This window comes from Nicotiana tabacum, chromosome 7 (assembly GCF_000715075.1).
Source record: "Nicotiana tabacum cultivar K326 chromosome 7, ASM71507v2, whole genome shotgun sequence".
Classification (NCBI taxonomy): Eukaryota; Viridiplantae; Streptophyta; class Magnoliopsida; order Solanales; family Solanaceae; genus Nicotiana; species Nicotiana tabacum.
The window spans coordinates 74,010,861-74,082,949 of NC_134086.1; the positions used below are offsets into that span (position 1 = coordinate 74,010,861).

Here is a 72,089-nt window from a genome sequence, read left to right on the forward strand (position 1 = left end):
CCTCATGCCATGTATCCACGGCCTGCCAAGCCATGCGTTGTACCTCATGTCACCAACGATGATGTGGAACTTGGTATTCTGAACTGTACCAGACATGTCAACCGGGAGGACGATCTCTCCTTTCGTTATTTTTCCGGCCATGTTGAAGCCGTGGAGGACCCAGGAGGCGGGTACGATCTGATCGAGCAACCCAAGCTGTTCTACTACCTTTGATCTCATTACGCTGGCCGAGCTACCTGGATCCACGAGCACATGTTTAATTTGAACGTTATTCAAAAGAAAAGAAATTACCAGCGCGTCGTTGTGTGCCAAGGTCTCGAGATACTCATAGCTGAATGTGAGGTTGTCTTTGGTCATGCGGTCTCGAATCGACCCTTCGATTGCAGCGGATATTTTTATCCATTTGATCATGGGTCCTTGGGGGATGTCATTCCCCCCGATAATCATATGAACGACATGTCGAGGAATCTCTCTTTTTGCCCAGGTTGGATGTTTTCGAGTTTCCCGCTGAATTTCTCGGTGCGCTCCCTGGTTAATGTGAGGACCGGCGTTAACGCCTTGGGTGTCACACGAGGTCGTACCCTTGGGAATCGGCTCTGGTGTGTTCTCAGTTTTTTGCAGTAGCACACCCATACCTGGAATAATCGTACCGCCCTTCCCATAGTTTTTAAGGCTGTTGTTTTCGAGCACACTTACTAGTTTAGGCATTTTGACCTGAAATCAAAGATCTTGGACAAGAAAAAGTGTGAAAGATAACTTGTATTGTGTAGTAAAACTAGCAAGAAAATAATCACTATTATTTTTAACCCCACGGTGGGTGCCAAATTGTTTACCGTAAAAATGGTAATAACAATTAAATTTGATTTAGTGGTTCTAAAAATACGTGATCTATTTTTATGCTAGTTGTTAGGTTGTTGATGTTATATGAAAGACTTAGAATCAAGAAAAGAACTTAGAAACGAGATGTTAACCAAACCGAATCGCTGTCAATCGGGGCCTCGAGCTTGCCCACTCGAGGGCCTTGTGGTCGAGTCTGAAGCTCGGGTGGGAGCTATCGAGGGTGGTTGATGGAGACTAACAGTTATAAGCAAATAAATGATGAAACTTTATGGCCAATAATAAGAAATAAATGATGAACTTTAAGTAGAACACAATAAATACGAGTAATAAATGAAGTAATGGATCAAAAGAATATGTTAGAGAGCAGAGAGAATGTTCTTGTGTATTTAGTATTGAGCAACAAATGTTTACAAAATGATAAGGGTCCCCTTTATATATGAGGGGGAATCCCAACATAGTACAAGTGCATTTATTACAAAGACATGGGGATGGGACAGCTAGTTGATGCCATGATTTGGGTTTGAACTTAGCTCACTAGACTTTGTTAGCGCTAGTTGTGCGCCTTGGGAACTCCCCACTTTTCCATCATAGTCGCTGGTCTGCATCGCCTCGAGGTCGAGCGTCAATAGCCCTCGAGGGTGAACCTCGACCCTAGTCTCGAACAAAGTGAAATATGCTTACGAGGCATCATAATAACAGAAAATTGGACCCTCTAATTTTACCGTATACAGATGGTATGCCCCACAATATTACGTTGATATTACGTCCCGCAATATTATATTACGCTGATATTACGTCCTGTAGTATTATATTACGATAATGTTACGCCTTGCAGTATTACATTACGATGATGTTATGCTTCGCAGTACTAAATTACAGAGATGTTGCACCCTGTAGTATTGTATGTTGAATTTGTCTTAAGGTAATTAACATCAGCTTAAGTAAAAGATTAGTTGGAGACCATGAAGATTATGCTATTTCACAAGTGATGAGTAATTCATGAAGGTGAAAGGGGAAGCAAGTAAAAGAAAATGAATTTTTGTCCAAGTTTGGCATGTGGGGGTAAAATACGGGTCGAGCGTTAATACCCGATATTTATGGACTAGTACCATACAAAGTACCATGTGACCATGATAGTGGAATATATATAAAGTGTATTAAAAATAAGTAGAATTTTAAGTAATTTGAGATAATTTTTAATTATGCGGGTAATTGATTAATTATCGGGTAGCGGGATATTACCTAATTAAATTAATTGAGAAACATTGGATAAGGATGAAAGAAATAACGTGGCAGCACCCCTCAAAGTCCATGATGACTCTTTAAGGCATTGTAGTATGTGGAAATTAAAGACTATTAGATTTGGCATTCATTTAATAAATAATATAAGTCTTGGGATGTAAGAATCCAAGTGAAAAGCTTGCATCTGATGAGAATTAAGAGAATTCAAACATAACCCAATGTTCACCAACTTAGCAGCCAACGATCACCAATGTTCACCAACTTCAAATCGTTCTTTAGCAAATTAAGTTCACTACGGCAGTGAAGATTTTCATTCTTCAACCAAAATCAAACGGGTTTTCGTAGCACACTAGCAACGTGAGATTTTGCGATTCTAAGGGAGTACGGTACAACCTTTTCCAAGAATATCATACGGATTTTCCCTACTCTAGATATGTTAAGGCTACCCCTTCTTTCTTTTGGCATGATCTATACAACATGAACGAAACGAGAAAATGCACAACTTCCATAAATGACTCTATTCATAGAAATACTAGGGGTGTCTATACTCCTGATTCACCATGTGAATTATTATTAAATCTTCTGTTCATGGGTCTTAGAAAAATACGTATTTGATAAAGTTTATGTATACGGTGAATTCAGAGGGTCCAATTTCTCATTATCAAAGCACCTCAGAAGACCGTCTCGAAGTCCCGGGGCTACAAGGCTACGATCGAGATTCCTCCCTTGAGATTCACTGACACTCGATCTTGTGATAATGTCAACCACAACCACAGCAGAAACGGGGAGTTCCCAAAGCACATGGCTAGGACTGACAGAGCTTAGGGAGCTACTCTAAGACCCGAGTCCGGGTGTCATCTAGTGGTCACATCTCCATATCTTTGTAATTAATGCTTGTTGTACTTTGATGGGATTTCATTCCTATATAAAGGGGACCCTTATCACTTTGTAAGGGTAGGTCACTTCAGTTACTACACACTAAAATATAGAAGAACACACTCTTTGCTTTCTAACATACTCTCTTGATATTATTGCTCCCGTTTATTATCTCCACATTTGTTCATCATTTATTGCTTATCATTGGCTATAAAGAGCCTCAGTCAATCTTATTATAACTGTTAGTCACATAGCAATTACCCTCTATAGCTCGTAGCCAAGCCCGAGATCAACTTCGAGGCTCCAAATCGGCAAGCTCGAGGCCCCGAATAGCTATCCTACCGGCTTGGTTATATCGTTCTCCTTAACTCTATTTCGTTTCTAAATCTCGCATGCTTAGCACCAACTGCCTAACAAACTAGCATAAAAATAGATCACGTATTTTTAGAGCCCCATTAACAAATTTAATTGTTATTACCATTTTTACGGTAAACAGTTTCGCGCCCACCGTAGGGCTAAAAATAATAGTGATTATTTTCTTGTTGGTTTCGTGTCACGACCCAAACTGAAGGGCCATGACTAGCACCCGACCACACTTGCCGAGCACCAACATACATTTCATCTAACCTTCATTATTATCTTTTAAGGCTAAAGAGATCAATATAAATGGTAGACCTAGATCATGGACAACCAGCAATAAAATATGATGGCATGAATATACATAGCAGGGGATGACCAGACAATCAAGAAACTACATATAAGGTATGAGCTACCACGCTACTATGAAAGACTATACAACAAAAACTAGCCTACAAGGCATACCAAACTATACATGAGCCGACACCTGTCTATGAGCCTCTAAAAGAACATAAGTGTTGCAACATAGCCGGAACAGGGCCCCGACATACCCATAATGTCTATAACAAAAATTGCATACCAAGACCAAGGCAAGTCCGGAGAAGGGATCTCGCCAATCACCGCTGAACTGGACAGTCTACTATGGTGGGGGAGCTGCACCTGCCTGTCTATCAGGACCTGCAGCATGACATGCAGCGTCCACAAATAAAAGGACGTCAGTACGAATAAAGTACTGAGTATGTAAGGCAAGGAACCATAAATACGATCAGTAATGTAAGCAAGGATAGAGAATATACAACCTGTAACATCTTAGTACCTATGAGGGCTACTTACATGAAATGCATGATACATATGTATAAATACATAAACCTTTAAAGCATTCGCCTCTGTGGGCATCATCATCATCATATCGTACCCGGCCATAATAGGCTCGGTAGAATTGTACCCGGCCACGTGGAGCTCGGTAAAACCCAACTGATCAGTGGTTGCACAATAGGTGCCGTACCCGGCCAACTATAGCGTGGCTCGGTAGAGTAAAATAGATACATATATATAATGCATGCTCGACTCATGGAATCACATTCTAAACCTTTCGGAGTGACGTAAGGTCGGTATCCTCTATACACGTTATTAGGACTAACTCTTCACTATGAACCTTATAAGATTTAGGAAGTACGAACAACATTGATAACATAAGAATAAGAGAAGTAACATTAACATCAATCGTTCCATAAGAGGGAAAACAATGTAAGTACTGCTAGCTTCTAAGAGTAGAGTATCTTGGAAGCTCGTTCATTACATTATGTACAATCGGAGTCGTGCAAAAGAAGGAAAGGGATAGCCTCGCATACCTTGTATATACTGCCCCAATCTCAAGCTATGCAATTGTCAAAACTCCTTAGTCTACAATAAGAGAAACGATACTATCGTTATCATTTAAGCGTCATAACTATTATGTATCGACCACAACCTATTTTACGATGAAATGGACAGCACCTCCCCTATATATATGACCTCACACCATTCAAAACAATCACCAAACAGCCCAAACATCATCAATAATAAACATATTGAGCCTCTCAAAATAGTCCACACACAGCCTAATCACTCCATACATACGACGACCACCGTAGTCGTGTCAAACAACCTGGAAATGTTACGAATAACTATCAGCCCATAAACCTACATATATATGGTGTTTCTCCAAACCCTTCCTCCTCCAAAAATCCACAAGATAGTAGTAAAATACGCAGCCCAACAACAACGCAAAACAGTCCACAAAACAATAACACTACTACCAAACCTTTCGATATATATCTCACAAGTTCTAGCTTCAATGGCTTAGCCGCAACTTGGATAATCTTAAATACATATAGAGTAAGAGGTTCCTTACCTTTATACAGAAAGAAAAACTCCAATTTGACCTTAAATTTCCAAGAAATATCCCTCCAATGCTGCCACAACAACAAAAAAATGAAACTAGCGATCAATTTGTGTTTTTCGGCACTAGAATCACTTTAGAAGGCTTGAAATCACCTAGGATTAATATTAAGAACATTATGGAGTATTTACAGAACATATACCCTTTAAAACAACCTCCCACATTAGTTGGAACGACACAAAAATGAGCAACAACAAGAAGAACAAGAGACTTACTAGCGCCACGGAATTCCCGACACTTGATTTGTGTTGTTTGCCCTTTTTTTGGGTCTTGAATCTTGAGAGAACCTTGAGAGGATGTTCCTAGGGTTCTAAGGTCTGAAAATAGTGAAAAGAAATGACTAAAAACGGGTTGTAGTCATCCTATATAGGTCCAAATATCTTAAACCGACTTAGTGGGCCCCATAGAGAGATGCTTGGCGCAGTCTCGCGAAAACGTGAATATCTCTCTACTCCGAGATTGTATCGATGAACGGTTTAATGCGTTGGAAACTAGACTCATAGATATTTAATTTGGTGGGTAGATCAGCCCGTAATTCCTTGTAAATTATGAGAAAATATTAGAAACATTTGACCTAATGTTTAAGTAAAATTATGAACCTAAGTTGCGACAACTTTTGTCGACTTTTGTTTCATAACTCGTTTGACTTCAAGACTTATGATACGGATATTATATGATTAAAATACCTTAATAAATGACCTCTTGAGTGTATTAATCACCGCTAGATTACCTGAAAATACGAGTTACAACATCCTTGATTCGTTTAACTTCTAATATTGGTTAATCACCCTTATACACTCTTGTATCAATTAAGACCAATAGGATTGACTTCTTATCATCTCAAAGATAATTCCTTATTGGATTTATGTTAACTAATATATGGCATGAACTAACACATGTGGATATGGGTTGTAATACCCTCCCCCCCTTAGGAACATTCGTCCTCGAATGTAAGGGTTTATGGGGAGTTTAAATCACCGTGGATTCCAATGGAAATTTCCGATCAATTTTCCCCTATAAAATGGTCACTAGCAAAACTTGCATGTAATTAAGCCCAACATATGGCTTCACAAGGCTACACAAATCATTATGCGTATTTACATTATCTACATATCACCATTTTGTATTAAGGAGGAGTATTCTCAAATTATTGCTTACCTCATAAAGCCGTTTCTTCTTCCAATGTATCCTGTCTTCCACCAGCATCCTTGTTATCTTCATTCTGGAATAAGTAAGGGTATTTAGACTTCATCTCCTCTTCTACTTCCCATGTCATTTCTTCCATATTTTTGTTCCTCCACAATACTTTGACGGAAGCTACATCTTTTGTTCTCAGCTTGCGGACTTGCCGATCTAATATCGCCACTGGCACTTCTTCATATGATAGGTCCTCTGTAACTTGTACATCTTTGATAGGGACGACTCGAGAAGGGTCTCCAATACATTTTCTCAACATAGATACATGGAATACCGGGTGGACAAATTCCAATTCGAATGGCAATTCTAACTCATAAGCAACCTGTCCAATCCGTCGAAGAATTTTATACGGCCCGATATACCTTGGACTCAGCTTACCTTTCTTCCCAAAACGCATAATACCCTTCATTGGTGAGATCCTCAGGAAAACCCAATCACCAACCTCAAACTCTAGATCACGACGTCGGACATCAGAATAAGATTTTTGCCTGCTTTGTGTCGTCCTCAATCGCTCCTGTATCACTTTCACCTTCTCAATAGCTTGGTGAATCAAATCTGGCCCATATAATTCTGTTTCACCGACTTCGAACCATCCAACTGGTGATCTACATCTCCTCCCGTATAGTGCCTCGTATGGGGCCATTTTAATACTGGAATGGTAGCTATTGTTATAGGCGAATTCTATGAGTGGAAGATGATCATCCCAATTCCCCTTAAAATCTAGAACACATGCTCGTAGCATATCTTCCAGTGTCTGAATGGTACGTTCAGCCTGTCCGTCAGTCTGCGGATGAAATGCAGTGCTGAGATTTACCTGTGTGCCTAAACCCTTCTGGAAAGACCTCCAAAAGTTAGCCGTAAATTGAGCTCCTCGATCTGATATAATAGATATGGGCACACCATGAAGCCTAACAATCTCCTTGATATACAACTTTGCATAATCTTCAGCCGTGTAAGTTGTCTTCACTGGCAGAAAATGGGCACATTTTGTAAGTCGATCAATTATCACCCAGATGGAGTCAAACTTATGATAAGAGCGAGGTAATCCAATAATGAAGTCCATATTAATCACCTCCCACTTCCAGGTCGGAATCTCTATATTTTGAAGCAATCCACCGGGTTTCTGATGTTCTATCTTTACTTGTTGACAATTGGGACACTGGGCTACAAATTCAGCAATAGACTTCTTCATATTATCCCACCAATACTGCTCCTTGACATCATGATACATCTTTGTCGATCCGGGATGGATGGAATATCGGGATTGATGAATCTCATTCATAATCTTCTCTCGCAACCCTGCCACATTAGGCACACACAATCGGCTCTGGTATCTCAGTGCCCCATCTTTTCCGATCCTAAAAGCCATACTTTTACACTGTTGAATGCTTTCTCTTAATCGTACTAAGATAGGATCTTCATATTGTCGTGCTTTTACCTCGGCTACCAAAGATGATTCTGATGTATTCTGTACAGTAACACCTCCGTCATCAGAGTCTAACAATCTGATTCTCATATTGGCTAGCTGATGAAGCTCTTTAATCAACCCCCATCTACCTGCCTCAATATGTACTAAGCTTCCCATTGATTTACGGCTGAGAGCATCTGCCACAACATTGGCTTTACCGGGATGATACAATATCTCAACGTCGTAGTCTTTCAATAATTCAAGCCACCTACGCTGCCTCAAATTCAACTCTTTCTGCTTGAAGATGTATTGTAAACTCTTGTGATCTGTGTAGATGTCAACATGGACGTCGTATAAGTAGTGCCGCCATATCTTCAAAACATATATTACTGCAGCCAATTCCAAATCATGGGTTGGATAATTCTTTTCATGCTTCTTCAATTGTCTTGATGCATAAGCAATCACATTCCCACGCTGCATCAATACGCACCCTAAACCTATACCTGAGGCATCACAATATACCACATAACCTTCTGTTCCTTCAGGAAGAGTCAACACTGGTGCAGATGTCAATCGATTCTTCAGCTCCTGAAAACTACGTTCACAAGTGTCAGACCACTGGAATTTGGTAGCTTTTTGTGTTAACTTAGTCAATGGTTATGATATAGAGGAAAATCCTTCTACAAACCACCTATAATATCCTGCTAGCCCTAGGAAGCTGCAGACTTCTGATGGTGTTGTAGGTCTCGGCCAATTCTTTACTGCATCGATCTTCTGAATGTCGACACTAATACCCTCATCAGATATCACATGGCCAAGGAATGCTACTGAGTTCAGCCAGAATTCACATTTGGAGAGCTTAGCATATAACTTACGATCCTGAAGCATCTGTAATACTATCCGCAAGTGGCCCGCATGTTCCACCTCCGAACGAGAATACACTAGAATGTCATCAATGAATACAATCACGAACACATCAAGATAGAGCCTGAATATAGTATTCATGAGATCCATAAAAGCTGCTGGGGCATTTGTTAGCCCGAACGACATCACCAAGAACTCAAAGTGCCCATATCTTGTCCGGAAGGCCGTCTTTGGAATATCCTTCTCCCTAACCCTCACTTGATGATACCTTGAACGTAAATCAATCTTAGAGAAATACTTGGCACCCTGGAGTTGGTCAAACAGGTCATCAATTCTTGGAAGTGGATACTTGTTCTTTATAGTAGACTTATTCAACTGTCGATAGTCGATACACATTCGTAACGACCCGTCTTTCTTCCGCACGAATAGGACTGGTGCACCCCAAGGTGAAGTGCTAGGCCTAATAAAGCCCTTATCCAGCAAGTCCTTCAACTGCACCTTCAACTCTCGCAACTCTGTCGGGGCCATTCTGTATGGAGGAATAGAGATCGGTTGAGTGTCAGGCAACACATCAATGCTAAACTCAATCTCCCTTTCAGGAGGAAGGCCTGGGAGTTCATCTGGGAAAACATCTGGGAATTCGTTAACCACATGGATTGATTGTAAAGTAGGCGGTTTCGCCTCCGCATCCCTAACGCGAACGAGATGATAAATGTAACCTTTTGAGATCATTTTCCTTGCCTTAAGATAGGAAATAAACCTACCTTTCGGTGTAGCAATGTTCCCTTTCCATTCAATGACGGGTTCACCCGGAAATTGGAACCTAACCATCTTCGTACGACAGTCAACATTTGCATAGCATGAGGCCAACCAGTCCATTCCCATTATCACATCAAAATCAACTATTTCTAACTCAAATAAATTTGCCGAGGTTTGACGACTACAAATCATCACAGTGCAACCTCTATATACCCTTCTAGCAATCACAGAATCTCCTATCAGAGTAGATACCGCGAGGGGTTTACTTATCAATTCAGGTTCAATGCCAAACTTATTAGCCACAAAGGGTGTAACATATGATAATGTAGATCCCGGATCAATCAACGCATATACACCATAAGAAAACACAGATATAATACCTGTAACAACATCTGGAGACGACTCGAGATCCTGTCGACCTACTAGAGCATAGGTTTGATTTTGAGCACCACTCGAACTCGGCACTGCACCTCTACCCCTACCACGACCTGTCGACTGCTGAAAACCCCGTGATGGAGGTCGAACTGATGAGGAAGAACCAGACACAGATCCAGTCGGCTGAGCCATACCATCACCTCCTCTATTAGGACAATCCCGCATCATATGGCCAGGCTGCCCGCACGAATAGCATGCATCAGAACCTCGACGACACAGTCCAAAGTGGGCCTTGCCGCACTGATCACAATGTGGTGTTGGGGGTCTCATCTGACTAGTATCCCTGGGATGTTGCGAGCCAGATGCCCGCGAACTCTGACCTGGACCAGAATAGGATCAATCATATCGAGGCCTCTAAAATTGTGGAGGAGCACTAGCTACAGGTGGCGCCGAACTCCTCGAAAACTGTGGCCTGATGCGGCCTCTGAAGTCATCAGAATACCCTGCAAATCTTGCCCTATTATGCTGGCCTCTATCCTGCTCTCTAACTGCCCTCTGCTGGCGCTTACGATCCTCTAGGGTCTGGGCATAAGCTTGAATACGGGAAATATCCATGCCCTCCACCAAGGAGGCTGTCGTACACTCATTTATCAGATGTGGTCCCAACCCATTCACGAACATATGCACCCTATCACTCATCTCGGCCACCATATGGGGAGCATACCTTGCCAAAGAATCAAACTGCATACTGTACTCTCGCACACTCATATTACCTTGTCTAAGGTTCAAGAACTTATCAACTCTAGCTCGTCGTATCTCAACTGGCAAGTAGTGACGAAGAAAGGCCTCAGAAAATTCCTTCCACACAGCTGGAGGAGGGTTCGGACCCCTGGATCTCTCCCAACTATCATACCAGAGAACCGCTAAATCCTGTAGCCGATAAGAAGCCAAATCTACTGCCTCTGTATCACTAACATGCATAACCCGAAGTGTACGATGAACCTGGTCAATAAAAGTCTGTGGATCCTCCTTGGGGTCTGATCCGGTAAACACTGGAGGGTCTAAATTAATAAAATCACGAACTCTTGTACTAACTGGTTTCTCAGCAGCACCTGTATTCTGCCTCTGAGCCTGAGCAGCTACCAAGCTAGTCAATAACTGCAAAGCACTCCGCATATCCTGGTCTGGAGTGCCAGACGGAGGAACTGGAGGCGCTGGGTGCCTTCTAATATCCTCTGGAGGAGATGGAGTAGATGAGGTATGAGAGGGCATCTCACTTTGAGCCTCACTTTGTCCTGCTCTGACTTGGGGCACCTGACTGGTACCCTCTTCCGCTGCTGTATCAAGCCGTCTACTAATCGTTTGCTTCCTAGTCGAAGGCATCACTGAAAAAAACAAGGTGAATATTAGAGACAAACACTTACGACTCAACTCTACGCACGATCTAGATTCAAGAAGAAGGTAACAACCCTAGATGTCATGTAGCCTCCTGATTATAAATGTGGCGCGCTACACATCCATAATCAAGACTCTACTAGACACGGCTCATAGACAACCCCTAGGACAGACTTGCTCTGATACCAAGTTTGTCACGACCCAAACTGAAGGGCCATGACTAGCACCCGACCACACTTGCCGAGTACCAACGTACATTTCATCTAACCTTCATTATTATCTTTTAAGGCTAAAGAGATCAATATAAATGGTAGACCTAGATCATGGACGACCAGCAATAAAATATGATGGCATGAATATACATAGCAGGGGATGACCAGACAATCAAGAAACTACATATAAGGTATGAGCTACCACGCTACTATGAAAGACTATACAACAAAAACTAGCCTACAAGGCATACCAAACTATACATGAGCCGACACCTGTCTATGAGCCTCTAAAAGAACATAAGTGTTGCAACATAGCCGGAACAGGGCCCCGACATACCTATAATGTCTATAACAAAAATTGCATACCAAGACCAAGGCAAGTCCGGAGAAGGGATCTCGCCAATCACTGCTGAACTAGACAGTCTACTGTGGTGGGGGAGCTGCACCTGCCTGTCTATCAGGACCTACAGCACGACATGCAGCGTCCACAAATAAAAGGACGTCAGTACGAATAAAGTACTGAGTATGTAAGGCAAGGAACCATAAATACGATCAGTAATGTAAGCAAGAATATACAACCTGTAATATCTTAGTACCTCTGAGGGCTACTTACATGAAATGCATGATACATATGTATAAATACATAAACCTTTAAAGCATTCGCCTCTGTGGGCATCATCATCATCATATCGTACCCGGCCATAATAGGCTCGGTAGAATCGTACCCGTCCACGTGGTAAAACCCAACTGATCAGTGGTTGCACAATAGGTGCCATACCCGGCCAACTATAGCGTGGCTCGGTAGAGTAAAATAGATACATATATATAATGCATGCTCGACTCATGGAATCACATTCTAAACCTTTCGGAGTGACGTAAGGTCGGTATCCTCTATACACGTTATTAGGACTAACTCTTCACTATGAACCTTATAATATTTAGGAAGTACGAACAACATTGATAACATAAGAATAAGAGAAGTAACATTAACATCAATCGTTCCATAAGAGGGAAAACAATGTAAGTACTGCTAGCTTCTAAGAGTAGAGTATCTTGGAAGCTCGTTCATTACATTATGTACAATCGGAGTCGTGCAAAAGAAGGAAAGGGATAGCCTCACATACCTTGTACATACTGCCCCAATCTCAAGCTATGCAATTGTCAAAACTCCTTAGTCTACAATAAGAGAAACGATACTATCGTTATCATTTAAGCGTCATAACTATTATGTATCGACCACAACCTATTTTACGATGAAACGGACAGCACCTCCCCTATATATATGACCTCACACCATTCAAAACAATCACCAAACAGCCCAAACATCATCAATAATAAACATATTGAGCCTCCCAAAATAGTCCACACACAGCCTAATCACTCCATACATACGACGACCACCGTAGTCGTGTCAAACAACCTGGAAATGTTACGAATAACTATCAGCCCATAAACCTACATATATATGGTGTTTCTCCACACCATTCCTCCTCCAAAACTCCACAAGATAGTAGTAAAATACGCAGCCCAACAACAACGCAAAACAGTCCACAAAACAATAACACTACTACCAAACCTTTCGATATATATCTCACAAGTTCTAGCTTCAATGGCTTAGCCGCAACTTGGATAATCTTAAATACATATAGAGTAAGAGGTTCCTTACCTTTATACAGAAAGAACAACTCCAATTTGACCTTAAATTTCCAAGAAATATCCCTCCAATGCTGCCACAACAACAAAAAAATGAAACTAGCGATCAATTAGTGTTTTTCGGCACTAGTATCACTTTTGAAGGCTTGAAATCACCTAGGATTGATATTAAGAACATTAGGGAGTATTTACAGAACATATACCCTTTAAAACAACCTCCCACACGAGTTGGAACGACACAAAAATGAGCAACAACAAGAAGAACAAGAGACTTACTAGCGCCACGGAATTCCCGACACTTGATTTGTGTTGTTTGCCCTTTTTTGGGTCTTGAATCTTGAGAGAACCTTGAGAGGATGTTTCTAGGGTTCTAAGGTCTGAAAATAGTGAAAAGAAATGACTAAAAACGGGTTGTAGTCATCCTATATAGGTCCAAATATCTTAAACCGACTTAGTGGGCCCCATAGAGAGGTGCTTGGCGCAGTCTCGCGAAAACGCAAATATCTCTCTACTCCAAGATCGTATCGATGAACGGTTTAATGCGTTGGAAACTAGACTCATAGATATTTAATTTGGTAGGTAGATCACCCCGTAATTCCTTGTAAATTATGAGAAAAGATTAGAAACATTTGACCTAATGTTTAAGTAAAATTATGAACCTAAGTTGCGACAACTTTTGTCGACTTTTGTTTCATAACTCGTTTGACTTCATGACTTATGATACGGATATTATATGATTAAAATACCTTAATAAATGACCTCTTGAGTGTATTAAGCACCGCTAGATTACCTGAAAATACGAGTTACAATATCCTTGATTCGTTTAACTTCTAATATTGGTTAATCACCCTTATACACTCTTGTATCACTTAAGACCAATAGGATTGACTTCTTATCATCTCAAAGATAATTCCTTCTTGGATTTATGTTAACTAATATATGGCATGAACTAACACATGTGGATATGGGTTGTAACATTTCGTCCTATAACACAAGTTATCTTTCATGATTTTTCTTGTCCAAGATCTTCGATTTCAGGTCAAAAATGTCTAACTTAGTGAACAAAGGTGAAAACAACAATCTTGAGGACCACGGAGAGAACGGTGTGGCTGTTCTAGCTGTTGGTATGCCATCACGAAACCCTGGGGATGCACCGGACCCAATTCCTGTAGGAGTGTGCCCCAAGGAGATCGACAAGAATCTCAGGAAACCCCCGCGAGGGAAGAACGAGAGGTTAGACTTCATGTTGTTTTTAAAATGTTGCAGGAACAACAACTAGCTATTGCTCAGCTGCAAAGTCACCAGAAAACTCCTAGCACGGTAGCACCGGGAACAGCTCCCCCAGTCGAACAGGTACTTGAGAGATCGAGCAATAACGGATTGTATCCGACCCTGTCATCGTAAAAATGCTCGAGGACCTCACCAAAAGGATCAAATCGGGCTAGAAAATGATAGAATCCAACGATAAGAAGGTCGAGACCTACAACTCCAGGGTCGACCAGATTCCGGGCGCACCCCCGGTCCTAAAAGATATGGATTCGAAGAAGTTCATACAAAGGCCATTTCCCGAGGAAGAGGCCCCGAAACCCATTCCAAAGAAGTTCAGAATGTCGGAGCTCCCAAAGTACAACGGGACCTCACACCCCAATGAACATGTTACTGCCTATACTTGTGCAGTAAAGGTAAACGATATAAAGAACAACGAGATCGAGTCCGTATTACTAATAACGTTCAGGAAAACACTCTCGAAGGGGGCCATGATGTGGTATCACAACTTAGCTCCTAACTCCATAGATTCATTCGCCATGCTAGCAGGCTCCTTTGTAAAGGCACATGCCAGTGCCATCGAAGTAGCAATGAGGAAATCCGATATTTTCTAAATTAAGCATAGGGAGAACGAGATGCTGCGAGAATTCGTATCTCGCTTTCAAATGGAACGGATGGAGCTACCGCCAGTCTTCGACGACTGGGTAGTGTAGGCTTTCACTCAAGGTCTGAATGAATGAAGCTCGGTAGCTTCAAAATAGTTGAAACAAAATTTGATCGAGTATCCAGCTATGACCCGGTCGGACGTCCACAACCGGTACTAGTAAAAAATCAGGGCTGAAGATGACTAGTCGGGAGCTCCCTCGGGCTCGTATACCCAAGCAGGATCTTGATAAAGGAGCCAAAACCAAACAAAGAAAGATATCAGCCGTAATGATCGAAGGATAGACCGAGGACAGGATCCTCGGGGACTCACCAACAGAGCCAGATTCGATAGGAATGCAGGGCCAACGGGGGCACCTCACTTGTCAGAATATAACTTCAACGTTGATGTATCGAACATCGTGTTCGCCATTAGTAAAATCAGAGATGCCAGATGGCCCAGGCCTGTACAATCGGATCCTTCACAAAGGAATCATAACTTAGTGTGCGAGATTCACAACACGCATGGCCATAGGACCGAGGATTGCCACCAACTCCGAGAAGAGGTAGCTCGACTACTTAGCAAAGGTCATCTCCGCGGATTCCTTAGTGACCGAGCCAAAAATCAGTTACGAGGAAGAGAGGTAGCCAAGAAGAACGAAGCAAACAAGCCACAACATGTCATCCATATGATCCTGGGAGGCATCGATGCCCCGCAGGAACCCATAATGGGAAGGACAAAAATATCCATCACCAAAGAAAAGCGAACCCAGGGATATATTCCCGAAGATGCCCTCACATTCAGCGAAGAGGACACCGAGACCTTGTCTCAACCTCACAATGACGTACTGATAATCTCTTTCCTTGTAAATTATTTTCAAATAAAACGCGTACTCGTAGATCCAGGAAGCTCGGCCAATATTATTAGGTCGAGGGTGATAGAGCAGATCGGACTGTTTGACCAAATCGTGCCCGCCACTCGAGTTCTCAACAGATTCAACATGGCAAGTGAAACAACGAAAAGCGAAAAGCGAAATCACCCTCCCAGTCACCGTGGCTGGCACGACCCAAAATGCCAAATTCCATGTCATTGAAGGAGACATGAGGTTCAACGCCTTATTCGGACGTCCATGGATACACTGCATGAGAGCAGTACCATCCACACTACACCAAATGATGAAATTCCCAACGAAAGATGGTGTAGATATGTAATTTTTGACCCTCCCCAAGATTTTACACATTTTAGGGTTAAATATTTAGTTTAGGTCTAATATAGTATCACAAAAATAAAAATTTACAAAAATATTTTTCTTTTATTTAGCTAATTGATATTTTATCTAGTTAATTTTAGTTTATCTACCTTTCATAAAATTAAAAAATACAAAAATATTATTGATATTTTATTTTTCCAAAAAGATAAGAAGAGAAATTTCAAAAAATATATATCTATAGTTACTTAGTTTAGTTTAAAAGTTGTAGGCCTTAATAAGTATTGAGTAGTTTTAAATTTCTTTAATTTGACTATGATGTTTTCATTTTTAGTTATTCCCTACTAGTTAAATAATTAGTATTTTTGGTTTATTTAAAAAAAGAAATGAAAGAATAAATGAAATACAAATAAACAAAAAAACTACAAAAAGAGTTATACTTTTTAGAGTAAGTATTAATTTTTATTTTTCATTTACAAAGAAAGAAAAGTTTCCAAAAAATAAATAAAAATTAATACTAGTTTAGTACAACTTTTAGGTTAGAGATTTGAGTGTAGTAATTTACCTAATAGATCTTTATTTTATTATTGCTAATCAAAAAAATCATAAAAAAGATGAGGAATTTTGGTTGTCATGTCTTTCCAAGTGGGATAACAGACCACATGCCAAAGATTCCTTTTTATTGATTTTCAGTTTTGGTATTTTGCATAAACAATGATATCCTTCAAAAAAATATTAATTAAAAATTGACTGCTCATTTTTCTTTGTTTACCACCCCATGTGATCTCACTTGCACAATATTATTTTTTATGTATGTATAACCACTAGGTAGAGGGGTGGGGACCTGACACTCTTATCCTAATCTCATTTATTTTTCTTGGCCAACAATTCACTACCTACCTATAAAATGCGCACTCTCACCTCTCTGAAAAAGGAAGACACCTACAGAGAGTAGCAAGAGGGGGAAAACAGTAAAAAGCTGAGAAATAGAGAGAGAGCAACAGGGGTGGGGGGCGAAGAATAACAGGGAAAGGGGGTTTGCACAACAAAAACAAAAACAAAGGGACCTGGGGCACGAAGGACACGGAAAAAAAACCCAAAGAAAAAACGAAAAAAATAGCCACAAAGTCTTTCTTCTTGGCTACAGTTTTAACCCCACTATCATCTTCGCCTTTGCTGGTGTTAGCTCGTCGGATATGGACACCAACAGTCGGTTTTAGATTTTCCGGCAGCTCTATTTTTTGCTGTTCATCATTTTTTTGAGAAAATTTATTATGGGTGAAACTATATTGGAGAGACAAAATTAATCTCAGTAGTGGACGTTTCCTTCATGCTTAGAGTAACAACAGCCATGAATGTCGGCAGACCATCCCGTTCTCCGCTTCCATCGCCAGCATTGCCTTACCTTCCACCCGCCTTTTGCTACTGCCTTTTGCGTTTTCCTTCCAGTTTGCTACTGGAGTTCCACTAGTTTGAATCCATTTTTGGAGCTCGTTTGTGAGATCTTCTCGGAGCTGGGTATTGAGGTTTCGAGGTCATCAAGGTTTGGTCTGTCGAGGTCTCCGGCGAGTTTCTGTAACTCGGAATTCCGTTATTGAGCTTCATTTCAAAATTATCTGAGTTCATAGAGGTCCGTTTCTCGGCCACTTCTCACTTTTTCTTGCTCTTTGTTATTAGCTTGCTAAATAATATAAAATACTTTAGCTCATTACATGCCTCAGAATGTTGTTTGTTTCTATCCGTACAAAGCTATGAAGGTCCATTTCATTTTTAATTATTTTCATGTTAAATGTATCTTAGATAGTCCTTTTATTAATTGTTGTGTTAGTTTAGAATTCTGCTCTAATGATAAGCTGTGATTTCCACCATAACCCTATTGAGGATGTACTCCCAAGATATCTAGGTCTATAGCTGTTAGTTGTTTTTCTTTTTTATTTCTTTTTTTTCTCTCATTCATTGACTTTCTTCTTCCACAAAGGCTATAATAGCTTGTATCTTTAAGTAAAAGAACTGGAAAAAAACCTGTGCAGTATATCAAGGCCGAAGCAGAATTCAAAAATTAGTGTAGGAAAATAACCAAATAAATATTCGTAGTTTGCTTTACGCGCGTTAATAATAATCATCGTGACTATGGGTACAGTTCTCATGGCATACTCATGATACCTAATCCAAATTCGGGCGTGCATTTCATGTGACCCGGGCATAACAACTTTAAATAATAATAAAATAAATATGTCGCGAATCGCAGGAGCATTTCATATAGCGTGGTTTGCGGTGTGTTCCAAAATGGCAAGTGTACGACAATCGTAACTTGTTCAAGAAATAATTCCATAAATCCTGAATGCGGTTTAAAATAATTAAAAGCGGTTATAAAGTTAAAAAATGCACGCAGGTTTAAAATGTGTAATTTATCAGATAATTAGGCCAATTGTTAATAGTTGAGCGACCGTGCTAGAACCACGGAACCCGGGAATGCCTAACATCTTCTCCCAGGTTAACAGAATTCCTTATCCGGATTTCTGTATTCGCGGACTGTAAACAGATTCAATCTTTCCTCGATTCGGGATTTAAACCGTGACTTGGGACTCCATAAATTATCCTAAGTGGCGACTCTAGATTGTAAATAAAATAATCCTGTTTCGATTGTCACTTAAATTGGAAAAACTCCCTTATACCCCTTCCAGGGCGGTAAAAAGGAGGTGTGACAGATCTGGCGACTCCGCTGGGAATAAGAACCCAAAACTTCTGGTTCAGGGTTCAGAATACGAGCTTAGAATAACTTTTATAGTTGGCTTTCATTTATTATCTGATTTTTTCGTGTTTGAGCCTAATGTGCTAAATGCCGCTTTTTACCGCTTTGATATTGCTTGAAATGTATATAAATTGTTACAAAACCCTCTTCTCTCTGAGTCTTCTAAATCATATAGGAAGTGTGCACTTTGTGTGACTTCTTTTATGTTAGAGTCGTATCCCAATTTTAGAACGAGTTTCGGACAAGTTGCAAAGCCGGTGAAGCTTCTGTATTCCCGGTACGCTGCCCCCCCTCGGCTCGAGCTGTCTGCTCGGATAAGCCAGGTCTAGAACAATACAACCAGGTTTTAAACCTAGAATAACATAGCCTCATGCTGGATCCATAGTAGGAACGTTTTGTTTGCATCACGTGCATTTGATTTTGGGGGCTCAACACAGGGGCTGAGTCCTTCTAGGACAGGTGTACCCAAATTAAAAGATCGTCCTGATGCATCTTACGTGCTACTTGTGTATCTGTTCGTTTCGGCTTGCATGTTGATTGGCTTCTAGAATAGGGAAAGAGAAAAAGAAGAAAGAAAAAACAAAGAAAATAAAAAAAAGGAGAAAAAATAAAAGAGAGTGAGAGGCAAGTATTTGAATTATCCCGAAATTCTGCCGAAATTTTGAAAAAAAAAAGAAAAAGTCATTTCAAAATAAGTCATATTTTCCTTTGTTCCGTTAATACTGGGCGAACTACGCGTGTCTGATTCTCACCAGATATGAGATACGTAGGCAAACCTCATCGGTTCCGGCCCCCAATTTTCAGAAAATCCAAAAATATTTTCATTTACTTCCTTCTTTAGAAAAGTCTTTCTTTATGACACATAATTAAAAAAAATCCAAAAATATTTTTCTTTACTTCCTTCTTTAGAAAGTCTTTCTTTGAGACCCTAATTTTTTTTAAAAAAAATCCAAAACTATTTTCTTTTGATTTCTTCTAAAAATCCAAAAATATTTTCATTCTTCTTCAAAAGTTTTCCTTTCGAAAATTGAAAAGAACATTCGAAATTCAAAAATATTTTCTTTTTTCTTTAGAATTATTTCTTTCATAAATTTAAATATAACTCAAAAAATCAAAAAATATTTCCTTTCTTCTTTAGAAGTTTTTCATTCAAAATTCCAAAAAAAAAAATTGAAATCAAAAAATATTTTCATTCTTCTTTATAAGTCTTTCTTGCGAAAATTAAAAAATTCCAAAATTCAAAAAAAAAGAGTTAGTTTATTTACTTTATTTCTGATATTCCCGAACTACAAAAGATCTGATTCATGTTCCCACATGATACATAGGCAACCCATATTAGGTTCGATCAACCATTGAAAAGAAAAGAAAAGAAATGAAAAACAAAGTGAAAAAATGTTGATTATAAGGACTGACTGAGTCCATTCTAACGTTTTGTTTTGAATTGTGAAGAAAGTTTGAGGTGGTTGGTTTGTGGTAAGCGGCCAACACAAGATCTAAGGAAAAATGATAACTGACATCGAAGCTGTTACAAGTGCTCAAGAGACTCAGGGTCAGAGGGTTCAACAAGAGTCTATTGTGGTTGAGGAAAATAGAATACTGAAACAACAAATGACCAAAATGTGCCAAGCATGGGCCAATGGCCAAGGACAGCCTTGTCATGAGTCACAATTTGCTACCCGGCAAGAGTAGTACCACTCTACTGAGTACCACTCGTACCTATTTGATTTTCCTGCAAAGATTGAGAAGCCTGCCCGAAAGATGGCACAGGAAGAAATGACCCAAAAAGTGACAAGCTTAGAACGACGCTTGAAAAATATGCAAGGGTTGGCGGGTCATAAGAGTATTGCCTTCAAGGATCTATGTATGTTCCCCGATGTCCACTTGCCGCCGGGTTTCAAGACTCCCAAATTTGAAAAGTATGATGGACATGGAGACCCCATATCCCACCTGAAAAGGTATTGCAATCAACTAAGAGGTGCGAGAAGAAATGAAGAATTGTTAATAGCTTATCTGGGGAAAGCCTTACGGGTGTAGCATCCGTATGGTTTTTGGATCAAGACACATCTCGCTGGTACGTCTGGGATGAAATGGCACAGGCCTTTGTCAAATAGTTCCAATACAACATCGACATCGCCCCAGACTGCAATTCCCTTTCAAACCTGAAAAAGAAACCAACTGAAAGTTTCAGGGAATATGCCATTAAATGGAGAGAGCAAACAGCTAGAGTTAAGCCACCCATGGATGACCACGAGCTAATCACTGTCTTCCTTCAGGCGCAAGAGCCAGATTAATTTCAAAACATGATGTCCACAGTTGGCAAATCCTTCTCGGAAGCAATCAAAATGGGAGAAATGGTAGAGAGTGGCCTTAAGACAGGCAGAATTATAAGTCAAGCAGTTCTTAAAGCTGCAACTCAGGCTGTCCAAATTGAATATGGTGACACGATTGAGATGGATAAAGAAATCATGATGACATCAGGGTCAAGAAGAGTCCTAGGAGAACTTCTCGAAGGTATGGCTAGCCTCGTCTATTTTCCGATAACTCCCCTGATCATTACTATCCCCCCTCAGAACCCACAATACTCTGTCGCTCCACCTCAGTATGTTGTCCAACCACCAAAACACCCCAGAAGGCGAGCAACAACACCTCAAAACCTCCAGCAGCCTCCACAAATTTTTGAAGTGCCCTATTACCCACATCCAAGCCAGGGGTATAGAGGGGAACAAAGGTTGAAAGATAATTTTACACCAATAGGAGAGTCTTATGCAAGCTTATTTAAGAAGTTAAAGCATCATGACATGATTGCACCCATTCCTTCAAATCATGTGGACCCACATGCAAGAAGCTTTGACCCTTCTAAAAGGTGTGAATACCATTCTAATGCCCAGGGACACAGTGTTGAACGCTGTCGGGATTTGAAAAGAGAAATAAAAAGGATGATCCAGGAAAAACTGATTGTCATCCAAGACAGTGACACCTAGAATATTATGTAGAATCCTTTACTTGCATATGATGATGCACACTTTGTGGGGATGATGCCTGGTGACATGGAGTATGAGAATCCTCTCAGGACTTTGCCGACTGAAATTGGAGAAGGCCATGGTGATTCTGATAAGCAAATTTATGGCTAAATGTCAAGCTTAGCAATTGAAAAATCATTCTCTCCTTACTAGGAAGGAATCTTGGTAGCTTGTTTTGATATGTTTTCTGTTATCTGGGTTATTTCAGGGTTGTGATCTAGATTTTATTTGTTTTATTGAGTCAAATCCTTCTATCCTTCTATTCTGTTAGTATGAGTCTTGTCTGCATGTTTTGTTGCTATTTTCATTCACCGAGTTATTTTAGGGTTATAACTCGGATTTTAGGTTGTTTGTATTGTTGTCAAACCTTTCATCCTTTACTCAATAAAATACAGTTTGTCCTTTTGTGTCATTCTGTTCTTAGTTCTTTTCTCGCTAGTTCTAATAACATGACATGCATGCAGAAATTTTGGCCAGATCTTAGAAACTGATTTAATGTGGAATTGGATAGCTGAAAAAAATACTTTTGAGGATGGATAAAGAGTTGAAATTCTTTGGAATTAAGGTCGAGTAAAATTCACCTTCAAATCATTGTGAAGATCCGGCTTGAGGATGTTTAATCAATTGAAATTTGTTGGAAAGTTTGACATTAAGGAATAGAAAGTGTCTTGTGACCATGAAACACCAAGAAGAAAGACATGTTCGTCAATGCTATGATCGTGCAAAGATGATATGTTTGGCGTTCTTGAGGTTTGGAGGCCCTTTTTCTGCTACCAAAATACTTTATACCCTTTGTCACCCTTTTGAGCCTGTGTTATTTTCTTTGCTAACCTTCTTTTGGAATCAAATTTAGAGTCAAAAGTCCAAAAAAATGAAAAAAATAAAATAGCAATAAAAGTCCATGCCCCAAGAGTACAAACTGGGACAATTTTTAGAAAAATCTAAGTTTAAAAAAAAAGAAGAAAAGAATTGTCAAAGGTCTATACCCTCAAAAAATAGAAGCTGGGGAAAATAAAAAAAAGAAAAAGAAAAGGAAAAAAAAGAGAAAAAGGAGAAAAAAAGAGAAAAAAAGAAAAAAGAAAAAAGAGAAATAAAAAGAAAGATGAAAAATAGTTTAGGTCAAATGTTTTAACTACGTTCGACCTGATTCCTTTAAAAAAAGGATACGTAGGTAGCCTCACGGTTCGGTCCAACCAAATAAGAATTCAAAGAAAAAGAAAGAAAAAAAATCCAAAAAATCCCCAATAGCTGAAACTGGGGCAAAGAATTTATTTCACTTTTGAAAGAGTCGATTCCAAGAGTTGTAAGTGTACAACTCCCTTTACTTTGAGTCTATTTTTGAGCCTTCATGACGTCCCTTCTGTTCGACCCTATCCAAAACCTTCCAAAAGATTTCCCGATATGCCTTCAAGAATGCCAAGAGAAGCATGCAATGAGCAACGGTTGTCACACGACATAGAATACTGTCAAGTTGCTCACAAAAAAGAAGGGGAAAGAAAAAAAAAGAAAAATGAGAGAGTCTTATTAGTGAAAACCCTCACGGGCACTGTAAGATGACGGTAAGCAGAGATAAATAAATGAGAGAGACTTGTTGGTAAAGATCCATCGGGGCCACTAGACGAAAGTGAGCCATGAAGCTGAAGCAAAGGATTGGCACGAATAAGCCCGACTTCAAGGGTCATAAGATTAGTAAAAGGAAAGGTTAGATCAGTTTGATAGATCAGGCCGTTAAGTCCAAAATGCATGTCATGATCATTAAGGCTAGTTATTGAAAAAAAAAACAATTTCCTTCTATCCATCCCAAAAGGGGCATCTCTTGTTAATACTTGTTTCTTTGCATCATTGTGTCCTTCACTCTCAGTCAGTCCTCGTCAAAACAAGCAAGAAAAGATTTCAAAATCTGCTACCTGCTTTTTAGTTGCATAAAGTAAATTTGGCCAGCACAATCAGTCGTTACAGTCAACATGCCTTAAGGATTCATACAAAATCTTCCCCAAGACTCTTGTCAGCCTACTTGGCGCAAACAAAGATAACTTGTGATTCTCTCTGATAGATAAATTGCTCAAAAAGCTGGAAGTCATTCAAGATATCAGAAAAGGTCACCTAAGCAAAGATCTCCAATTGGGATAAGGCTGATTGAGCCACAAATAGAAAAGGTGCTGCGTGTGAAACAATCAGGGTTGATGCAGAGCAAAAGTCTCTTGAAACCGACTCAAGCTGATTGAGCAGAAGCCAAGCTTCCCAAGACTCAAGGCCACAAACCGACCACCATTTTCAAAACTGACAAATTTTTCTTTGTATGAAACAGGAACAAAGCAGTGCAAGGAAAGTGATTAAAGAAAAAGAGAAGAAAAAGAAAAGAAGAGAAGAGCCAACAAAGGGAAGTTTCTCAAATCTTTTATTTGTCTTACTATTGTGCATAAAATCTTGCTATTGATTTTCACATTTTCCTCCTAGGATAAAAAGTCCTGGTCTGATGGATTTTCCTCCCAATAGAAATCTTAGTCTGATGAATCTTTCTCCTAAGATAACAAAAATGGACCTAGTATGATGAACCTTCTCCTAGTATCAAAATCTTAGTCGGATGAATCTTTATCCTAAGATAATAAATTAGAAAATCTTAGTTTGATGAATCTTTCTCCTAAGATAGAAGTCCTACTCTGATAAATTTTCTCCTAGGATAAACATCTTAGTCTGATGAATCTTTCTCCTAAGATAGAAAACCTAGTCTGATGATTTTTCTCCTAGGACAAAAATCTTAGTCTGATGCATCTTTCTCCTAAGATACTGAAAAAAAAGAGACCTAGTCTGATGAACTTTCTCCTAGGATCGAAATCTTAGTCTGATGAATTTTTCATTTAAGATAGAAAACCTAGTCTGATGAATCTTCTCCTAGGGTGGAAATCTTAGTCTGATGACTCTTTCTCCTAAGATACTGATAAAAATGACCTAGTCTGATGAACTTTCTCCTAGGATCAAAATCTTAGTCTGATGAATCTTTCTCCTAAGATAGAAAACCTACTCTGACGAATTTTCTCCTAGGATAATTTGAAAAAAGGGGGAAGTCTGGATTTGAAAAAAAGAGGGGTCAACCTTAGTTTCTTAAGTTATCAATGTTTAGTTTTCTTGAAATCAGGGGTCCCTCCTGGAGAATGGGGTTAGTCTTTACTTTAGTCAAGCTTAGTTTATAGTTTTCCGCAAGCTCAATCACTTTTAGGAGATGTACATCCTAGTTGAGTCATTAATTTTACTTTCATCATTGCATCAATAGCATAAGTGGTTTACAGTTTTGCTAACAACTCACAAATCTTCCGAGTGTAAATTGGGGCAGGAAATTTTGTTTGTTTTGTTGTTTTGATTGTAGGCACCCACCTGGAGAACAAGGGAAGATAGTTCAAGTTTCAAGGGAAGACAATGCAAGTTTCAAGGGAAAGCAGTTCCGGGGGAACATAGAAAGTTTCAGCAATCAGGCGCCCACCTGGAGAACAAGGGAAGGCAGTTCAAGTTTCAAGGGAAGATAGTTCAAGTTTCAAGAGAAGACAGTTCAAGTTTCACGGGAAATCAGTTTCAAAGGAAGACAGTTCAAGTTCAACAATCAGGCGCCCACCTGGAGAACAAGGGAAGACAATTCAAGTTTCAAGGGAAAGCAATTTCAAAGGAAGACAGTTCAAGTTTTGGCAATTAGGCACCCACCTGGAAAATCAAGGGAATTCACTTCAGAATACAATTCAAGTCAGCAACAAAAGAAGCTCGCGGTAAGAATGCGAGTCAACAGTCTGAGATGATCAACAGAAGTTAGTCACATCCAAAATAAAATAAAGGCGCAGGAGTTGATAAAAGATGTGAGCTGCTCAAGACATGGTTGAAGTCATGAGCGCTACATGTCCGGTCTTGATCCGAAAAGCTAAAGAAGAATGAACTAGTACCTGCAGTTAGCAAGGGTCAAGGCTCAAATCTAAAGTCCGCATGAAGAGCCATGCAAGACACAAGATCAAGCTTCAGAAGACTTATAGATAGGAATCTTGTAACTCATAGGTGACAGACTTAGTTAATCTTTTTCATTTTTTGATTTTGATGTAATAACAGGACCGCGGACCGGAACCTCGATGGAACGGGACCTCACTCGACCCTCTCATCCTCTCCACACACTCCATCATCTCATTCACTTCTGAACTACACGCGGCATGATTCTTTTATAGCCAAAGATATGTAGGCAGCTCAGATACTAGGGCTCGGTCACATTCTCCTTTCTCTTAGTTTTTGGTCTCCCTAAATAAGGGTCGGGTCAAAAAACCTGTCTCGTCGTTCTTTGTCTAAAAACTATTCGCGTTTCCAGTCAAAGAGGGGCAGCTGTAGACATGTAATTTTTGACTCTCCCCAAGATTTTACACATTTTAGGATTAAATATTTAGTTTAGGTTTAATATAGTTATTTCAACTAATTTTGACTCATTTATTTTATTTCGTCACAAAAATAAAAATTACAAAAATAGTATTGATATTTTATTTTTCCAAAAAAGGATAAGAAGAAAAATTTCAAAAAAAATATATATCTATAGTTCTTTAGTTTAGTTAAAAAGTTGTAGGCCTTAATAAGTATTGAGTAGTTTTAAATTTCTTTAATTTGGCTATGATGTTTTCATTTTTAATTATTTCCTACTAGTTAAATAATTAGAATTTTTGGTTTATTTAAAAAAAAGAAATGAAAGAATAAATGAAATACAAATAAACAGAAAAAACTACAAAAAGAGTTATACTTTTTAGAGTAAGTACTAACTTTTATTTTTCATTTACAAGAAAGAAAAGTTTTCAAAAAAAATAATAATACTAGTTTAGTACAACTTTTAAATTAGAGATTTGAGTGTAGTAATTTACCTAATAGATCTTTATTTATTATTGTTAATTAAAAAATCATAAAAAAGATGAGGAATTTTGGTTGTCATGTCGTTCCAAGTGGAATAACAAACCACATGCCAAAGATTCCTTTTTGTTGATTTTCAGTTTTTGCATTTTGCATAAACAATGATATACTTCAAAAAAATATTAATTAAGAATTGATTACTTATTTTTCTTTGTTTACCACCCCACGTGATCTCACTTGCACACTATTGTTTTTTATGTGTGTATAACCAACAGGTAGAGGGGTGGGGACCTTACACTCTTATCCTAATCTCATTTATTTTTCTTGGCCAACAATTCACTACCTGCCTATAAAATGCGCACTCTCACCTCTCTGAAAAAGGAAGACACCTACAGAGAGTAGCAAGAGGGGAAAAACAGTAAAAAGCTGGGAAATAGAGAGAGAGCAACAGGGGGGTGGGGGGCGAAGAATAACAGGGAAAGGGGGTTTGCACAACAAAAACAAAAACAAAGGGACCTGGGGCACGAAGGACACGGAAAAAAAAAACCAAAGAAAAAACGAAAAAAATAGCCACAAAAGTCTTTCTTCTTGGCTACAGTTTTAACCCCACTATCATCTTCGCCTTTGCTGGTGTTAGCTCGCTGGATATGGACACCAACAGTTGGTTTTAGATTTTTCGGCAGCTCTGTTTTTTGCTGTTCATCATTTTTTAAGAAAATTTATTATGGGTGAAGCTAGATTGGAGAGACAAGATTACTCTCAGTAGTGGACGTTTCCTTCATGCTTGGAGTAACAACAGCCATGAATGCCGGCAGACCATCCCGTTCTCCGCCTCCATCGTCAGCATTGCCTTACCTTCCACCCGCCTTTTGCTACTGCCTTTTGCGTTTTCCTTCCAGTTTGCTACTGGAGTTCCACTAGTTTGAATCCATTTTTGGAGCTCGTTTGTGAGCTCTGCTTGGAGCTGGGTATTGAGGTTTCGAGGTCTTCAAGGTTTGGTCCGTCGAGGTCTCCGGCGAGTTTCTGTAACTCGGAATTTCGTTATTGAGCTTCGTTTCAAAATTATCTGAGTTCATAGAGGTCTGTTTCTTGGCCATTTCTCACTTTTTCTTGCTCTTTGTTATTAGCTTGCTAAATAATATAAAATACATTAGCTCATTATATGCCTCAGAATGTTGTTTGTTTCTGTCCGTACAAAGCTTTGAAGGTCCATTTTATTTTTAATTATTTTCATGTAAAATGTATCTTAGATAGTCCTTTTATTAATTGTTGTGTTAGTTTAGAATTATGCTCTAATGATAAGCTGTGATTTTCACCATAACCCTATTGAGCATGTACTCCCAAGATATCTAGGTCTGTGGCTGTTAGTTGTTTTTCTTTTTTATTTTTTTTCTCTCATTCATTGACTTTCTTCTGCCGCAAAGGCTATAATAGCTTGTATCTTTAAATAAAAGAACTGGAAAGAAACCTGTGCAGTATATCAAGGCCGAAGCAGAATTCTAAAATACATGAATTTTTTCCTATTTTAATTACTCATTGCCTTGTTAGTTGCACGTTATTTGTCATAGAAAAGTTTTTGTTTGATTTCTTGGATTTTTTTTGTGAAGCTGACCCAAAATGCCAACAAGGCTATAAGTTAGTACATCTTTTCCATAAAAAATTAAATTCATTCCTTCCACAATAAATTCCATAGTCATGACCTCATAACTTATCTCAAATTAGTGTAGGAAAATAACCAAATAAATATTCGTAGTTTGCTTTAGGCGCGTTAATAATAATTATCGTGACTGTGAGTATGGATCCCGTGGCACTGTCATGATACCTAATCCAAATTCGGGTGTGCATTTCATATGAACTGGCCATAAAAATTTTGAATAATAATAAAATAAACATGACGCGAACCGCAGGTGCATTGTAGCGTAGTTTTCCATGTGTTCCAAAACGGCAAGTGTACAATCGTAACTTGTTCAAGAAATAATTCCATAAATCTTGAAAGCGGTTTAAAATAATTAAAAGCGGTTATAAAGCTAAAAATGCATGTAGGTTTAAAATATGTAATTAATCATGTAATTAGGCAAATTGTTAATAGTTGAGCGACCATGCTAGAACCACGGAATCCGGGAATGCCTAACATTTTCTCCCGGGTAAACAGAATTCCTTACCCAGATTTTTGTATTCGTGGACTGTAAACAGAGTTAACCTTTCCTCGATTCGGGATTTAAACCGGTGACTTGGGATACCATAAATTATCCCAAGTGGCAACTCTGAATTGTAGATAAAATAATCCTGGTTTGATTGTCACTTAAATTGGAAATACTCCCTTATACCCCTTTTGGGGCGGTAAAAAGGAGGTGTGACAGATGGGATCAAAATCGTCTACGGGGAACAACATGCAGCAATGGAGATGTTCGCGGTGCACGATGTGGCACCGGCATCAGGACCTCCACCCGCAAAAGAGCTAAAGGGTAATCAAGTCACGCCTTCGATCAAACCCGATCAAACAAAGTAAAGGACCGTACCGCATCCTCGTCTCGAGTAACTAGGATGCATCGGTCCTCGAAATGTCGCTGGTACATCCTACACTAAGGTATAACCATATCCCTTTTCATTTCGTATTTCGTACTAACCCTTATGCAGGAGCCCGAACGAAGCAGTCAGAGTGTTAGTCCATCTTGATGACCTTAAGGTTTCAAAGTATCTGCTACACTCTTTTCCTTCGACCGAGTTTTTATCTCGAAAAGGGTTTTACCAGCAAGGTTTTTAACGAGGCAACATCTGCATTCTACCTAGGGGAGACTCAACAAATGTTCGAGGCTTCCTTCGCAATCAACCTCGAACACTGGGGGGCATCCCCCCTCCCCCCTGAAGGCCATCCGCTCGGAAAAGCCAAGAAACGCCAAATGGGGTCCCTATAGGAAAATAATGTACCGGGCCAAACGGTCGAACGGACCATGTCCATATAGCTCGGCCCCTGACAATGAATACATGTACACTTGTACCAAATAATTGAAAAATATCTTTTGTCAAAGCATATCGCGCTCCAGAAGAAGCTTGGCACCTCCGCGAAAATGATTTCTCTACCGGAAACGTCCCCAAGACTCGAGGACTGATGTCAACAATTCAACGCCCGAATGACCTCTGGGTCGGGACTCCAAAATAACAAGCTCTCAGGTAAGGCAACAATCACAAAACATCTCCAAGGCCAAAGGCGCCTGACACTCAGGGACTGGCGCCGATATCTCCAAGAACGTATGACCTCAGGGTCAGGATCTCCAAAATCGTAATCCTTCGAAAAGGAAATACAAAGGTTGCGAATAATGGCTCCTGAGTCAGGAAACCCTCGATTACTCGAGGACTGCCGTCAAGCGCCACCTTCATCGACTTATCAAAAACCGAGTCCCTAAGACCCCAAGCGGGCAGACTCGGTCTTGTAAGACCTACTTAAGGCAACAACTATATCTATAAGACCTCAACGACATGAATAACATGTAAGACCTCAACGGCATGAAAAATATGTATGACCTCAAGGAAGGCATGAACCACACTTGTACCAAGTGAAAACCCTGTAAGACCTCAACGGCATGAAAAATCTGTAAGACCTCAAGCAAAGCATGAACCACACTTGTACCAAGTGAAAAACCTGTAAGACCTCAATGGCATGAAGAATTTGTAAGACCTCAATGGCATGAAAAAACTGTAAGACCTCAACGACATGAAAAAACTGTAAAAGCTCAATGGCATAAAAAACCTGTAAGACCTCAACGACGTGAAAAACTTGTAAGACCTTACTAAAGGCATAAACTCGATCTCAAAGTTTCGGCTATATATCGAACTTGTAAGACCCCTAAAAAGGCATAACCTCGATATAGATGTCGAGACTATTTCACTTGGGAATCAAAGGCTCTAGCCAAACGCAAGTGACTATGGTCAAACGGCTGTACCAACTGAATTAACACAACCCAGGGGTGCCCGACCATCGCTACGAGGCGTAAGAGCCATTGTCGCCAGCCCACATAGGCCTTCAAATTACTCCGAATTTACTTCAGAAAGAACCAGTTAAACAGGCTACCCTCGGCATACGAAAATGAGCTTCGACCATGTCAGCTTTAAATCATGAGCTTTGAGCTACTCAGCCTCCGTGCCAAACCTCCCGAGGTGCTCGAACATCGCCGCAAGTTGCTCAAAATCGAGGTTCTTTCCGAACCGACAACGAGCCAGGCAAAAATTACTTCAAAAGTCCTTAACGAGATGAAAATAAATACTAATGAGCCTCAGGGCCACATACATAAAAGGTCGCATCGACCAAGAGCGTAAGAGCTATAGTTGCCAGCCTAATGAGCCTCAGTGCCACACACACAAAAGGTCGCTTCGACCAAACGCGTAAAAGCCACTGTCGCCTGCCTGAAATCTGAAAACTTGAGGGTCAAAATGAGCTCGAGTCGTAACCCGATTTGAAGTCTGGACCCAAAATAGTTAACTATATATGCCTAAGGGAAAACCATAAGAGCCATTATCGTTAGCTTACACTAAAAGGTCGCTTCAACCCAAAGTGTGAGAGCCATTATCGCCAGCTTACACTAAAAGACCGTATCGGCCCAAGGCATAAGAGCCACTGTCTCCAGCCCACGTGCATTAAAAGGTTGCATCGACCAAAAGCGTAAGAGCCACTATCGCCAGCCTAAAATTTGGCCATTTAAAGGAAATATAAGCTCGAGTCGATGCCCGAATCGGGGACTGAGCCCAAAATAGGTGGCTTAGGTATGCCTAAGAGCGAAAGTATGTAAGAGCCTACGGGCCAGTGCAATGAGCCTCGGGTCCACATCCATACTCTGAGGATTCCTACCATTGCAAAAACCAGATCGCCTGGTCAAAATCAAGACAAAAAAAGATACGAAAGGAGTAAAGTCGCTAGGTTTTTTTCACATACATGCAAGAAACGCAACCTCCAGCTACAAATATGCTTTGAAAATGCAACATACATATGGCAAAATATACGCCCCCCCTCCTAGGGGTTACGACCTGCCGGTCTCATCCTTGCTTTCCTCGGCATCGGGCAAAAGCAACCGAGCATCATACTCATTCGCCCTTGCTAGCGCCAATTCTTCCGAGAGGGCGAAACCTCTATCACGGATCTCCTAGAGGGTCTTTATTCGAGACTTGCAATGAGCATATTCTTCAATCCTACCTTTGCGGTCGAGGATCCTTCTCAGCTCGGCTTGAGCATCGGCGGCATCCTTTGAGTAGATCTCCATCTCCTGGTCAGCCTTAGTCCGGCTCATTGCGGCTTCTACCCGAGCATCAACGATCTTAGCCCCAACTTTCGAAAGCTCGAACTCGAGCTTTGCAATCATTTCTGTCTGAACCAAAGCATTGTCGTGAGCTAGGCGAAGTTGAGATTCAAAAGCAGGAACTTTGGCCAGAGGATCCTTCCCTCCTAAAGCCTTAGCCTCTGCCCGGGCTTTCAATTCATCACGCTCAAGACTGGCCCGGTCAACTTCATCTTGAAGGCGTTCTAGGGCCTCCATCTTTTTCTGCAACTGAAATAAACTAAGTATTAGTCCCAGGAGCCAGGAGGCAGAGTGTACACTCAGACGAGATAGAAAACTACCTACTCCTTCAGGTGGTTTTTGTAATTCAAGCTCTGGCTCACCTCGTACTACAAATGTACTAACTCGACTTCTTTTTCATCACAAAGGAGCCTCAGGGATCTCTCTTCATCCAGAGCTTTCCGAAGCCTGGCATCACAACGAAGCAGCCCGGACTTATGCTTGTCGAATGCCTGCAAAAGAACACTCAATAAGAAAGGGAAGGTGCAAAGCTCGAAAGACCTATGCCGAAATTCACCACCAAGTGAAGCCGACGGGCTTCCTCGAAGACCAAACACACACCTGCCAATCCAGTCCCTGCGGCCCTGAAAGAGCCTATCTGGGCGAAGCACGGTCGCTTGGTGTATGCGACCTCGAGTTTCTAGTATCTCCCAAAATGCTATCTATGAGAAAATAAGGTGACAACAACGAAGAAGCCCTCTTTCCAGAACCGGGAGCTGCAGACACGACAGGCTCGGATGATGCATCCGCTCTGAAGCCTTGGTCCCGCTTGGCTTTACTTTGAGCGTTGTCACCCTGCAAAAGCGCCTCTCGTTCATTATTATCGTTCTTCAGCCCGAAAGTTGGCAACCCTTCCGCCTCTCCGAGGGAGAACGTCCTCGCCTTGAAAGGCTCTCCAATGCCTACAACAGTGAGATTAATACACGTAAAGGGGATATGCTTCTCCACATGAAAGAAGGGAAAGGAAAGAATAGCACAGTACTCACCATGGTATTTTGCTTCCCATCTACCCCGGGGTGCAGCTCGCCACTTGCGCTCGTCACTAGTCGAGTAGGTATCCAACCTTCAGACCCAGTTTGGCAAATCGGGAACATCGCTCGGCGCCCATGAAACCGCTACGGGAAAAGAAAAGAAGGCACGATAACGAAACAAGGCTTTCGCCATAGACAAAACTGATATAGCACGAGATGCACCACTTACGAGCGTAATTCCATTCCTCAGGGAATGGCATGAGCTCCATAGGGATAATGTCAGCGGTCTGCAACCGGACGAAGCAACTCATCTATCCCGGTCTCCATCTTTCTCGTCATCAACAATGAAGGGCGTAGTCGATCGGCATCGCAAGGTCAATAAACCTCGATGGTGGAAGGGCCAGTACAACTTGATAAGATGACTAAGAGTAAAGTCAAGCCCTGCCTTCTCCGCAAAAAATCTCATCATCAGCACTGTTCGCCAAAATGACGGATGGATCTCCGCCAAGGTAACTCGATACTCGAGGAAGAAATCGAGCACAACCCTATCAAGGGGGCCTAATGTGAAAGGGTATGTGTACACATTCAAGAATCAATCGACATGATACGTGATGCCCTCACTCGGGGGAAGTATCTGCGGTACTACTTTTTCCCCCCATCCGCAGTTTTTTTTCACCAACCTAAGATGTTCTTCTCCTATCAAAAAAGCAACTTCAAGGCATACTCTCGTTGGTCCTGAATGCCGGAGGAAAAGCTCTCCCCTCCCTGTCGAACAGATCCCGACATGGCAGCTACGACTATGACGAAATTAGAAAACTAAAGTGGGAATATGTGCAAGTGCATTAATGCTGGAGTGACGAAAGGCTAGCGCAGAAAAAGAAGGGAAACTGCTTAAAGTGGTGGGATCCCCTAAAGAGCCAAAAATGTCCATGAATATATATGTAAGAAATGACGATGGTTCGTTTGCCTCAAAACCAGCTAAAAACAACATCGCCAGTCTCGGGGCGATACCCAACCTCGAGGATCTCCATCCAACAAAAGTTAGGCTTTAAGGAGCCAATAACACCTTATCTAGTCCCGAGGTGGTACCCGACCTCGAGGACCTTTATTAGAATAAGGTTAGGCTCCAATAAACCAATAACACCTTCTCCAGTTCCGAGGTAGTACCCGACCTCGAGGACCCCCACCAGAACAAGGTTAGTATCCAAGAAGCCAATAACATCTTCTCCAGTCCCGAGGTGGTACCCGACCTTCAGGACCTTCGTCAGAACAAGGTTAGTCTCTAGAAAGCCAGTGACATCATTACAAGACCCGAGGTGGTACCCAACCTCGGGGGTTTTAGGCTCCAAGGAAATAAGCATTTAAACCCCACCCGCATAGGCTTGGCCCCGGGGTACCGTCTGAGATCGTACAAACCCTCTTTCAAAATATATCTATGGCGCCCTAAGACTATTTACGCTGAGCCTAGAGCAAGTTTCCAGGTGGTTTGAATTTGAACGAACCTCCTCTCGGGGACTTCCCTCGAGAGATCAAAGGCAGTTCCTATCTCCGGGCCTTCGAGCAAATTTCTTCTCAAAGGTTACCACAGTGTTTAACTAATAAACCATGATTCCAAGGCCCAAAATGTTACTTTCATTCTACTCGAAGTCAAGGTCCTGGCGAACCGAGTCCATCGGCCCGATTTAGGTTCGATCTAAGGGATCGCAAAGGGTTCTACGCAAGGCCATATTAATCAGCCAAAGGCCAGAAAGAATACTCGCACTCGGGTTTGGTATTTGGCAATAGCAGACGGAGCCATGCATTCAGAGTCTCCACAAACATAAAAGAATATAGCAAGCATCGAAGACAAATTGGAGAAAATATCTTTGTTTTCATGAAACATTCAATTGCAAAAGCCCACGAAGGTTCCTTACATATGATTACAAAAGCCCACGAGGGTTTCTTACACAGAAACAAAGAAGCGAGAGGGTACACACGTAGTGAAAGCCTGGGACCTAATCTACTCTCGAAGATTCATCTCTGATATCAGCATCTCCGAGCTCTGCCCCCTCGAGCATGCATCCTTGATGGTGATACCTTCGACCGCCATCTCCTCTAGGTTCCCAGCTCAATCCCACGGAGCAATATCTCCAAGGGCAAAGATGAAGAAGAGGAAAGTGTGAAGGCAAAGAAGAGGAAGGTGATGCAGAAGAGGCAGAGAAAAGAGATATAGACCGCCGAAGCCAAAGGTTGAAGATTCAGTGGGCCTCAACCCTACTCGCATGGACGCTCTGGGTCCACCTTCCGGGACATCGTGTCGTGTGATCTTAACGGTCAGTGCACCATTTATCCCTTGAGAAAAGACCCGAGGGATGAAGTGCAGCAGCAGGCAAGGGTAGGAGAGTGAGCAGCGGTGTGTAGTCCGAACACTCTCCCGAGCAGCGGTGTAGATTCCAAATATTCCCCCAAGTCGGAATAGTCCGACCCCCTTCATCTCGTCACCTTGGTCTAATGACAACAACAGTGATAGCTGTAACAACAACAACAACAACAATGAGATAGTGTAATCTCGCTCGGCACAGCAAAGCCCAGGTAAAGGGCCATGGTGCAGCTGGTAAGAACGCCGCTGTAATATCTTAAGGTCAAAACCCCCAGACATGGCGGGTAGAAATAAAAGAAGGATAATGAGGATGAGAAGAAAGGAATGAAAAGATGTTGAGAAACACTTGAATAAAAAGTTAGCATGGAAAGGCCCCATTTATAGGGGATGATAGTGTGGCCTACAATGCCTTAAGAAGACGTATCGACAGGCACAATCAATGCGCCATTGGAAACTGGATCGACGGCAATACGGTCGCCTTGAAGAATGGGAATCAGCAGCACATTGAATGACGCTGAAAAGACAAGTCCATGGGATGTATCAGTTATCGTGGAGACTTACATCATAAGTATGATATCATCGGCATGACATCACTGCGGGAAGTCCGAAGAGTTAGGTGTCAAAACCGTTTCTTATCACTCCTCTCTAAGAAATGCGGGGACTATCTGTATACGGTGAAATCGGAGGGTCCAATTTCTCATTATCAAAGCACCTCGGAAGACCATCTCGAAGTCCTGGGGCTACAAGGCCACGATCGAGATTCCTCCCTAGAGGTTCATCGACACTCGATCTTGTGATAATTCCAACCACAACCACGGCGGAAACGGGGAGTTCCCAAGGCACATGGCTAGGACTGACAGAGCCTAGGGAGCTACTCTAAGACCCGAGTCCGGGTGTCATCTAGTAGTCATATCTCTATATCTTTGTAATTAATGCTTGTTGTACTTTTATGGGATTTCCCTCCTATATAAAGGGGATCCTTATCACTTTGTAAGGGTGGGTCACTTCAGTTATTGCACACTAAAATATAGAAGAACACACTTTTTGCTTTCTAACATACTCTCTTGATATTATTGCTCCCATTTATTATCTCCACATTTATTCATCATTTATTGCTTATCATTGACTATAAAGAGCCTCAGACAATCTTATTATAATTTTTAGTCACATAGAAATTACCCTTGATAGCTCGTAGCCGAGCCCGGGATCAACCTCGAGGCTCCAAATCGGCAAGCTCGAGGCCCCGAATAGGTGTCCTACCAGCTTGGTTATAGCGTTATCCTTAACTCTATGTCATTTTTAAATCTTGCATGCTTAGCAGCAACTACCTAACAAACTAGCATAAAAATAGATCACGTATTTTTAGAGTCCCATCAAGAAATTTAATTGTTATTACCATTTTCACGGTAAATAGTTTATCTGAAATGTATATTGATTTTTATGGCATTTTGAGAAGATTTTATTAACGTATTTCATATGCATTTCATGCATTTATACATGCACATTGACCCATGACCAGATAGCATTATATACATGTATATATATGTATATGGGATACGGGAAAGGTTACAGCGTTATTAATGTACCACCACCTGATCAGGTGGTATACGTTGATGATTTTGCCCACAGTGGCTGAGATGATATGATGGGATGCCCTTAGAGGCTTGATGATGTTATGAACACATGTACCTATGCACGACATGACATTCATATGCATATGCATGACACTATAAGTATTTCATGATTTACAGAGTTGTCTAGACTTACAGGTTGAGTCATGTACTCTATATTTCTTCCATGTCTTTTATGTACTTATTTATGTTCCTTACATACTTGGTACATTATTTGTACTGATATCACTTTTGCCTAGGGACGCTATGTTTCATGCATGTAGGTTTTTATAGACAGGTTGAAAGCCCTCCAAGTAGGCTATCAGCTCAGCGGAAGATGTTGGTGCGCTCCATTTGTTTCGGAGTTGCTTGTTTGGTTAGTATGATTTAGATGTGTATTTTTTGGCATGGTGAGACTCTGTCCTGAACTTTATGAAAATTATGTATTCTTAGAGGCTTGTAGACAGATGCCATGTACGTAAAAGATAGTATGACCTTGTCGGCCTATGTTCAGTGTACGAGTGGTTAATTTTTGCCTTATAGGCCCGTATATCTTATGTATAAGTTTTTATGACATGTTGTATTCTACTTATCTCACGGCAGCCTTCCGGCTCAGTTATCTATGATAGTATGACATGAAAAGATACGTTATGTTGGTACTCGATTGAGTAAGGTACCAGGTGCCTATCGCGGCCCATCGGTTTGGGTCGTGACAAATAGTTCACAAATGAAGGTGATACATCTGACTTTTCCTTGCTCAATAATGCACCTTTGATGGTTACTATGGAACAAATTTTGGAACTTAGCAGATTGCCAACAATTGAAGGTAAGGACAACAGTTTTTGAGCTTAGCGGGGAGAGTGCTAGTAATCCAGATGGATTCACTGGCCTATTTTATCAAACATGCTGGGATATTATTGGTGTTGATATACACAACATGGTGCTACACTTCTATGGAGGAGCTGCAGTGCCTAAATCTATCACTCACACCAATCTAGTGTTGCTGCCCAAGAAACCTAGAGTTGAGACCTTTTCTGACTTAAGACCAATTAGTTTGAGCAACTTCATTAACAAGGTCTTGTCTAGGGTGTTACATGACAGATTGGAGATTTTTTTGCCTTCTATAATATCTCCTAATCAATCCAGATTTGTGAAAGGTACGAGTATATTCGAGAACATCATATTGACTCAAGAAATTGTCACTAACATAAGGTTAAAGTGAAAGCCAACTAATGTGGTGATCAAGCTTGATAAGGCTAAGGCCTATGATGGGGTTTCATGGAAGTACTTATTGCGTGTACTAAGGAAGATGGTATTCTCTGAGCACTACATCAACATGGTGTGGAACTTGGTATCAAATAACTGGTATTCAGTATTGGTGAATGGGCAATCCTCAGGGTTCTTTAAGTCCACAAAGGGTGTGAAGCAAGGGAATCCTCTATCACCAGTTTTGTTCATTCTGTGAGCTGAGGTACTTTCCAGGTGTTTGAATAAGTTATTTGAAGACATGTCATTTGTGAGATTTGGAATGCCTAAGTGGTCTGATCCTTTAAACCACTTGGCATATGCTGATGATACTATAATCTTTGCTTCTGCACATCTTCCATCCTTGAGCAAGATTATGACAGTGTTGGGGAACTATGAGAATATATCAGGCCAGATGATAAACAAAGATAAGAGTTCATACTACATGTATTCAAAGATTCCTAATGGATTGTATCAGGCAGTTGGAGTTATTACAGGATTTGTAAAAGGTAAATTCCCCTTCACATATCTAGGGTGCCCTATTTTATACACTAGAAGAAGGAAGGAATATTATGAGGATCTTATCAAGAAAGTAAAGGCTAAATTGCATTCATGGAAAGGAAAGTTGTTGTCATTTGTAGGAAAGGCAACACTCATTACTAGTGTGTTGCAAAGTATGCCAGTCCACATGTTATCAGTCCTGCATCCACCAAAAAATATCCTGGAGCATCTTCATAAGATCTTTGCTAGGTTCTTTTGGGGCACAAAAGAAGAAGAGAGTAGCAGACATTGGGCCTCACGGCAAAATCTTTGCATTCCTAAAGAGGAAGGGGGCCTAGGTTTTAGGTCCTTACATGATGTGTTGAGGGAATTGTTTGCTAAACTATTGTGGAGGTTTAGGACCATAAAATCTTTGTGGTCTAATTTCATGTGGAATAAATATTGCAAGAAGGACATACCAACGGTGGTGCAGTTTAGAAAAGGGTCTAATGTTTGGAGACAAATGCTGAATGCTAGGGAAAAAGTAAAACATGAGATCCTATGGGAATTGAAGAGTGGAACAACTAATATTTGGCATGAAAATTGGACCGGATTGGGTGCACTTTATCACGTATTACCTGAAGACATTCCAATCAATAAAGATCTTCAGGATGTATAGAATTACGACAAGGTGAAACATGGGATGATCAACTACTAGATCAAAACTTCAATGAGGAAATTGCAAAACATATAAGGCTAAATGTGCACTATGAAGGCAGTGAGGGATACTGGGATAGGCTATACTGGATGCCAACTCCTTCAGGCAAGTTCAATGTTAGCAGTGCTTGGCTAATATTAAGGCATAGGGCTGATCCTAATCAGGAATTCAAGTTAATGTGGATTAAAGGTTTACAATTTAAGACATCCTTTTTCTTGTAGAGATTGTGGAGGAAGAAAATAGCCACTGATGACATATGGAGGAGGCAAGGGCAAATGGTGATGTCTAGGTGTTGGTGTTGTCAGCAGCCCCAAGAGGAATCTATTGAGCATATAGTTATCACAATCCCTACTACCTCTAAAGTATGGAACTTGTTCATGGGGGATGCTAGAATTACTATGCCATTGATTAAATTGAGCATGTTATAAGGCATTGGTGGTATGCTCAATTTGTCCAAAGCTAAAGCCATTGTTTCAAGCAGTACCAGCTATCATCACTTGGGAACTTTGGAATAGAAGAAATGCATGTAAACATGGGGGTTTAGTGTCGATAAATAGGGTCATTCATGAGATCAATAGGACATTGCATCAACTGGCAAGGGTGAGGTATGCTTGGATGCCTAATATTCCATTGTTATGGCCAGACATAATTCCATATTTTGAAGGATATAAACCTATATTGATCACAACAAGAGTAATGTGATGACCCGTCCGGTCTTCTTAAGAATTAATGCCCCAATACCCTATTAACTGATTTCCCCATGTTTATTTCTGCTAATGTGATTTGCCGGGATGTTCGGTTTTGAGTTTTGGGGAGTTTTGGACACTTAGTCCCTAAATGAGAGCTTAAGTGTTGGCAAGTTGACCGTAGTTGGAACATTGTGAAGACAGCCTCAGAATACAAATCCGATGATTCCGTTAGCTCCGTTGGGTGATTTTGAGGTTAGGAACATGTTCGGATTGTATTTTGGAGATCCGTAGCTAATTTAGCCTTGAAATGCCGAAAGTTAAATTTTGGAAGTTTCCGGTTTGATAGTGAGATTTTAATCCGAGGGTCGGAATGGAATTTCGAGAGTTGCAGTAGTTCCGTTATGTCATTTGGGATGTGTGTGCAAAATTTCAGGTCATTCGGACGTGTTTTTGTTGGGTTTTTGATCGAAAGCAGAATTCAGAAGATTTTAGAAACTTAGGCTTGAATCCGATATGTTTTGGTTGTTTTGATGTTGTTTGAAGTGTTTTAAAGATTTTCACAAGTTTGAATAAGGTTTTAGGACATGTTGATGCTTTTGGTTGAGGTCCCCGGGGCCTCGGGATGAATTCAGATGGTTAATGGAGGGAATTTCTGAGTTGAAGTTGCTGCAGCAGCTATTCTTCGGACGTGTTTTGGTTGGGTTTTTGATCGAAAGCAGAATTCAGAAGATTTTAGAAACTTAGGCTTGAATCCGATATGTTTTGGTTGTTTTGATGTTGTTTGAAGTGTTTTGAAGATTTGCACAAGTTTGAATAAGGTTTTAGGACATGTTGATGCTTTTGGTTGAGGTCCCCGGGGCCTCGGGATGAATTCAGATGGTTAATGGAGGGAATTTCTAAGTTGAAGTTGCTGCAGCAGCTGTTCTTCTGGTATTTTCGCATTTGTGGTTTGGGAACCGCAGATACGGAGCCAGACCGTAGAAGCGAAATTGGGAATCTCCTCAGGAACCGCAAATGCAGTGAATTGTCCATAGAAGCGAAACCGCTCCTGCGGTTAGAGTTCTGTAGATACAGAAGCTGGGTCCTTAAGTGAAAGTCGCACATGCGACACTTGTTCTACAGAAGCGGTACCGCAGATGCGGTCCCAGGGCCGCAAATGCGGAAAATCGCTAGACAGAACATATAAATAGTTGCCTCTACGAATTTGAGGGATCCTTTCACCATTTTCATCCGAGTTTGAAGCTTTTAAGAGAGATTTTTAAGGAAAACAAAGGGGAATCACTTGGATTTAACATTCTTGACTTCATAACTCGTTTTTATGTGATTAAAGACCTAATTAGTGGTGAGAAATTTGGGAAAAATGGGTAATTAGAGCTTGAGTTTAAGAGGCCTTTAAATGAGGATTTGACGGGTCATTTAGACTCCAATTTCAGTGTTCTTGTTATTTATAGACTCGTGAGAGTACGAGGTTTCTGAAATGTAAATTTCACCCGATTCCAAGACGTGGGCCTGAGGGGCATTTTGGTCATTTTACATAATTTCGCGTATTAGCTTAGAATTTAATTGTAGAATCAGTTACTTGAAGTGTTATTTACATTATGCAAATGAATTGAATAGATTTGGGCCATTTGGAGTCGAGTACTCGTGGCAAAGACGTGGTGTTGGGTTGATTTTGAGTCGGTTCGAGGTAAGTGGCTTGTCTAACCTTGTGTGGGGGACTTCCCCTTAGTATTGGTATATTTGGTAATTGAAATTCCTTGTACGTTAGGTGATGAGTGCGTACTTGTGCTAATTGTTGGAAATCCGTTTTTTCTTAAGGAATTACTAGTGTGTTTCCTTTCCTGTTTCTGTTTCTTGCATTATTAAGCATGTTGTTAGCTTAGGAAAGCATGTCTAAGTGACTTAATTTTCTTTAATTGATTCAACCGCCTTACTTGAATTCTGTACAGCATGCTAGGCTAGAATCACTTATTGCCTTAATATGAAATTTTGCAATTTTTGTATACCATTCCTGCTGCCACTGTGTATTTATTTTGGGACCACGGATGTGGGATTTCGGTAGCTCCCCCTTGTCTGTTTACTTTGGGACTACGGGTTAGATTCCTGGTAGACCCCCCTGCACTTTACTTTGGGACTACGGGTTAGATTCTCAGTAGATCCCCCTGCACAGTTATATGGAACTACGGGAATGCACCCGATTGATTCCCCTAGTACTGGGTATTTACATTTTAGACTACGGATCGGGATTCCGGTAGATCACCGTGCATTGATAGTTGGACTACGGGATGGGATCCTGTGAGATCCTTCGGACATATATATGATGGACTACGGGACGGTATCCCGGGAGATCCACTGGACAGTTGTAATTGGGACTACAGGACAGTATTGTTGATTACGCCCCATTATGCTATTCTTGATTGTCATGCCAAAATCGTGACGCTGGCTATGCCAGGTCTACCACGTGTTGGGTGGAGAGGTACTTTAGATTACGCCCCCAGTAGAGTTATTTCTTTTCTTAAAGCTCAACGTATGGTTGAGAATGGGTGTGATGCATATTTAGCTTATGTGAGAGATGTCAATATTGATACCCCTTCAGTTGATTCAGTTCTAGTAGTACCGGATTTTCCCGATGTGCTTCCAGCTGATCTTCCAGGCATGCCGCCTGATAGAGATATTGATTTTGGCATTGATCTGTTGCCGAGCACTCATCCTATTTCTTTTCCTCCATATTGTATGGCTCCTCCTGAGTTGAAGGAATTGAAGGATCAATTACAGGAATTGCTTGATAAGGATTTTATTCGGCCCAGTGTATCACTTTGGGGTGCTCTTGTCTTGTTTGTGAAGAAAAAGGATGGTTCTATGCGTATGTGTATTGATTATCTCCAGTTGAACAAGGTTACAGTGAAGAACTGTTATCCTTTGCCTCGTATTGATGATCTATTTGACCAGCTTCAGGGTGCACGGGTATTTTCTAAGATTGACTTGAGCTTCGGTTACCATCAGTTGAAAATTCGGGAGCCATATATGTCGAAGACTGCTTTCAGGACTTGGTATGGTCATTACGAGTTCCTTGTTATGTCATTTGGGCTGACCAATGCCCCAACAACCTTTATGCATTTGATACACAGTGTGTTCCGGCTGTATCTTAAATCATTCGTCATTATCTTTATTGATGATATTCTTGTGTATTCCCACAGTCGAGAAGATCATGAGCAGTACCTGAGGAGTGTGCTTCAGACTTTGAGAGAGAAGAAATTATATGCTAAATTCTCGAAATGTGAGTTTTGGTTGGATTCAGTGGCATTTATAGGCCACGTGGTATCGACTGAAGGTATTCAGGTGGATCCGAAGAAGATAGAAGTCGTGCTGAGTTGGCCCAGACCATCCTCAGCTACAGAGATCCGCAGTTTCCTTGGTTTGGTGGGTTACTGTAAGCACGTGATTTTTGACCCTCCCCGAAGATTTTCACATTTTTTAGCGTGAATATGTGAAATTGGGTCTAATATAACCATTTTAACTATTTTACTTTATTTCGTTGCAAAAAGAAAAATCACAAAAATATATATATAAATTTTAGTTTATGTATTTCTCATAAACTTGAAAAATACAAAAATTGTACTTTATTTTGGTACTTTATATAAATTCGAAAATTACAAAAAAATATAATTCTATTAATGTTTTGTAGTCGTTTTAATTTTGGAAAAATACAAAAAAAAATATATATTACTTTATATTTTGTCTTTATTAAAAAACGAAAATTACAAAAAAATAGTTTTATTAATATTTTATAGTCATTTTAACTTTGAAAAATACAAAAAATATTACTTCATATTTTATCTTAATATTTAAAAAACGAAAATTACAAAAAAAATAGTTTTATTAATATTTTGTAGCTATTTTAAATCTTGAAAAAATATTTAAAAAGATATAGTTTTGTTTAAATACTAGTCTTATTTTTGGTAGTTATTTTGCTTACATAGGACTAGTTAAGCAACGTGTTCCTATTTCTCGGGTCCGGGCAAAAGAATAAAATTCGGGTTCAAACTACCCGGTTTTAGGCCTAATTTTCGGACCTAGCCCATAATAAACCGAGTCCCTGACACATGGGGAACCCCACCACGCGTGGGGGACATAAGTCTCGAACCCCACCACGCGTGGGGCTCATTTTTTGAGGAGCATCGTCGGGCCCTGTTGAAGATATTGAACGAAGCTCATGTACCCAGTGAGATTTCTGTAAACCACCTGGAAACCATTGCCAGCAAGATTTTCGAGGTGAACAGGGTAACATTCTCAGATGATGACCTGCCGGTGGAAGGTACGGAGCATAATAAAGCTCTATACCTAGCTGTCAAATGTGAAGACTCGGTGGTAACTCGAGTATTGGTGGATAACGGCTCAAGCGCCAATATTTGCCCACTATCTACCTTGAACCAGTTAAAGATCGACCACGGAAGGATCCACAAGAACAGTATCTATGTCCGAGGGTTTGACGGAAACGGAACAGCTACTGTAGGGGATGTTGTACTTGAACTGACCATTGGTCCGGTCCTGTTTACCATGGAATTCCAGGTGTTGGACGCCACAGTATCTTATAACCTGCTGTTGGGACGACCCTGGATTCATGCAGCCAAAGCGGTGCCTTCCACCCTACATCAGGTGGTGAAGTTCGAGTGGGAAAGACAAGAGGTCGTGTTACACGGCGAGGATACAACGTGCACCATGGGCGGAATCATTGTACCTTTCATAGAGACCGCTGATGACAAAGGTCCTTGGGTCTACCAGATTTTCGATACAGGGTCGGCCAACAAAATTTCTGAAGGAGAAATCATCCCGCACCCTAGGGTAGCTGCCGCAACGGTCATGATGGTCTCAGAAATGCTGGGTAATGGATTTGTGCCGGGAAAAGGCCTGGGAGTCGAGATTCAAGGGATTGTCCAACCTGTCTCCCTTCCTAAAAATCTGGAAACTTTCGGATTGGGGTTCAAACCAACCGCAGCAGATAGGAAGCAAGCGCGAAAAATGAAGAAGAGGGTTTGGGTTTTGCCTAAACCAGTACCGCGTCTCTCACGGTTTTTTGTCAAAGCAAGTGCCAGGGGGTCACCGGTCCCAAGATTCTAGGACCATTGATCGGTATAAATGAGGACCTGAATCAGAGTTTTGAGAGGCTCTTCGCTGATGTCAGCGTGGTAGAAGCTGGGGAAGGTTCCAGCAGAACAGAGATACAGTTTGTGGGACCTGAGGCCAAGACCAACAATTGGACAGTTACTCCTCTTCCTGTCCGAGGGGAGTCTTGGTAGTAGGCTTTGATTTATGTTTTGTGTGTTTTGTTTTGTTCGGATTATCCCAGGGTGTAATCCAAATTTTACTTTCGTTTTTGTAAAAGTGTGAACCCTTTTATCCCGCCAGTTTAATAAAATTCTCTTCTTTTGCCCATTTTAATTTTGTTTCGTTCTTTTGTCTTTCTGAACAGTTCTCTTTTTACTGGTTCTAATGACATGGCATGCACAGCGGATCTTCGACCTAGTCTAATAAATCAATCTAAATCTGACTCAATGATGCAAGAGGTCGTTTGTGATGATGAATCTGAATGTGATGAAGGTGAAGCCTTTGAAGAGATAAACCGAGAATTATGCCAATTTGAAGAAAAACCCAAGCCTAACCTAAATGACACTGAGGCGGTAAACCTAGGAGACGCTGATAACGTCCAAGAAACCAAAATCAGCATCCACATTGAGCCGAATGTCATGGAAGAATTGATCAGAACCCTCATGGAATTCAAAGATGTTTTTGCATGGTCTTATGACGATATGCCTGGATTAAGCACAAATTTAGTGGTTCACAAATTGCCCACTGACCCGGCATACCCTCCGGTTAAGCAAAAACTAAGGAAATTTAAAACAGAAATGAGTGTAAAAATCAAAGAAGAGGTGATTAAGCAGTTGCAGGCAAAGGTCATTCGGGTCACTCGATATCCCGAGTGGTTGGCCAATGTGGTACCAGTCCCAAAGAAAGATGGAAAAATCAGGGTGTGCGTCGACTACCGCAACCTCAACAAAGCAAGTCCCAAGGACAATTTTCCGTTACCCAACATTCATATCCTGATCGATAATTGCGCTGGGTGCGAGATCGGATCCTTTGTGGATTGCTATGCGGGTTATCATCAGATCCTAATGGACGAAGAGGATGCTGAGAAGACAGCGTTTATTACGCCATGGGGAACCTACTGCTATCGGGTAATGCCGTTCGGATTAAAGAATGCCGGGGCAACGTACATGCGGGCAATGACTGCCGTGTTTCATGACATGATACACAAAGAAATCGAGGTGTACGTCGATGATGTGATCATCAAATCTTGGCGTCAGGAGGACCATGTGGCAGACCTAAGGAGATTTTTCCAAAGACTCCGAAGGTATGATATCAAGCTTAACCCGGCCAAATGCGCATTCGGGGTTCCATCAGGAAAGTTGCTAGGATTCATCGTCAGTCGACGGGGGATTGAGTTAGACCCATCCAAAATTGAATCCATCCGAGATTTGCCACCGCCAAGGAACAAAACAGAGGTAATGAGTTTGCTGGGTAGACTCAATTACATCAGCAGGTTCATCGCTCAACTCACAGCAACTTGTGAGCCCATATTTCGGCTGCTGAGAAAGGATGCTGCGGTAGGTTGGACGGCAGAGTGTCAGGAGGCTTTCGACCAAATCAAAGGGTATCTGTCTAATCCACCTGTATTGGTCCCGCCTAAGACCGGGAAGCCCCTAATTCTTTACCTGACGGTCTTGGAAAATTTATTTGGTTGTGTATTGGGGCAACATGATGACACAGGAAGGAAGGAGCAAGCCATCTACTATCTTAGCAAGAAATTCACAGTACATGAGGTCAAGTACACTCAACTCGAGAAAACATGTTGCGCCCTAACTTGGGTAGCTCAGAAGTTGAAACACTACCTGTCTTCGTATACTACTTATCTCATATCCCGCTTGGACCCATTGAAGTATATCTTTCAGAAACCTATGCCCACGGGAAGGTTGGCAAAATGGCAAATTCTGCTCACAGAGTTTGATATCGTCTATGTAACGAGGATGGCCATGAAAGCCCAGGCGCTGGCAGACCATTTGGTAGAGAATCCCGTTGATGAAAAATACGAGCCCTTAAGAACGTATTTTCCTGACGAAGAGGTAATGCATACAAATGAGTTGGAATTGCCTGAGGAACCAGGTTGGAAGCTTTTCTTCGATGGAGCTGCAAACGCGAAAGGGGTTGGAATAGGAGCAGTACTCATTTCTGAAACAGGACGGCATTATCCTGTTACGGCTCAACTACGCTTCTATTGCACCAACAATATGGCCGAGTATGAGGCTTGCATTCTGGGTCTGCGCTTGGCTGCTGACATGGATGTCCAAGACGTCTTGGTCTTGGGAGACTCGGACCTCTTGGTACATCAAATTCAGGGTGAATGGGAAACACGAGATCTAAAGCTCATACCATACCGACAATGCTTGCATGATCTGAGCAAGCAATTTCGATCGGTGAAGTTCAAACACATCCCGAGAGTTCACAATGAGGTTGCGGATGCCTTGTCCACCTTAGCATCAATGCTCCACCACCCTGACAAAATGTATGTTGATCCTCTGCACATCCAGGTCCGTGATCAGCACGCCTACTGCAATGCCATAGAAGAAGAAGCAGATGGCGAACCCTGGTTTCATGATATCAAGGAATACCTCAGAATGGGGATATATCCAGAACATGCCTCTAGAGACCAAAAAGAGCCCTTCGGCGTTTGTCGAATGGTTTCTTCCTCAGTGGAGGAGTATTGTACAAAAGAACCCCGGATTTGGGATTGTTGAGATGCATAGATGCCAGTCAAGCAACGACGGTTATGGCAGAGGTACATGCTGGAGTTTGTGGGCCACACATGAGCGGATATGTATTGGCAAGAAAGATCCTTCGAACAGGGTGTTATTGGCTCACCATGGAACACGACTGTATCACTTTCGTGAGGAAATGCCATCAGTGCCAGATACATGGAGATTTGATTCATTCTCCGCCAACAGAGTTACATACGATGTCAGCACCCTGGCCGTTTGTGGCATGGGGCATGGATGTCATTGGGCCCATCGAGCCGTCAGCATCCAACGGTCATAGGTTCATTCTAGTGACCATTAATTACTTCACCAAATGGGTTGAGGCTAAAACCTTCAAATCGGTAACCAAAAAGGCAGTGGTGGACTTTGTTCATTCCCATATCATCTGCAGATTTGGGATCCCAAAAGTGATCATCACCGATAACGGTGCGAATCTTAATAGCAGCTTGATGAGAGAGGTATGCCAACAATTCAAGATTACACACCGCAATTTCACCCCATATCGTCCCAAGGCGAATGGAGCAGTCGAAGCAGCCAATAAGAATATCAAGAAGATACTGCGAAAAATGGTGGAAGGGTCCAGACAATGGCACGAGAGATTACCCTTTGCTTTGTTGGGTTACCGCACTACCGTCCGAACTTCCATAGGCACAACTCCTTATTTGTTGGTGTACGGAACTGAGGCCGTAATACCAGCGGAAGTCGAAATTCCGTCCCTCCGAATTGTCGCTGAAGCCGGGATTAATGATGATGAATGGGTCAAAGCTCGATTGGAACAGTTGAGCCTGATAGATGAGAAAAGATTGGCAGCAGTGTGCCATGGTCAGCTGTACCAGAAGAGAATGGCAAGAACATATAATAAGAAGGTGCGCCCCAGGAAGTTTGAAGTAGGGCAGCAGGTATTGAAGAAGATCCTCCCACATCAGGTCGAGGCAAAAGGAAAATTCGCCCCAAATTGGCAAGGGCCTTATATCGTGACCAAAAGTATTGTCCAACGGTGCTTTGTGTTTGACAGATGTCGAGGGTAGATGTGTCGACATGGCTATCAATTCAGATGCAGTCAAGAGATATTATGCGTAATTTCTTTAATTATGGCAATTTTTGGTTCATTTGTTTGTATTTGGCATTTATTGGATAATGAGATGACGGAGGCAATTCTTTCTTCTATCCACACACTTTTAACCCTTGCTTCCCCCTTTGAGCCTTAAGTTATTCTTTCATACCCCTCTTTTAGAATCACTAATGGAAAAAAATGATGATGAAAAGAAGGAAAAAGAAAAGAAGATAAAATCATAAGAAATGCAAAACCGTGGGAACTACGTTTGACCTGACTCCTCAAAGAGGATACGTAGGCGCCTCACGGCTCGGTCATAGTATGCATCATAGCGAATATAGGATGCATAATGTACATAGTGTGCATAATAGGCACAGTGTGCGTAACGCACATAGCGCAACATAAGTGTAAAATATAAATTCCCCAAGCAAGAAAACTGGGGCAGAGGTTATGTTTTAAGTTCCAACAAAGGTTTGATTCCAAAAGTTGTAGCACATCACCCATCAAATTATTTTCATTTTTATAGCCTTTCTTTAACCCCACACCAGTGCCAACATCAACGTCCAAAAGACCTCCCGATCAATGTCCAAGAGATGCCAAGTCAGGCAAATAAGACCGAGAATAATACACCGATCCCCAGCAAAGAAGAGGATCGTAAGATTGGGAATGAATCGATGATCAAAGGAATCTCCAGAAGAGAGGGTCGTATCTACAACACCCCGATTCCTCGAAAGAAATAAAAGGAGAGAGTCTTATCGGTGAAAACCTTCACAGACACCGAGAGGCGATGTAAGATGAGGAATATGAAATGAGAGAGTCTTATTGGTGAAAACCTTCACAGGCACCATAAGGCGCCAGGAGATGAGAGAAAAGAGAGAGTCTTATTAGTGAAAACCTTCACAGGCACCATAAGGCGCCGGGAGATGAGAGAAAAGAGAGAGTCTCATTAGTGAAAACCCCTCGAAGGGCACTATGAGGCGACAAGACAAATCAACAAAAGCTACCACATTCGCAATGAAATGGACACTCATTTATCATCCCCAGCAAGTCAGACCATCAGGCAAATCGATTGATATAGATAGACTGGGTCGGGAATCTATGGTGCACGACATGATCACGAGGACCAGTCATGTCCTCCAGATAAGTTCTTCTGAGTTTCTTCTCCCACCAAATATTGGTTCAGAAAGATTTTCTCCTTTTCTATCTTTTATTTTCTCTTCCTAAAAATTTGTCTTGAAAAGGATTTTTCAAAGCTTACTACCAGAGACCGAAGGGGAGTTCATCCAATGCAGGATAACACAAACAGTCTTAAAAGCCGGCCCTAGGCAATGCAATAATCGTGCCTCGTAGTTTTGGAGGAAGTAAGCTCCAAAGGGAATGGTTTCAGGAGTAAAAGCAAATTCCCACAGTATGTGCTTAAAGAAAAGCAGAAAAGGGAACAAATTGAACACCAGCCCCAGCAGGCTAGAGACCCCCAGCAGGCAATTTTGTCCACTAACCAATTATGAGGACATAGAGCAAGAAAAGGGGAAGAGAGGAAAAATCATCCGCCGGAAAGGCACCCTCTACCACCACGATTAAAACTAATTAAATCCTTTTGTCTGCTGCAGGAAAACAAAGGATTTATGATGGCAGCGAGAGGCAACACCAGGGAAGTCACCAAAAACCGGGGCAGAAAATTTTCTACCGATTGTCAAATTTTCTCGGAAGAACGGGGAAACAATTTCAAATACTTTTAAGTTCTAGGTCGCCCACCAGTATAATGCGGGAATACATTTTGTCTGTTCATTCCATATTCTAGGTCGCCCACCAGTAAAATGCGGGAATACATTTAAGTTCTAGGTCGCCCACCAGTAAAATGCGGGAATACATTTAAGTTCTAGGTCGCCCACCACTAAAATGCGGGAATACATTTAAGTTCTAGGTCGCCCACCAGTATAATGTGGGAATACATTTAAGTTCTAGGTCGCCCACCAGTAAAATGCGGGAATACATTTAAGTTCTAGGTCGCCCACCAGTATAATGCGGGAATACTTTTAAGTTCTAGGTCGCCCACCAGTATAATGCGGGAATACATTTTGTCTGTTCATTCCATATTCTAGGTCGCCCACCAGTAAAATGCGGGAATACATTTAAGTTCTAGGTCGCCCACCAGTAAAATGCGGGAATACATTTAAGTTCTAGGTCGCCCACCAGTAAAATGCGGGAATACATTTAAGTTCTAGGTCGCCCACCAGTATAATGCGGGAATACATTTAAGTTCTAGGTCGCCCACCAGTAAAATGCGGGAATACTTTTAAGTTCTAGGTCGCCCACCAATAAAATGCGGGAATACATTTAAGTTCTAGGTCGCCCACCAGTATAATGCGGGAATACATTTTGTCTGTTCATTCCATATTCTAGGTCGCCCACAAGTATGAACGCAGGCATGACATTACCAATAGGAGACGCACTTCCTCAGTTTAGTTTCACCATAGGAGACGCACTTCCTAAGTTTAATCTTACCAATAGGAGACGCACTTCCTCAGTTTAGTTTCACCATATGAGATGCACTTCCTAAGTTTAATCTTACCAATAGGAGACCCGCCTGTAGAACGGAGTTTGTTGTATGTCTAAGAAAAGAAGTAATCAGGCGTCCACTTGGAGAATAAGGACAAAAGAGAAGAAGAAATCAGGCATCCACCTGGAGAACAAGGATAAAGAATAATAGAAATCAGGCGTCCACCTGGAGAACAAGGATAAAGAAAAATAGAAATCAGGCGTCCACCTGGAGAACAAGGACAAAGAAAAATAGAAATCAGGCGTCCACCTGGAGAACAAGGACAAAGAAAAGAAGTAATCAGGCGTCCACCGGGAGAATAAGGACAAAGGAAGGAAGAAATTAGGCGTCCACATGGAGAACAAGGATAAAAGAAATAGAAATCAGGCACCCAGCTGGAGAATAAGGGAATACAATTGAAGTATTGAAGTTAAAAGCCCGCTCATATGAGAAAGGAGCACACTTAGAATCAATAAAGCAGAGGAATACAACAGGAATCCCCAGCAGGAAGCAATAAAAATCCCCAGCATTCACAAAAGGCTGGTAAAAAAAAAGACAACAAGAAAACAAGAGGGGAAAAGAACCCAAGGTACGGAAGTGGAGAACAGATGTGGTCCGCTCAAGAACTAGCACCTACAACTAGCAGTATCAAGGTTCAAATCTGAAGACTGTATGAAGCACCATTCAAGACTCAAGACCAAGTTTCAGAAGACTTACAGATAGGAATCCCTGTAACTAGTAGCTGATAGGATTAGTTAGTCTTTTTCAGTCTTCATTTTTTGTTGTAACGACAGGACCGCAGACCGGAACCTCAACGGAACGACACCTCGATCGGCTCCTCACCTCGGTACACTCTACCATCTCTCTCATTTCCGAACTACACGGGGCCTGATTCCTGTATAACCAAGGATATGTAGGCAGCTCAGATACCAGGGCTCGGTCACATTCCTTTCCTTTCCGTAGTGTAGTCCCCTCCAAATAATGGTTGGGTCAAAAAACACGTCTAGTCGTTCTTTGTCGGAAAACTCTTCGTGTTTCCAGTCAAAGAGGGGCAGCTGTAAGCACGTGATTTTTGACCCTCCCCGAAGATTTTCACATTTTTTAGCGTGAATATGTGAAATTGGGTCTAATATAGTCATTTTAACTATTTTACTTTATTTCGTTGCAAAAAGAAAAATCACAAAAATATATATATAAATTTTAGTTTATGTATTTCTCATAAACTTGAAAAATACAAAAATTGTACTTTATTTTGGTACTTTATATAAATTCGAAAATTACAAAAAAAATATAATTCTATTAATGTTTTGTAGTCGTTTTAATTTTGGAAAAATACAAAAAAAAAATATTACTTTATATTTTGTCTTTATTAAAAAACGAAAATTACAAAAAATTAGTTTTATTAATATTTTATAGTCATTTTAACTTTGAAAAATACAAAAAATATTACTTCATATTTTATCTTAATATTTAAAAAACGAAAATTACAAAAAAAATAGTTTTATTAATATTTTGTAGCTATTTTAAATCTTGAAAAAATATTTAAAAAGATATAGTTTTGTTTAAATACTAGTCTTATTTTTGGTAGTTATTTTGCTTACATAGGACTAGTTAAGCAACGTGTTCCTATTTCTCGGGTCCGGGCAAAAGAATAAAATTCGGGTTCAAACTACCCGGTTTTAGGCCTAATTTTCGGACCTAGCCCATAATAAACCGAGTCCCTGACACATGGGGAACCCCACCACGCGTGGGGGACATAAGTCTCGAACCCCACCACGCGTGGGGCTAATTTTTTTGGGCAAACCCATTACAAAAACACGGATGAAACATTTGGAACAGGAGGATTTTTGAAAAATTTTGTTGGCACTGTTCATGTTCTTCTTCCTAAAGAAGAAGAACGGAAACTCCTACCCCTCACGTCCAAACCCCTCCGGTAAACCACCCAAACGACCCTTCAACCACCATCAACAAACCACCCTTCCCTCCATTGACGCGTCAACCACGACCCTTCAGCCACCACCAAACGACCACCCTCGTTCCACCTCCAAACCCTCCCCAGCTGACCCCTCTCCGTCACTACCCCAAACCACCAGCTCCCGACACCATAACCACCAGCTTCCCCCTCCCAACGCTTGAACCCAGCCACCCGTCAAGCAGCAGAACTGCTGCATCGTCCAAAGCCACCGACGACACCAACTCCCTCACCTTCCTTCCATCGTCACTCCTCCTCCTCTTAACTCCTTCACGTCCAAACTCCACTACCCAAACACCATTACCAAACAGACCACTCCATTTCCAGCAACCACCCGTCAGCAGCCCCCCTCGCACGCCTGAACCGCCAGCAAACAACCACTCGTCGACCCACCACCACTGTTTCATCCGTTCTGTCCAAACACCACAACAAACCTACTGCGTCGAGAAAATCCAAAAGGCAGCCAACATCTCGTGCGTTGACAGTATTGGGTCAAGCTTTCAGTCTCCATTGAGGTCGTCTTTGGTTCGTCGAGGTCCGGTACGTTGAGGTTATTATCCGAGGTTTCGTCGCAGGTCCAACGCATCGGACATTAATCTCAAGTAGGTTATCTCTGCCCGTGTCCTTCATGTTTGCTGTTTAGTAATATGTATAGGTGTTTGTTGAAATACAATCCTAGTTCATGCGTATAGTACGCGAAATTACGCGAGACATATATACATGATGATTGCGAATTGCTATATTTGATAATTAACTCCGTATGGTATTGAAATTTGGCCGTGAATGTCTTTTCCGTTGTTTCGTTATTTTAAGTAGCTATTTGACATTTTGTTTCTTCATGTTTAAATTGTTGTTATCCAAATATTTGTCGTAATAGAGGTTTGCATGAAAGGTGTTAATTATTTAGTTTGTCTTAATAGTTGTTTATACATGTGGTAGTAATGTTGAAATTATAGTAGCAATTTTAATTCCGCGGAAAAATACTCGCTTCATCAAATAGGTTCAATCTATAACCTATGACCTCGCAAAGTAGCAAAGAATGTAGTTATTTTAGCCTTATCCCTTTTTTTTCTTTTGAAAAAAATAAATAAATAATAAAAAAAAAAACGAGACAAGCTTTGCCAAAAATAAAAAATGTACAGATTGCGGAGCCCTCACAAAATGTATGTATTAAATACTTAGATTCCGGGATAGGCCGTTTAGCAAATTTCACGGCCCTACCCAAAATAATAATGCGCTAGTTGCTTTAGGCGCGCCTTTAATAATATTATCTCCTTAAGCTCGGGTGCACATTTATGTGACCCAAATCCAAGTCTCAGCGAAATCGAAATGTGTCTCTAATCACAGGTACATTGATTGTGACGTGGTCTGAGATGCATTTCCACGACGTTGCAAATTCCTTTAAAAAAAAATAAGAATGAGATGAGCCTCGCCGAATAAAAATACAAATTGCGGGGCCCTCAGTAAATACTTGTTTTAAATTACTTAGAATTCAGTAGGGCCGTTTAGCGAATTTCACGGCCTTCCCAAAATAATAACACGATAGTCTCTTTAGGTGCGTGTTTAATAATCTACTTTCTTAAACTCGGGTGTGCATTTCATGCGACCCAAATCCAAATCCTAAAACATTGAATAAAAATATGTTCCGGATCGTGGGTGCATTTCATGTGACGCGGTCCGAAGACATGTTTTAAGCGATGTTCACATTCCTTAATAATAATAATTATGAAAGCGGTAAAAAGTTAAAATTTGCACATAAGTTCATATTTGTATAAAATCAGATAATCAAGCCGAATATAACAGTTGAGCGACCGTGCTAGAACCACGGAACTCGGGAATGCCTAACACCTTCTCCCGGGTTAACAGAATTCCTTATCCGGATTTCTGGTACGCAGACTGTAATATGGAGTCATTCATTTCCTCGATTCGGGATTAAAATTGGTGACTTGTGACACCCTAAATCTCCCAAGTGGCGACTCTGAAATAAATAAACAAATCCCGTTTCGATTGTCCTTTAACTGGAAAAAACTCCCTTGTACCCTCTCGGGTATGGAAAAAGGAGGTGTGACAGTTACTATCGTCGTTATGTGGAGGGGTTTTCATCGATTGCAGCCCCTATGACCAAGTTGACCTAGAAGGGTGCTCCATTTCAGTGGACGGAGGAGTGTGAGGCGAGCTTTCAGAAGCTCAAGACAGCTTTGACCACAACCCCAAATTTTAATATTGCCTACAGGTTCAGGGTCTTATACGGTCTATTGTGATGCCTTGAGGATTGTCCTCGGAGCGGTGTTGATGTAGGATGGTAGGGTGATTGCCTACGCATCCAGACAATTAAAGATACATGAGAAGAACTATCTTGTTCATGACCTTGAATTAGCTGCCATTGTTCACGCCCTGAAGATTTGGTGCCATTACTTATACGGTGTGCCTTGTGAAATTTGTACTGACCATCAGAGCTTGCGCAAAAGAAGGTGGTTAGAGTTTCTAAAGGACTATGATATCACTATTTTTTATCACCCAGGCAAGGCCAATGTGGTGGTTGATGCTTTGAGTTGTCGGGCAAAGAGTTTGGGTAGTTTGGCTTATTTACCAGCATCAAAGAGGCCTATGGCGATGGATATTCAGGCCTTAGCCAACCAGTTTGTGAGATTGGATATTTCGGAGCCCAGTCGGGTTCTACCTTGCGTGGTTTCTCGGTCTTCCTTATTTGATCGTATCAGGGAGCGGCGGTATGATAACCCTCATTTGCTTGCCCTCAAGGGCAAGGTTTAGCGCATTGATGCTAGAGACGTGACTATTGGTGATGATGGGGTATTGAAGATGCAGGGTCGGATTTGTGTACCCAATGTTGATGGGCTGCGAGAGTTGGTTCTAGAAGAGGCCCATAGTTTGTGGTATTCCATCCATCCGGGTGCCGCGACGATGTATCAGGATTTGAGGCAGCACTATTGGTGGAGGCAGATGAAGAAAGATATAGTTGGATTCGTAGCTCGGTGTCTCAATTGTTAGCAGGTGAAGTATGCACACCATAGATCGGGTGGGTTGCTTCAGCAGATAGAGATTCCGGAGTGGAAGTGGGAGCGGATCACCATGGACTTTGTAGTTGGACTCCCACGGACTTTGAGGAAGTTTGATGCTATTTGGGTGATTGTGGATCGTCTGACTAAGTCTGCTCATTTCATTCCTGTATGTTCTACTTATTCCTCGGAGCGGCTGGTAGAGATCTATATCCGGGAGATTGTTCGTCTGCATTGTATTCCAGTTTCCATCATTTCGGATAGAGGTACCCAGTTCACATCACGGTTCTGGAGAGCTGTTCAACATGAGTTAAGTACTCTGGTAGAGTTGAGTACAACATTTCACCCTCAGACGGACGGATAGTCCGAGTGCACTATTCAGATTCTTGAGGATATGCTCCGTGCATGTGTGATTGAGTCTGGAGGGTCTTGGAATCAGTTTTTTCCATTGGCGGAGTTTACTTACAACAACAGCTATCAATCCAGCATTTAGATGGCACCGTATGAGGCTTTATATGGTAGGTAGTGCAGATCTCCAATGGGTTAGTTTGAGCCGGGTGAGGCCAGATTGTTGGGCACAGACCTGGTTCAGGATACTTTGGAGAAGGTTAAGGTGATTCAGGATAGACTCCACACAGCCCAGTCCAGACAGAAGAGTTACGCAGACCGGAAGGTTCGCGATGTTTCCTATATGGTTGGAGAGCGGGTTTCGCCTATGAAGGGCGTTATGAGATTCGGGAAGAAAGGGAAGTTGAGTCCGAGGTTTATTGGCCCTTTTAAGATATTGAGGCGTGTTGGGGAGGTTGCTTATGAGCTTGCCTTACCTCCCAACTTGGCAGGAGTTCATCCGTTATTTCATGTTTAGATGCTCTGGAGATATCACGGCGATCCGTCTCACGTGTCGGATTTCAGTTCAGTCCAGTTGGACAAGGATCTATCTTATGTTGAGGAGCCAATGGCAATATTGGACAGGCAGGTCAGAAAGCTGAGGTCAAAGAACATTTCATCAGTGAAGGTTCAGTGGCGGGGTCAGCCGGTTTAGGAGGCGACCTGGGAGACCGAGCAGGATATGTGCAGCTTGTTACCCTCATCTTTTTACTTCTTCAAGTATGTCTCTATGCTCGTTCGAGGACGAACGAATGTTTAAGTGTAGGAGGATGTGACGACCTGACTGGTCTTCTTAAGAATTAATGTCCCGATCCCCTATTAACTGCTTTTCCCAAGTTTATTTCTACTAATGTGATTTGTCAGGATGTTCGGTTTTGAGTTTCGGGGAGTTTTGGGACACTTAGTCCTTAAATGAGAGCTTAAGTGTTGGAAAGTTAACCATAGTCGAAATAGTGTGAAGACGACCTCAGAATGGAAATTTGATGGTTCCATTAGCTCTTTTGGGTGATTTTGGGGTTAGGAGTGTGTTCGGATTGTGTTTTGGAGGTCCGTATCAAATTTAGGCTTGAAATGCCGAAACTTGAATTTTGTAAGTTTCTGGTTCGATAGTGAGATTTTGATCCGAGGGTCGGAATGGAATTCCAAGAGTTGTGGTAGTTTTGTTATGTCATTTGCAATGTGTGTGCAAAATTTCAGGTCATTCGAACGTGTTTTGGTTGGGTTTTTGATCGAAAGCGGAATTCGGAAGATTTTAGAGACTTAGGCTTGAATCTGATGTGTTTTGGTTGTTTTGATGTTGTTTGAAGTGTTTTGAAGATTTGTACAAGTTTGAATAAGGTTTTAGGATATGTTGATGCCTTTGGTTGAGGTCCCAGGGGCCTCAGGATGAATTCAGATGGTTAACGGAGGAAATTTTGGAGTTGAAGTTGCTGCAACAGATGTTCTTCTGGTATTTTCTCATCTACAGTTTCGGGACCGCAGATGTGGAGCCGCAAAAGCGGCGAAGAGGACCGCAGAAGCGAAATTGGGAATCTCCTTAGGAATCGTAGATGCGGTGAATTATCCGCAGAAGCGGAACCGCTCCTGCGGTTAGAGTTCCGCAAATGCGGAAGCTGGGTCCTTAAGTGAAAGTCGCACATGCGACACTTGTTCCGCAGGAGCGGTACCGCAGATGCGGTCCTAGGGCCGCAAATGCGGAAAATCGCTGGGCAGAACATATAAATAGTTGCCTCCGCGAATTTGAGGGATCCTTTCACCATTTTCATCCGGGTTTGAAGCTTTTAAGAGAGATTTTTGAGGAAAACAAAGGGGAATCACTTGGAGGTAATATTCTTGACTTCATAACTCGTTTTTATGTGATTAAAGACCTAATTGGTGGTGAGAAATTTGGGAAAAATGGGTAATTAGGGCTTGTGTTTAAGAGGCCTTTAAATGAGGATTTGAGGGGTCATTTGGACTCCAATTTCAGTGTTCTTGTTATTTATAGACTCGTGAGAGTACGAGGTTTTCTAAAAATGTAAATTTTACCTGATTCCGAGACGTGGGCCCGAGGGGCGTTTTGGTTATTTTACATAATTTCGCGTATTAGCTTAGAATTTAATTGTAGAATCAGTTACTTGAAGTGTTATTTACATTATGAAAATGAATTGAATAGATTTGGGCCATTTGGAGTCGAGTACTCGTGGCAAAGACGTGGTGTTGGGTTGATTTTGAGCCGGTTCGAGGTAAGTGGCTTGTCTAACCTTGTGTGGGGGACCTTCCCCTTAGGAATTGTATATTTGGTAATTGAAATGCCTTGTATGTGAGGTGGCGAGTGCATACTTGTGCTAATTGTTGGAAATCCGGTTTTTCTTAAGTAATTACTAGTATGTTTCCTTTCCTGTTTCTATTTCTTGCACTATTAAGCCTGTTGTTAGCTTAGGAAAGCATGTCTAAGTGACTTAATTTGCTTTAATTGATTCAACCCGCCTTACTTGAATTCTGTGCAGCATGCTAGGCTAGAATTACTTATTGCCTTAATGAAATTTTGCCATTTCTGTATACCATTCCTGTTGTTGCTGTGTATTTATTTTGGGACCACGGATGTGGGATTCTGGTAGCTCCCCATTGTCTGTTTACTTTGGGACTACGGGTTAGATTCCCAGTAGATCCCCCTGCACAGTTATATGGAACTACGGGAATGCACCCGGTAGATTCCCCTAGTACTGGGTATTTACATTTGTGACTACGGATTGGGATTCCGGTCGATCCCCATGCCTTTATAGTTGGACTATGGGATAGGATCCTGAGAGATCCTTCGAACATATATATGATGGACTACGGGACAGTATCCCGGGAGATCCACTGGACAGTTGTAATTGGGACTACAAGACAGTATCCTAGAAGGTGCCCCGGTTGTTATCTCTGTGTTTAGCTGTATTTCTTTCCGTGGCTTGTTTTGTCTCTGTTCTAGTTATTGTTGTTGTTGTTCTGTCAATTCTATGTTATTTCTTACTATTGCACTTATTTATACTGTTTTATTCCACCCTGTTAAGCCCTATATTTATTTAACCTCAGTAGGGCCCTGACCTTTCTCGTCACTACCCAAACGAGGTTAGGCTTGGCACTTACTGGGTACTGTTGTGGTGTACTCATGCCTCTTCTGCACATGTTTTTCATGTGCAGATACAGGTACCGCTGCGATCGCTCAAGAGACTTCGAGGTACATCTGTCGCGTCCGCAGATCGAGAAGTCCCTTTCTGTTCCTGCTATTAGTATTTAGCCCTTCTGCACCTTCCTGTTCTTATTAGACATTTTGAAGTTGGAGCTATGTAGTATTGATCTTAGCTTGTGATTCATGGGTTTTCGGGTCTTGGATTTATGTTTGGTATTGAGAGTTAGACATGGTGTATGCCGAGCGACACATTTAAACACTGTTATTGCTTTATTTCTGTTTTAAATTGTTTACTTCCGCAAATTTTGGTTTATCTTCAGTAAATTAGGCTTACCTAGTCGTAAAGACTAAGTGCCGTCACGATGATTCACGGAGGGCGAACCGGGGTCGTGACAAGTAACATGGAAGCTTTCTTTTCGTGGTTTGTACAAATGCAATACTGATGGAGCCTCAAAAGGAAATCCTGGTCCTAGATCATTAGGCTTTTGTGTGAGGAATGATGAAGGTGATGTGGTGTATTCAAGGGCAGTAGGCTTGGGGGTGACAACTAATGTGGTGGCTGAAGCTAGGGCTATTCTTCAAGGATTGGAATAGTGGGTGGAGCATGATCTTCACCCTCTCATATTGGAGACTGATTCATTAGTGATGAAGAAAGTGATAGAAGGGAAATGGGATCCTACTTGGGTAATTGAAAATGATGTGAAGAAAATTATAGAGATGAAGGGAAACTTCAATGTGATCTTTCAACATGTGTTCAGAGAAGGCAACTCAGTGGCAAATTTTATAGCTAACATTGTTTTTTCTTTTGTAGGTACATCTGAGTTTCACTCATTCTCTGAACTGCCTAGTGCAAGAAGGAGGTTGATTAATTTAGACAAGTCTCAAACTCCTAACCTTAGGGCTAGAATAGCGAAGAGAAGAGCCCAGACTGATGGCTTCACGGGATTGGAATCTGCACATACCTTCGTGTTTCTTTTATGTCTCATTCTGTATGCTATTAAGGTACTTTCTAGTGGTATTAGCATGGTCACATGCTCATTCTGGGGGTGCTTTGATAGTGTATAGGACCAATATGATAAGCAGGTATTGGATGGTGCAATTTATTATACTTCTGATATGTTCAAATGTTAAAGAAAAGGTTGAATCTGTTATGTGGAATTTACGGAGATTGTTGAATCATTTCTTAGTGGTATTAGCATGTCTTCATGATCAATATGAGCATGGTATAGCAATGTTTAGAATGATTTGTACATTAATGTTTCGGGAAGAGAAGGATATGAGCTTACAAGAACATAAAATCACCCAACTCCACAGACCTGGCGACGCTTGGCTAAAACCTGATGTTACCCTGGTGTTATCCTGGCGTCGCCAGCTTAAAGTCATCCCTGGGCTGGCTTTTGCCTTGCAAAGTCTGCTTAAAGCCAGCCCCAGCCTAGCTTTTGCCTTGCAAAGCCTACCTAAAGCCAGCCCCAACCTGGCTTTTGCCTTGCAAAGCCTGCTTAAAGCAAGCCCAGCCTGGCTTTTGCCTTGCAAAGCTTGCTTAAAGCCAGCCCCAGCCTGACTTTTGCTTTGCAAAGCTAGCCCCAGCCTGGCTTTTGACTTGCAAAGCCTGCCTAAATCCAGTTTCAAGACAGGTGCATCCAGGCTCTTTTACATGATAATATTGATGATCGACCACATGATCTATACTTGGATTGAGTCAGTACACTGCCTATGGAGATCATATTTTAACAACACTAATGATTGGAAGACTATGTTGGCTTCAATTCTGTGGTGTAGATGTTTGGAATTCATTCTAGCCTATGGACTGGATACCTTGGCGCCTGGTGAGAGCTTGATAGGTGCTGCTAGGTATATGCCACTGGCAATTGGATTTACATACACTGACAGGAGAAGGAAGCATTCAGCGGATAATGTTGTAATAGCTAGTTCATTAGACTTTAGTTTTTCTATCTTTTTAGTAGCTAGTAGCTTGGTGTAACTTCTATTTTGGTTTGGATATATTGTAATCTTTGGACCCATTTTGGGATTTATTTATATATTAGCCACTAGGTAGCCTGCCTAGTGCTATATTTGCTAAAAAAACAAGCCCTACACCTAATACGGAATGGACAAATGCTCAACTACTTACTAACCTACAAAACTAATGCTTGACCTCCACACCTTCCTATCAAAGGCCATATCCTCAATCATCAGGAGTCGCGCTATGTTCTGCCTGATCACCTCTCCTCAATACTTCTTAGGTCGCCCTCTACCTCTTCTCATACCTGCCAAAGCCAATCGCTCACACATTCTAACCGGGGCATCTAGGCTTCTCCTCTGCGTGTTCCTGAACCATCTAAGCCTCGCTTCCCCTATCTTGTATTCCAAGGGAGCTACGTGCTCCTTCACCCGAATATCTACATTTCTAAACTTATCCAACCTATTGCGCCCGTACATCCATCTCAACATCCTCATTTCTACTACTTTCATCTTCTATACATGGGAATTCTTGACGGACCTACACTATACCCATACAACATGGCCGGTCTAACCATCACTCTATAAAACTTACCTTTAAGTTCCAGTGGCACCTTCTTGTCATACAAGACCCCAGATGCTACCCTCCATTTCATCCACCCTCACCCTATACGATGTGTGACATCCTCGTCTATCTCCCCATTTCCATGAATTACTAACCCAAGACACTTGAAACTTGCTTTATTGGGAATGACTCGTGAATCAAGCCTCACGTCCATGTCCGCTTCCTAGATCACATCGCTAAATTTTTAGTACAAGTACTCAGACTTAGTTCTACTCAACTTGAAACCTTTAGAATCAAGGGTGTATCTCCAAACCTCCAACCTTGCTCTCTAGAAGATTTGCTCGATGCTTTTTTTTTCTCTTGGTTGCCTAGTATCTTGATCTTTCCTTGCGGGGGCAGGAGTGGAGCACCAATGGATGTAGCCATACCCAGAAAAGAAAGGTGGCCTAACTCCAGTTTGTTTGATGAAGTTGAATAGTAAAAGATCTTTGGGCGAAAGGCACATAAGGCTCATCCTTGATTTTATGAAATGCTTCCTTCGCTTCCATGCCAAATTGAAACTACTCTTTTTTCCTCAACATGAGGCTTGTAGACTTGTGATGCAACACAATTGAACGACTTAATGTTTCACGTTAACAAGAAGATTCTGGACAGAGGTATTCAAACTATTGGGGTCAAATCAAAGCTTCTGCTTCTTTGAATCCATTACTGGGTAGTCCATGTAACCATTCCTTTGGGTGCTCTTCCTTCTTCGTTACAACAAAAGATCAAGATGCCAAGAGATGGGGGAATTCTTACTATCGAAGCTATTGCATAGTTTGCCCCAATGATGGCCTTTTTTATCTCATTCGTATTCCAAGTCCGTTAGTAATTGTTTACGGTGGGTGGGTAAGCAGGAGGACGAGAAGGTTAGCGAGGTTCCTGCTATGATGAAGTGAAAGATCATTCACTATAGTGGGAAGAAGAAAGATGGGAGCAAGCGGAGCGAGAGCAAAGCAAGCTCTAGTGGTGGGTTGTCTTTGTGGTCCCATCTTCCTCCTTGCGATGAAAAGGCAATGTCAGGGAGTCCGACTCTTCAATCAAAAAAATATAATCGTGTGCGAGTTCGTCAACACCGCCCCGCATCTCATCAATCAGAACTAAATCCTCAACAAAAAATATATAGCACGACACCTCCCCTTGAATATGGTGCGTCAGTGCATCCATCACTACTGCAAATAGGAACGGGCTAAGTGCAGATCCTTGGTGTAACCGCATAACTACCGAAAAAATCTCAAAGTCTCCTCCCACTATCCAAACTTGAGTCTTAGCTCCATCATACATGTCCTTAATCACCCTAGTGTATGCAACTGAAACACCTTTTACCTCCAAGAATCTCTAAAGAACCTCCATAGGGACCTTGTCATATACTTTCTCTAGTTCAATAAACACCTTGTGCAAACCCTTTTTCCTATCCCTATATTGTTCCACCAACCTCCTAATATGATGGATAGCTTCTATAGTCGAACAACGAGGCATGAATTTGAGTTGGTTCTTGGATATAGACACTAACCTTCTCACCCTCTTTTCCACCACCCTCTCCCACACTTTAATATTATGGCTAAGCAACTTGATACCCCTATAGTTGTTACAATTCTTGATATCACTTTTATTCTTATACAATGGAACCATCATACTCCACCTCCATTCCTCTGGCATCTTCTTCGTCCTAAAAATAAAGTTAAACAATCCAGTTAGCCACTCCAAGCCTTCTCTACCAACATACCTCCAAATCAACCGGAATTTCATCAGGTCCGATTGCTCTTCCCCTGATCATCTTTCACATAGCCCACATGAACTCTTCAACCTTAATGCACCTACAGTAACTAAAATCAAAGTGACTCTCGGAGGGCTCCAATTCACTCAACACAATCTATTTGTCCCTCTCTTCATTCAGAAGTTTATGAAATTAGTCTGCCACCTTAGCTTAATCTAAGCCTCTTCCATTAAATTCTGTCTTCCTCATATTTGATGCACCTCACTTAATCCAGATCACGAGTCTTTCTCTCTCTTGCCTTGGCTAGCTAGAATAACTTCTTTTCCCCACCTTTATCCCCCAATTCTTCATACAAACGACCAAATGCCGCCTCTTGGATTACGTGACTGCTAACTTCGCCTCCTTCCTAGCCTTCTTATACCCTTCTCTATTTTCCCTCCTCTCCTCCTCGTATGTGCTCTTCACTAACTTTAATTACGCCACTTTCTTTGCTTTCACTTTTTCTTATATCTCTTCATTCCAACACTAGTCTCCTCCATGCTCGCCAGAGTTACCCTTGGAGACCCCAATCACCTCTTTGGTAGCCTCCCTAATACAGCTTGTCTTTATTGAGCACATACCATTCGCGTCCTCACTACTCCTCCAGGCCCTCATATCCATCAGTTTCCCTTCCAACTCTTGCACTTTATCATTGGACAAGGCTCCACGCATGATCCTTGGATGTCCCCTTACCACCCGTTTCTTCCTTTTTATCATGATGCTAACACCCATCACCAAGAGCCTATGTTGTGTCGCAAGGGACTCACTTGAGATAACCTTGCAATCCTTGCACAGACCATTATCACATCTCCTGAGTAGGAGATAATCAATCTGAGTCTTAGCCACCGTACTCTGAAAGGTAAACAAATGCTCTTCCCTCTTGGGAAAGCTAGAGTTCGTTATCACCAATTCAAAAGTTTTAGTGAAATCCAACAATGAAGTACCTACTCTATTCCTATACCCAAAGATGAAACCGGCATGAACCTCATAATATCCCCTAGCAGTCGTCCCAATATGACCATTAAAATTCCCTCTAACTTCTTAGTGGGTAGAATACCAAGCACAACCTCATCCAATCCCTCCTAGAAGCGCCTCTTAACCTCATCATCCGAGCCCACTTGGGGTGAGTAAATGCTAATGATATTTAAAGTGAGCTCTCCAATTACTAACATGATATCCATTAGTCTATCATTCACCCACCTAACCTCAACCACCGTCTCTCTAAGTTCCCTATCCACCAAAATACCCACTCCGTTCTTACCTTTTATGCCACGAGCACCACAATTTAAACCCATCCGCACCTATCAACATTGATCCTACCTACCTAGTCTCCTGGACACATGCTATATTAACCTTCCTCAACTGGAGAATCTTAGCCAACTCTGTAAATTTACTCGTCAATGTCCCTATGTTCCACAACCCAATTCTCAACCTATAGTTCCCTTGTTCCCTGTCATGACCCCAAATTCCCTCCTTAGGATGTCGTGATGGTACTTAGTCTTTACTACTAGTTAAGCCTAATACATACTTAGAATTAACAGATTTAAAACAATCAACTATTAAATATGAACCCGAAATTTCTATACATGGCCAACAACTATTAATAGATGTACAATATTCTAAAACCGGTTGCACAAGTCATAAGCTCTACTGAGTTCACTAAAAAATCTCTAAGTACAACTGTTCAAGAATAAAATAAATAATAGTAAAGAAAGACAACAGGAGGTGACTCCGAGGCCTGCAAAGGGGATGAGGGGTATACTAGAAATCTCTATCGCAGCTCACTATCAGCTAACTAATGACCGATACACTCGGAGGTATTTGCATCTTCACAAAAAATGTGCCGCAAGCGTAAGATGAGTACACCACAGCGGTACTCAGTAAGTATTAAGCCTAACCTCGGTAGAGTAGTGAAGAGGTCATGTCAAGACACATACTAGACGTAGAAACCTGTGCAGCAAAATGACAAAATCTAACAATGTACAATTAAAGGCAGTTAAAGGACAATTAAGAAATTTATCCATACAAGTCTAACAACAGTAGCAAAGCAACAATTGTTAGTAAGAGAGTACATGCGGTAAAGACAATAGGTAACCAAGTACAATCAAAATACAAATGGAAGGAGATAACGAAGACAAGAACCACAACCGTTCAATTCATCAATCTTTTCAACGTAAAATGTACCACAAGAATCATACTGAAATACCACTATTTAATAAAGGCAGAATAGCCTGAGAGACACCTCTACTTATTCGAGTTTGACAAGTCGGTCCTCCTACCTCACAAAGTTTTAAATAGGCACATATACATGCTTAAAACTAATATTTTAAACTCCTCTGACCATTGACCAAGCCTATGTGGCATTGAATATACTAAGTTGTACAAAGTGCGTGGTTACACACGCTTAAGAGCAAGTGAAGGTAATGTTTTGATTAAGAAAATATTTTAAACTAAAAAAGTAATGACAATAAAATAAAAATAAAAGGAAGAAATTTCCCAACCCCTCCAATGTTTTCCACTCCTCTCTTCGCGTAAACCCCTTTCCCCCTTCTCTGCATCCTCCATTTTTCCCGACATCCCACCACCACTAAGCAGCTTTATACATTTATTGTTCCTATCCATCAGATTCACAAAGAAATAAATTAGAAATTATATAAAAAAATCCACACACGGTTCAACTACTTAAATTCTCTATCCATAATTGCTTGCATCATACCCAATTTAGAGTTAATGCAAAAGTTATTCCTGTAAAGAGAAATGGTAGAAATATCAAAAATTGTGCTCAACCAGGGAAGAACAGTCTTCAATAGAGGGAAGCCTAATAAACATTCAAAAATTTTAAATGAAAAAAAGAGTTACAGCGATCCAACCCAATATCGGAATTTTATATCTGAAACTCAAGGCGAGCAGCTCACGACTCCGACTCCAATTTTGGCACCCTCCCTTTCAAATACAAGCTAAACCCGATTCCATCATCATCCAAACCCTAAAAAACCTCAAGGCCTCCTCCTCCGCCTCCAGTTACAAAACCCTAACTCTCGCCGATGTTGGCCTCTCCACCACCTGTAATGAAGTGACAAACCTCCCAACCTCCCAATCGACGAGATACAATACAATATAAGGGTCATTATCGGTGAAAATTCTGATCAAAGTTTCGGATCTAAAACCCATATGATAGTAGAAACATAAAATACAAAGACAATGGGATAGGGATAAGGATAAGGAAACGGGAAAAGCATGATCGGAATACATGATTTTTATGTTTGAATTTTATTTTTATTTTGATTTTTGATTTTGATTATTTTTAATCTACCATGTGACATGGCATCTCCACATTGTTATTTTTTGACGTGGCAGCCAACATGGAGGAGATTGTATTACATGCACTGACAGCCTCTTGTCATAAGCGTTTATTATACACGGTTGGAAGGAGTGTAAGTGTTCAATTGGCACATTGTTAAGTTTGGGGACCGGCACGACAAAGTGGCACAAGTATAAGTGCCATTTAGGCTATTCTGCCTTTAATAAATCCCAACTCACAAATCATAATCACACGACATCTCATGCCCACTTTATAGATCACAACTGCACGGACAATCTACGTGCTCCACGAACAACTCACATGCTAATTCTATTAACAGAAACCTCATATCTGCACTGACAACTCACGTATCAACAATAACAATATCTTATATCCATACAGATGACTCACGTGCCAACAGTTCAGTTCCCACATAGAAGGCAAATATTCTAGAATATACATCAATGATAAATGTACATTAAGAATTATACTCATGGACTGATATAGGTGGCAGATTGTAGTGTATGCTTGTGCAAGTGTACTATCAGAACTCAAGTCAACAAGTAAGATCAAGGACACCGAATATCACATTGGAAACAGCACAACAAAACCCACAATATGCATGACACACACACGTTAGTCACACCACCACATAAATATCAACAATGACAACACCCCTGGGCTATCACGAATCATCTTTGATGTAGCCCACCTTGTCTCGCTGCGTGTGCAATAGTAAAGTAAATGTCCGCCTTGTCTCGCCACACGCACATCAATAATTAGCTCGTCTTGTCTCGCCACATATGGAAACTCAATATATATAGTCCACCTTGTCATGCCGCATGTGCAAATATCATTAATAAAATTAGGACAAACAACTTACTTGTAAACACCCTGAAAATCCTCTCTACAATTCCACGTGTGCCAAAAATATAACAAAACAATATACCAACTCGCACCACATGTGTCAATATGCCACAACACTTCCATATCAACAATTCAATACCACAACCACATAGCCCACAACTCAACAACACAATATACAACAACAACAATAACCCAAAGGTACATCATGTAAATCAATACAAGAATTATAACAACACAATGAAACAGGAGAATAATCTCAACAATGATAGACATAACAAATACTAATGACTTCAAATAAGAATAACCCAACAATGAGATAGATAACATGTAGTGACTTCAAATAAGAATAAATCATTTATGGAAGAGATAATGTGACAATAAAAGAGGAAACAATTTCAATTAAAGCATGTAAGAGTAAATTTGGAAATAAAAGATAGAACATGGACAAACAAATTCAAATAAAGCACGTGAGAGTAAATTCAACAATGAAGGATGTAACATGTTATGACAAGTTCAATCAAGAGCATGGAAGAAGTCTAAAAGTCTACACCGGTCGAGATACCACATATAGCCCGTGTACACACTCTTCACCTCATGTACACATCTTCCACATAATACAAATATTACAATCAAACCAATACGTAGGGGTTAGTTTCCCCCACACAAAGATAGGCAAGATATTTACCTCACTAGGCCAAATCAACACTCAAAAATAGTCTTTACTTTACAATTCACCTCCGCTTGGCTCAAATCTAACCAAAATCGACTTGATAATATCAAATAATGCAAGAGAAACAAATTCCAATAAGTAAGGCTATGATCTTTATACAATTTTCAAAAAGTCAACAAAAGTCAACCCTGGGCCTACTCGGGTAAAACTCGGGTCCAAAGGTAGTTCTTGACTACCCATAACCCCACGAGTCCATATATGTGTTTTGTTTCAAAGTTCAAGTCCATCTCGACTCTCAAATCCTAAATTTTTATTTTTCAAAATATAAACAAAATCTCCCAAATTTCCTCTTTGATTCTCATAAGATTTATATTAAATCTAATATAAAATCATGAAATATAGTTAGAAATGGATTATAATAATTTACCAAATGATTGTAGATGAAAATCTCCTCTCCAAATCGCCTGCTACCGAGTCTAGGGTTCAAAAATTTGAGAGATGAGGCTAAAATCCCGTCTCCCAGCTTTTATGTTCAGTCGCAGATGTTGCAAATGCGAACCCAGCAAATGTGAATAATGATCGCAAAAGCGACGTCCAATGTAGTCCTACTGACATTGCAAATGTGATGAAAAGTTTGCAAATGCGAACATGGAACATAACGCAAAATGGGACTATGGTGATCACCAAACGCGACCAAGCCTAGCCCAGGCCCCATTGCAAATGCAAACACTGAGTTTGCAAATGCGAATCCAATAATCCCCAGCCTATATCGCAAAAGCGATGTCCACTCTCGTAAATGCATTAGCGTAAATGAGATCATAGTCTCGCATATGTGAGGCTTGAAGCATCTTTGCAAAAACCAAAAAACCAAGAACTCATCCAAACACTCCGAAACGCATCCGAAACTCACCCGAGCCCTCGGGGGTCCACACCAAATAGCAATACAAGTCTAAAAACATAACACAAACTGTGTGCTTGATTAAATCATAAAAATAACATCCAGAACCACGAATCGGACATCAAATCATATGAAATTAAGATTGAAATTCAAGAACTTCTAAAAGCACAACTGTGCATCCGATTCCTATCAAATCAACTCAAAATAATGCCAAACCTCGCATACACATTCTGAATAACAAGAATGACTATTCCCAGTCCTAAAACCAAATTCCAAATCTGATAGGCATAAAGTAAACCATAGTCAAACGTAAGGAATTTGTAAACCTTCAAATTGGGAACTTTTAGAAAAACAAATCAAATCAACCTAGGAAACTCTGAATTTAATTCCGGGCATACACCCAAGTCCAAAATCATAATACGAACCTATCAGAACCATCAAAACACTATTTAGGGGTCATTTTAACAAAAGTCAAACCTCAATCAATATTTTCAATTTAAGGTTCTAGAATGAGAATCACTCATCCAGATCAATCCTGAAACATTCAAAATCGAATTCGACCATACACGCAAGTCATAATACACAATATGAAGTCACTTAAAACTTCGAACTATTGAATAGAGTGCTAAAGCTCAAAATGACCAGTCAGGTCGTTACATTCTCCCTCTCTTAAACAAACAGTAATCCTCGAACGTGCATAAAGTCTTTTCCAAGCCATAAAATCACTATACAAACTCACCGTACACATACTCACGGGTGTCCCCACATCACCCCAATCCGCATAAGCATGGAAACACCACCTCAACTGAAGATTATTCCTTCCACTCATACCGATAAGCCTTAGAATAAAATTTTCACATCCACCGAGGGCCCTATTATCACGCAAACACATTGTACAATCCTCAACTAGCTCTAACAGCTCATACATACATCCATGAGGTATAACCACATGACATAACACATCGGCCATAGGCTCGTAGCAACAATTCTGACCTCAATAACTGCCCATTACTAAACCCGGTACCAGTAAATAGTATATATCGACTAGAACCTTGTTTCAAACCTTCCCAATACTAATAATAATGCAAGAAACCTATGAAACTCATAATTACTCTCCCAAGAAACAAGCCATATAAAATTCCACATGGGCACATACATCACAATCAGATCCCTATAAGCACAACTCGAATATGACTGAACATAGAAGATGAAACATATGAGAGAACTATCAAAAAAGTCCAATAGGTAAAACTCCCCATCAATACCATACCACATACCCAATCCACAGGGAAGAAATAAGAGACACACAACAACCATAATGAATCATACCCCAATATAACCTCACTGTGGCACATAGCCCGGTAAAAACACACCTATTCACCAGGACCCCAAATCCCCACCCTCTATTCAGAATCACAAGTAAGATGAACATCTCAACTACTAAAGCACTCTACTAACTCAATCCCATAGAACCAAAACCACAACACACAATGGCTATCATAATAGAATTCCCCAACTAGCATAAAAACATAAACAGAGTACAAGAATTCTGAAACACAACCATACGTGAAGCAAGGTAGAATGAATCTTACCAATAACTGGAACCAGATCAAAATAATACTAATGCATCTCAATAACCAATGAAAACCATTTCATCTGGTTCAATTGCCTTAGTCCAACCAGGAAAAGCATAACAATGGGCCTGACCTCCCCCTATATGACGAACTCTACCCGCTTGACCTCCACTTCTAGCTGGAAGTACAGGTATAACAACAA

The 72,089-nt window shown here is 41.0% G+C and overlaps 2 long non-coding RNA genes across 2 annotated transcripts; both read left to right on the top strand.

The window, feature by feature from the left end:
• The first annotated feature begins 17,727 nt into the window (after window positions 1-17,727).
• On the top strand, window positions 17,728-26,182 carry LOC142182711 (uncharacterized). Its single transcript, XR_012711684.1, has 2 exons — window positions 17,728-17,866; window positions 24,317-26,182. It is a non-coding gene; the product is annotated as an uncharacterized LOC142182711 (long non-coding RNA).
• Window positions 26,183-26,818: 636 nt separating this feature from the next.
• Window positions 26,819-37,709, top strand: LOC142182710 (uncharacterized). Its single transcript, XR_012711683.1, has 2 exons — window positions 26,819-27,948; window positions 37,396-37,709. It is a non-coding gene; the product is annotated as an uncharacterized LOC142182710 (long non-coding RNA).
• Window positions 37,710-72,089: the final 34,380 nt, after the last annotated feature.